Here is a 72,089-nt window from a genome sequence, read left to right on the forward strand (position 1 = left end):
TATTGCCACTTGCTGTGTGCTCTACAATATCTGTGAGAGTAAGGGAGAGACGTTTATGGTGGGGTGGGAGGTTGAGGCAAATCTCCTGGCTGCTGATTACGCACAGCCAGACACCAGGGAGATTAGAAGCTTTGAAAACCAGTTTCATGACTGGCCAGGCTACGGTGTGACAGTTCTGTTTGTTTCTCCTTCTTGAAAACATGCCCCCATGTTTCACTCTACTTCCCTATAAGGCAACTGCCCTCCTCCCTTTGATCACCTCTTAAAGGTGCCACCAGACTCCTCGTTGTTTTTAATTCAATCAATAAATCTTATAGGTTTCCTGGAAGAGTAATAATTTCAATGGCAGTGCTGACTCTACTTGGTGGCCAAAAGGCATGGCTTCCGATTTGGACTGCACACACACACACAAATTTCAGAACCAATGTTTCCATGTATAGAAAAATTGGAATAGCCCAGAGCACATACCACATCTTCTATTTGTACCACCTCATTGACTAGCTCTTTTTGTACCAATCAGGCCCAGCTTCTTTTCGTGTTGTTGCTATGAATTGTAGCATAGCATTCACATGGTCACAATCCATTATGTTTTATACGACAACCCTGATTAGATTCTAAGCCAGTTTCAGTTACTAGGCACCCAGTGGGATAGTGCTGTATATAAGTATAATTTATCAAAGTTCCCACAAATTTGGCATAATACACTTTGACTGGGTGAAGAGCAACCTAGAAAGGTAGCAAGAGCTGAGCTAAGAGAAATTAACTCTATACAATTATTTTATGGTACAGGCAGCAGCAGTAAGTTTTGCAAACTAAGGCTAAGTCTACACTACAGAGGGCAAAACTCTGATCCAGCAAGTTGGAGAGCTGTAAACTTGAAGTGTAGACATCATCTAAAAAAGCACATAAAGGAGAAGTTATCCGGTGTGTAGAGATAATTGAGAAAGAAGTTTATATTTCTAGCTCTGAGTGCGGAGTGTGATTCCATGGGTCAAAGCAGTTGGGAACCCGCACTCCGGGATTTTATCCTGGCTCTGAGAGGAGAGTGGGGGTATCTATAGTTACCTGTTCTTGTAAAATCTGAATCTGTTTCCCAGGGTATGTTGCTTTTGTGTGCATGCCAAATGGACTTCAGGAGTGCCCTTTTTTGCTGCAGTTTGTTTTGGGGCAACTCCACGTGTTAATGCATTAATTAATGCTTAATTTTGTTTTGTTTTTTTCCTTTGAATTTCTTTTTTATTTTCTTCCCTGCAGTCAAGTCTCAGCTCCTGTCTTCTAATGATCTTTGTGGACTGTTCCCTTTTTTCTTCATCTGTTTTATTAATTCAGTGACAGAATTGTTTGCTACTTTTTCCTTCTGTGCACTTACTTCTGACAGGCACAAGTCTAGGTTTGGGTTCAAGTTTTACCAGAACCTAGGCTTTATCCTAAGGCGGTGGTTGCAATGCAATGGACCCCATTTCATCTTTGTAATTTTGCTAGGGACACAGTTTTTCATTTCTGTCCCCATTCTTCAGGCACAGGGTAGCTACCTGAAGCCTGCTGTTGTCTACACATATTTATAACAGGGGATAACACATCTCTTTTTGGTAGGCTTTTTAAAAGTGTTTCTAATATTTTATTCTGTTCCTTTGCTCTACTGTCTCTGGACTGTTTGCTGCCCTGCAAGGGGAGTGGGAGCATTTCAGAGCTCTGTGGCTTCTCCTCCTTCTTTTAACTCTTTATTTGTTTTTGTTACTTGTCCCACCAATTTTGTGGTGCGTTTTTTTTAACCATTTAACACCCCTGGTTATAGTTTGCAGTATAACACATTTCAAGACTACAGTCTCTGCCCTAGTCTTACACATTTTATTACATGCTCCTTCCTCATTATATTTTTTAAATTCATACTGATTTCTTTTGCTAGCAACCCAGCATATCCTTACTTCATTAAGCTTTGTGGAGATTTTCAGGGAGGGGGTGAGGGAGTTCCCTAGCTTTTGATTTTCTGTCATGTTCAACTGAGATTCCTACAGAGGATGGATGGTTTACTTACCCAGTCATGTCAGGGTCACCAGTGTGCTAAGGGAGACCTCGAGCGAACCGCCCAATGTCCACAAGATCCATTAAGGGACGAAGGCCCCCAGACAGGTTTATTGATGATGATGCATGGTACTAATATCCCGCAGACTCCACCGGACCACTAATACACGGACGCCTGTAACAATGGACCAGCTCAGCGAACAGCGGGACTTTCCAGTCCTCCTTAAAGCCAGACAAAGATACTCCCTCTAAGATGCTTCTTTATATCCTGATACAAATAAATTATGAACTGTTATCCTGACTTTATCTTTTAGGAGAGCTCAGTGTGTTCCTGTTATCCTTCGGGAATGTTTTTATACCATCCTTGTTATTGGGATATTCTGGTATCACTTGATATTGGCATGTGTTTGCTTGAGCACTCTGTGACTAGAATTTCTTATGAATGGGTGTTTTAGCAATATCAGCCCTGTTCTTGCCAGATTCTGTGAGCAGCTCCTGCCCCATACTAGGACTCTGATACAAGGGCTTATGTCTCAGGCTCTCTTCCTATTACAGGAACCCAGGTAGCAATGGAGGGAGACCTCATTGTGGAAGGAGACAGAGGAACTGCAAGGGGGTCCCCTGATGAATGAACTTCCCCAGCACCTATCACCAGAGCTCCTGTAGGAGTGTCCAGTGATGACCGCTCTCACAGATTTTTGCTGTGAACACAAGGATGACCCCACCTTCAGCTGGGCTTACGAACAGGTAGCCCGGGTTGACGGAGCCATGAATGATCTCCTGAGAGCTGAACAGAGGCCTCAATTCGAGCTAACAATCAATCGCCTCTACCGTATCAATCGGGACCCCCAAACTCAGGAAGTCAGAACCCAGTTAGTCGCCTCCCTCTGTCATAGATAGGCCATTGTGAGGTTTGCCCATGATAATTCCACATCTGGCCATTTGGGGCAATAGAATAAACTGACCTGAATCCTATCTCCCTTCTTCTGGCTGAAGGTCCATCATGAGGCGAGAGATTATTGTAGTTCCTGTCCCAGTGCCAGATTGATGGGGGTGTCAAAAGCTCCCATGGTCCCCGTGTCTGTAGTGTGGGTCCCCTTTGATAGGGTCGTACTGGACCTGGTGGGACCCATTCCGAAGAGTAACGCTGGGTTTTGTTATAGCCTGGTCCTAATGGACTATGCTACCCACTTACCCAAGGTGACCCACTATAGAATACCACCGCCCACATGATTGCAGTGGAGCTGGCAGAGATATATATCTGAGTTGGCCTGCCCCAGAAGATTCTCACTGATCAGGGGACCAACTTTACTTCCTGGTTGCTCTTCCAGGCATGCGCAGTATTGGGCATTAAGACACTACAGACCTCAGTGTACCACACCCAGACAGATGGCCTTGTTGAGTGTCTGAACAGGATCTGAAAAGTTTCCCTCACAAGAATGAGCCACAGAGGGAGGGACAACTGCTAATCCTCTACAAGGAATCTTAAGAGGGATGCTGTTATGAATAATGTGGAATCTGGACAGAGAATGAAAGATTTGATGGAAAGTGGGCAAGGGGTAAAGGTGTTACAAATGCTGAAGGAATGTTTGACCTTGTTGCTCAGGAGTATTTCTTAAGCATAAGTAAATACGATGTAAAAGAGTGTCTATGGGACAAAACGGTGAAAGTTGTGGTTGAGACTTCTCTAGGTGATGATTTTGAGCAGACACTAGCATCTATTGTGAATAAACCAGTCAGAGAGGTTTAAACTTAGTGGGAAGCAGGGTTCTGTTTTACCCATTCCTCTAATCCCTGACCCAAATCTCCTGTAAAAACAGAGGAGTCCAGAAGTTGCTATCATTGTAAGACCATTGATTATCTGAGGAATCAATGCCCTGTGCTGGGAGGCAGCAGGTAGCCACTGTGTATGTTGCGACCTAGAGCACAGAAGCTCCTCAGGCTCTTGTCACTTATCATACAGGGTTTGTAAAACGAACCTCTGCACAACTAGGCCTGAATCACATATAAGCTGTTTGCATTAATTGCGTGGAACACCTTTGATGGGAAGATAAAAGCGGAGACATTTTTGTGGTTAGGAGGAGCATAGTGCAAGAAGGTGACATACTGCCAGGACAGATGGCAGAGCTTTTAGTAGTACGAGGTTACAAAAGCTTTGTGCCTTTGGCTAAAGTGCACATAGAAACTGAGGATTTCGAAGCTCTGTTGTAAGTGGAGGTGGCAGATGATAACCGTATTGATATGACAATTAGCAATGAATTCTCCCATGAAGCTCAGGCTAATAAAGTGTCCGCCTGCAGCAAGGAGGAGTGCTCTGCTGGAAATTCAGAGGGAAAGGGGAAAGTCCTAGGAACTGCTGAGAAAGTCTCCTTGATTCCTCTGCAGCACAGAGAAGCTGCATGCTTCCAGGGGTGGGGTGGTTGAGACAAGCCCCTGCCCCGGAGCAGAAGGCAATGGCTCCTCAACATGGGGAGGAGAGTCTATTGCCTGTCTGGGAGAAAAATGTCCACGTTGCAACTAAGCCAGGGACAGACGCAATGCTAGGGAGCATAGGAAGCTGTGTCCCAGAGGGTCGCCCAGAGAAGGGGGATGGAATCATAGAAACCACTGAGGAAGTGGAGGAGGGTTACTTTGACACTGCAGCAGGAGGCAACACCACCTCAGGAAGGGATAGGGGTGGACTGCCTGTCAGTGACACAAATGTCCAGGCCGTTAGTTGTGAGCCCTTCACAGCTGAGCAGGACATAGATCCCACCCTAGAGAGCACAGGGGTTTGTGTCCTGGGGAGGAAGAGAAGGAAACTGGGGGAAAGGAATAGTGGGAGAAAAGGAATGTCTCCTCACTGGTCACTTGAGAGAGGATACCCAGGACAGAATATCTGGCTCAGCATCTCTGCACCCAGGTACTGAACCTGTGGCTCAGAGAAGAAACTGTGTAATGGACCTCCCAGAGGGGAGCTGTCACACAACTGACCTGTCAGGGATGGTGAGAGGGGTGATAGAGAATACCCTAATCCAGGTCCTGATTTTTCAGGACTTTGTTCTTGACGGGTTTTTGAAAATGAACTCTGTTTCTTTAAGACAGGATGTGGATCCTATGGAAAAAATGGTTGTTTGTGAAAATGCTAATGACCCACGTGACAGACGGGAGGAGGTCATTACCTGGGCTGATAGGCAGAGTAGTCCAGAGAGCTCGACAGTAACCATATTCCAGTTTGCACCCCAGGAAACTCTGTCACGGATCCCCAATGAGCCAGCCCCGATAGACTGTGAATCCATTTCCCTATTCTCAAGCATTCAGTTACTGACAGAGAGTCTGTGGTTAAGGCAGGAAAAATCATGACTCTGGGGTCAATTTGTCATTCTCTGTGTGACCTTAACCAAGTCACATCACCCTTTGCCTCAGTTTACCTATCTGTATAATGAGGATATGATCATAGTCATTTTCCTTTGCTAGGTGTTTTGAAGACCTTTTAATGAAACGTTTTGCACAGTAAGATGAAAGTTACTGATGATAATTATTGATTTATGATCCCTTAGTGGCAGCCTCATGTGCCTGCAAAAAATACTCATGTCTCCCCTCAGTCATCTTTCTCCAGATCTGTCTGTCTACTATCCAACCAGCCATCCTGGGCATTTACAGGGTATGCAGATCTAGACATTATCCCTAGTTTTCTTCCTAATCAACTAAAATTTTAAAATATAAACAAATACACAGAGCAACCAATTCCTCTCCCACTCAGCACAGAGCCCGAATGTTCTCATCTCTTTTTGGGAAGGTCCATTCATTACTAATTAATTACTCCTAAAATGGATAAAGAGCACAGAAGCACAGAAATGGAAACAGAGCCATTGGCTAGAGTGTCTCCAGTCTCCAGCCTGTTTACATCGAGATGACACTTCTCCTCTAGAGGCTCAGTGAAGTCCACTGGGATTGCAAAGAGCTATATTATAAACAGTTCACATCACAGTGTTGGCTTTCGGCGTGGGATACTGCTGCAGATGCTGACATGAGAGAGACATGGGACCCAGCTATGTGAGTGGGACTCTCAGGGAAGACACTTCCATCTCTGGATTCACAGGTACCCATCTCTTGCTGTGGAGCTCACCTGCTCGACAAACCTAGTGCAACATGGGTGTGATGGGATAGAGAGAGTAACTCTATTGTCCTTTTTGCACGGCACAGCCATTAAATATCCCAGAGCCCTTGCCACAGTGGATGTGTTTCCTCCAGTATGATGGGTCAAAATGTCACTCTTTTTTGTGAACCCCCACTTGCCCTGGCTGCTTGCCCCCAGCCCTGAGGTGGCTGCATTTCAGTGGCACAGGGGATCCTTCAGGATGAAAGGTGTTAGTAGATGTACAATACAAGGCCAAATTCTTAGGCTGTGGCCCATAATTTGCTCAGGCCCTGCTAAGGCAAAACTCCCCGTGGAGTAAGAACTGAGTAAAGACCTCAGGAGCCAGCTGTGTGTTAATGCACAGAGACTGTCACTTCCTCCTCTGGCATTTCAGGGCTCTGGCTCTTAACATAAGAACATAAGAATGGCCATGTGACGTTGTGCAGTCTATATGGTTTTATAAAAACTTGATAATAAGTCAATATAATGTAACTGAGATAGTTTTAGAGAAAATACGGTAATAAGTGAATGTAACGTAACTGGGATATGCTTCATGCAAAAGGTCTCTTGTAAGGTATCATTACAAAGCTTATAATCATACTGAGTATGATCATCTGATTTGTATAAATGTACCACTCTTGTATCTAAAACTAGAAATATAAAATGTAACTCTGAGGGCCTATTGTAATTGTGTAAAGTGTGGACCATTAATGATGGTTTGGAATCTTGATGACTCCCATTGTCTGCAGATGGCTGTATTTACCTGTGAGTCTTCCTGTATATGTGTGTGCTGGCAAGTGAGTAAGGAAGTCTTGCAGTGACATGTGATCATGTCACCTGAACTGGAATCCATCTTTAACCTGGTGCTTTTCCTGTGAGGGGGGGTGGAAACCCAGAGAGACAAAGGGTTCCCGCCTTATGCAAAAGATATATAAAGGGGGGAAGAGAACAGAGAGAGAGAGGAGCCATCATGAAGAATCCCCTAGCTATCACCTGAGCTGCAACAAGAGCTGTACCAGGGGAAAGAATTGTGCCCAGGCCTGGAAGGTGTCCAGTCTGAGAAAAACTTACTGAAGCATCTCTGAGGGTGAGATTATCTGTATTCAGTTTGATTAGGCATAGATTTGCGCATTTTATTTTATTTTGCTTGGTGACTTACTTTGTTCTGTCTGTTACTACTTTGAACCACTTAAATCCTACTGTCTGTATTTAATAAAATCACTTTCTATTTAGTAATTCACTCAGAGTATGTATTAATACCTGGGGGAGCAAACAACTGTGCATATCTCTCTATCAGTGTTATAGAGGGCGAACAATTTATGAGTTTGCCCTGCATAAGCTTTATGCAGGGTAAAACGGATTTATCTGGGTTTAGACCCCATTGGGAGTTGGGCATCTGAGTGCTAAAGACAAGCGCACTTCTGTACGCTGTTTTCAGGTAACTTGCAGCTTTGGGACAGGAGATTCAGACCCTGGATCTGTGTCTGGAGCCAAACGGGAGTGTCTGGCTCAGCAAGACAGGGTGCTGGAGTCCTGAGCGGACAGGGAAAACAGGAGCAGGGGTAGTTTTTCACATCTGGTGGCAGCTCCCAAGGGGGTTTCTGTGATCGAACCCGTCACAGGCCATACTGGGTCAGACCACATGTCCATCTAGCCCAGTATCCTGTCTTGCGACTGAGGCCAGTGCCAGGTGCCCCAGAGAGAACGAACAGAACAGGTTATCAGTCAAGAGATCCATTCTCTGTCACCCATTCCCAGCTTCTGGCAAACAGAGGCCAGGGACGCCATCCCTGCCCATCCTGGCTAATAGCCACACATGGACCTATCATCCATGAATTTATTTAGCTCTTTTTTTAACCCTGTTATAGTCTTGACCTTTATAACATCCTCAGTCAAGGAGTTCCACCGGATGACTGTGCACTGTGTGAAAAAAAATCTTCCGGTTATGATATGAGACGTAGTAAACAACACTTCCTTATGTACTTTCTCCATACTAGTCATGATTTTATAGACCTCAATCATATCTCCCCTTAGTCGTCTCTTTTCCAAACTGAAAAGTCCCCGTCTTATTAATCTCTCCTCATACGGAAGCTGTTCCATACCCTCTTAATTTTTGTTGCCCTTTGCTGCCCTTTTCTGAATGTGCATTATGTTGCATTTCATGTGCCATTTGGTTGCTCAGTCACCCAGTTTTGAGAGACTGGCTCCAGCCCCTCCCATGGACCCCACTTCCCTCCCAGCAGAACCCAGGCATCTTGGTTCCCAGCCAGTCCCTGCTCCAAGCCCCCGGACCCTACTCCCCAAACAGCAGAACCCAGGTGTCCTGGCATTCTCTCACATGGGGGAGGGGAGGCTGCTACCTGACTTTATTCTGCTAGAAAGAATGGAGGTGTTAGGGCTCCTCACTGTAACAGTTATAAGAATTTTTCAACATGGGCAACACATCTTCTCTTGTCACTTCCTTAAAGTAGTCAGCTGAAATGTTAAGCCTCAGATTTTCAGACAGAAGCAGACACCCAGTGTGGGAAATTTCAGTCCAAACTCTTAAAGTTTGTCAAACTTATAAACAACTGAAAATGAGGTCTCCTAATTGAAATTGTCAGACCGCCTCAACTAAAGGTGATGCCACCAGCAGCACTTACTCCGGCCAATCCATTTGTGAATCCTATTCAGCTCTTGGGTCCAATTATGTCTATGGCAAGGAGTTCCACGGTCCAAATACGTATAATATATAAAAATAATTTATCAGTGTTATATATTCAGACTTCCAATGTAGTTGGATTTTCCATTGAGTGTGTGTTGTGAGACGCAGTAAATATAAATACCTGATCTATTTTGTTTATTGATATATTCATGGGCTTTAAGGTGAGAAGGGACAATTAGATCATCCTCCTATAATACAGGCCATTAAATTTCACCCCGTTGTCCCTGTATTGAACTCCATCATTTGTGTTTGACTAAGACCTGGTCCACAGTAGGATTTTACATTGTAGAAACATACAGCCCCAGGGTGAGAAGGAAATGCAATGGTTAGCAAGTCTGAGCCCATGCTAAGATGCAGGATGTGTTGAGTCTAAACCATCCCAGACAGATGGCTATCCACCCTCCTCTGCAACATTTCTATTAAAGGAGGTTCCATAACCTCCAGAATCGTCTGTTTCATTGTCCTTCTTTTCTTACAATTAGGAAGATTTTCCTGAGAAATGAAACCATTGCCTCTTCTCCTGCACCATGCAGCAAGAGACAACAGCTTTCCTCAATCTTTCTTATGGCAGCTTTTGAAGTATTTAAAGATCAGTATTGTATCCTCCACAATCTCCTCTTTTCCAAACTAAGCACTCCCGGTTACTTCAGCTTGTTCATATGGCTTGCATTCCATCCCTTGGAACATCTTTCTCAATAGCCTCTGGACCATTTACAGATTCTCTACATCCTTTCTATACAGCAGTATCCAAAATTGGATAAAGTGTTCCAACTGAGGCATAAGCAGAGCTGAATAGAGCTAAATGAGACTTTCACGCTATACCTCCGCTAATACAACCTAACATTGCATTTGCCTTTTCTGAAACAGCAAGAAAAATCCAACCCCCTGAAAGATGTAGCTATATCGACCTAACCCCCATGTGGACAGCCTGGGGTTGATGGACAAATTCTTCCATTAACCTTGCTATCACATCTCAGGGAGGTGGGTTACCAATGCTGATGGGAGAACCCCTGCCGTTGGTGTAAGTACTATCTACACTGAAGTGTTACGGCAGCGCCACTGCAGCAATTCAAGTGTAGACAAGTCCTCAAGTAGATCTCCCAGAAAAGCATCCAGTCTGGATCTGCAGACATGGGGAGTTGAAGAATCCACCTCTTCTCTTCACAGTTTGTCCCAATGGTTAATCACCCTCAGTGCTAAACATTTGGCCCTTATTTCCAAATGGAATTTGTCTGGCTTCAGCTTTCACCATTGGACCTTGCTCTGCCTTTCTCCGCTAGATTGCAGAGCCGGTTATTACTATTTAAGATAAATAGATGAAGCTCCTTAAGTCTCTCAGTATCCAGCATTTTCTGTGGCTTCCAATTATTTATGTGGCTCTTTCCTGCACCTTCTCCATTTTTTTCAACATCTTTTTATAAATGTGAATCCCCGGTCTGGACAGTCAGTTTTCACCAATGCCATGTGCCGAGGTAAAATCCTTCCACTGCTCCAACTCACCACTCCCCTGTTTATACATCCAAGGATCGCATCAGCCCTTTTGGCCACAGCCTGAAACTGGCAGCTCCACAGTAACTCTTAAATCCTTTTCCGTGTCTTTTTGTTCCATAATATAGTGCCCTAACCTGAGTGTCAGGCCCGCATTCCCTGTTCCAAGAAGCTAACTTTGCATGAGACCGTATTAGAACGTTTTGTTTGCATGGGCACAGCTCACCAAATGTTCCTGACCAATTTCTATGCCTTCCTTAAGCTCCTCATTGTAACCACTCTGCCAATCTTTGGGTCATCCACAATTTTATCTGCAGTGATTTTCTATTTGCTTCCAGATCATTGATTAAAATATTGAAAAGCATCAGGCCTAGAACTGATCCCTGCAGAACCCCCACTAGAAATACCTTCATTCACTGACAGTGGCCAATTGACAACAGCTTTCTGAGCTCTGTCAGTTAGCCAGTTTTTAGTCCATTTAACGTGTGCTCCACTGGTTTTGTAGAGTGTTCATTATTTTCCCCTATACAATCAAATGCCTCAGAAAAAAATCAATGTCTATTGCATCTGTATGGTTCCCTTGATCAGCCAAACGTGTACTCTCATTAAGGGATGAAATCAGATTTATTTCACAAGACGGTTTTCCATACATCATGTTGTTGACGATGCTAATTATATTCCAACTTTTTTTAAACTAATCGAATATCAGCTTTTCCATTATTTCCTGACCGAGTCAAATCTTTTTTCTCAACATTACCTTTATTTTTTATAATTTACGTTTAACAGAGAACTATCCTGCATTTTTCTTTCTTTCTTTCTTTCTTTCTTTCTTTCTTTCTTTCTTTCTTTCTTTCTTTCTTTCTTTCTTTCTTTCTTTCTTTTCACTGCCTCTGCTGCCTGATTGCGGACCTCTGGCCCACAATGAGATGTGTGATTGATTGGTCAGTTTTTAACTCTGGTGTTCGACGGTTGATGCTAATGGACTGGAAAGTATTTCATCTCCTAATATGAGCTTCTTTCCAAATGCAGAACAAAACTATTTCTTGAATACATCAACCTTTTCTCCAACAGAATCATCCTAAACATTTTTTAGGATTTCTTTCATTCATCATATACTTAATAACCTCCTTTTTCTGATACTTATCTCCACCAACCATAATATTTCCATGATATTTTTAACGTCCCTCATTAATTTTCATAACTTCAAATTTGTATTATTTCCCATCTATTTTCCCTTTTCCCCTTTTGTTATATATTACTTCCCCTGCACAATTTCTGCTTTCTATCTAATAAACTCTTCTTAAACAACTCCCAATTTTCATTCACATTTTCCTGTCTAAATTTTTCCTCCCAATCAATTCTGCTGATAATTTGTCTCAGCGTTTTGGATTTAGCCGTTTTGAAGTACAAAGTGTCTGCAGATATTACCATTAGGGAACTTGCTCTCTTTGTCCATTTCAGTGTAAAAATTTCAGTTCTATATTGTCCTCTCCTCTATCATATCTCCCTTCTTTGGCTCTTCTCCAAACTAAATAGTACTCAACCTTTCACACTGTCCACATAGAATAGGCTACCCCATTCCGATAGCGTGTCCCAGAAACCCCTTCTATATCAGCTGTATCCTTTATGGACACTGGGTGACGAAAACTGAGAGCATCTCAAGAGCAGGTTATTCTCCATCCCATCCCTAATGTATACCAAGATTGTCTTTGTTTTGGCCACTGTTGCAAATCAGGAGGTGTTTCCATGGAACTGCTCTAAATGACACTGTGATCTTTTCCCTGAGGTCTATTCTAGTTGGGATGTGCCTCCCGCCACATGTCTTGGCAAAGGTTTGCTTTTTGACTACACTCAGATTTTGAGTCACCGGGTGAATGCGGAATTCCCTACAGCATGCACTTTCTAGCCTGGCTTTCATTGCATTAAGGAACAATAATGGATAACCAGGAGCCATACTCATTTTTTCATGCTGGTGCCTATTAATATTTCCCACGTCAGAACACATTATTGATACAAGGAGCAAAATAAAATATGGAATTGGCATTAGTGGGGTCATTTGTTCATAATTAATATCTCTGAATAATAACAATGTCATTTTTCAGTGTGTGAAGAGTGACCAATCTGCTTCACCCATGAGAACAGCCTCCAGTAGAGCACGTAGTGTCTCATATTAATATTGTCTCTCCATCCAGGCATTTGTACTGTGACCATCACCCTAGACTGTGGGCACATACAGGAATTCAGTGAAACGTACGGTACATGCAGGAGACACAGTTCTGCCTCAGAGTTGGACACCTTCTCCATACTCCATGTCAGATTCCAACAAAACCGACTTCACCAACCCCTCCACCTTCATCCTGCTGGGCATTCCTGGCCTGGAGGCAGCTCATTTCTGGATCTCCATCCCCTTCTGTGCCATGTACGTCATAGCCATCTTGGGGAACTTCACCATCCTGTTCATCGTGAAGAGGGAGCCGAGCCTCCACAGGCCCATGTACTATTTCCTCTGCATGCTGGCCATCAATGACCTGGTCGTGTCTACATCCATTCTGCCCAAAATGCTGGCAATCTTCTGGTTCAATTCTAGGGAGATCAGTTTCAGTGCCTGCCTCACCCAGCTGTATGTCTTTCACTGCTTTTCAGTGACAGAGTCTGGGATCTTCGTGGCTATGGCCCTAGATCGTTACGTGGCCATCTGTGATCCCCTGAGACATGCATCCACACTAACAAATGCCAGGGTGGCAAAGATTGGTCTGACCATAGTACTGCGCGGCGGCATACTCGTATTGCCCTATCCCTTCCTGTTGAGGCAGTGGCCATATTGCAAAACCAACATCATCCCCCAGCCGTACTGCGCCCACATGGCCATGGTGAAGCTGGCCTGTTCCGACACCCGTGTCAGTAGTTACTATGGCCTCTTTGTACTATTGTGTGTTAAGTGTCTGGATGTGATTTTTATTGTTGTGTCCTATACCCAGATCCTCAGGGCCATCTTCAGCCTCTCCACAAAGGATGCCCGTCTCAAGACTTTTGGGACTTGCACCTCACACCTCTGTGCCATCTTAGTCTTTTACATCCCAGGTCTGTTCTTGTCTCTTGCTTACCGGTTTCACCAGAATGTGCCCCTGCATTTCCATGTTCTCATTGCCAACGTGTACTACTTGATGCCCCCCATGCTAAACCCCATCATCTATGGGGTGAGGACCAAACAGATCCGGGGAAGGCTTCTCTGGCTCTTTACTCATAAATGTACCTAAAGTTTTCTCCTGATCCGCTGACTCTCTGACCGAGTCCGTGAAGTGCTGGCTATTGACATGGTGCTTGGCTCTCTTCCCTGAATCACTTACTAGGCAGTCAGGGATACACTAAATCCTTTCCTGACTTTACTGTGCATTGTCAGCTGGGGAATCGGTCTGGGTAGAACTCATTAACTCATAGAGTTTTCCACCTTTCTAATTTCTGGTAACTGGATCCCTGAGGCGCCTGCGCCCTCTCTTACTATTCCCTCAAGGCTACCTCTTCTCTGAGGCAGGGACAGGATGTGCTAGAGCCTGGCAAGGAGCTTGCAGTGAGTGCAGTGAGGACTCAGCTGTGGGGCCCACAGGCCACTCAGGCGCAGAGAGGGAAGCCAGGAAACCACAGAGAAATAGCTGAGGCTTGGGAGCAGAGTTGTGAGGCAGGCAGGTGAGGCTGTGCATCATACAGCTTGTGAGCCCTAAAGCTCAACTACAAATTCCTGAGGGAAGAGACCTTTGTCTGCCTTATTTCTTTAGTTTTCAGCTCCCCAGTGTTCCTCCCTTCTAGGGGCCTGTAGGAGGCAGGGTGCCTACAATGGGGATGGGCTGGGATTTCTTTGACCTGAGCCATGCCTCAAGGCCAGGGTAAGGGATCAGATTTGAAGCTAGGAGGATAACAGCTGAGAGAGGTGTAAGGATATACCTCTGTGTTAGCTGGGTAGTTGGGATATTGGGCAGAGGAATGGTTTTGGTAGCTTTGGTAGCTCACAAGGAGGAAGATAAACAGGACACCAGTGGCTCTCACACTTTTTTACTGGTGACCCCTTTCACATAGCAAACCTCTGAGTGTGACCCCCTTTATAAATTAAACACACTTTTTAATATATTTAACCCCATTATAAATGCTGGAGGCAAAGCGGGGTTTGGGGTGTAGGCAGACAGCTCGAGACCCCCCCATGTAATAACCTCATGACCCCCCGAGGGGTCCCAACCCCCAGTTTGAGAACCCCTGCAGTACACCTTCCATTAGCTGGATATTTACACACATACACGGCACTGTAGCCTTTTATTTAAAGTCAATTTTGTAATGTGGTGTAAGTTCATCATGGCTTCAGCTCTGGCAGCTACAGTTTCAAGCTTAACAGAGTGAAAGTTTCTTCTGTTATTTGTATCAAATGTAGAGTCTCTAGGAACACACAAAGACCAAAGGTAGTGACCAGGTATACATTTCCCAGTCCAAAGTTTAATCATTTTATTAAAAGTTACAATTAAAGTTATGGTTACCAAGCATATAGAAATACTATACAGACCTATGCACAAGTTTCAAATATAGTTATACTCCCATCCTTGACAATAGTGTCAGGGTCTGATGGGTCTCTCATGGCTTGATCATCACTAGAGGGATGGTTCCTGTTGGAATCTCCGAGAGGGAGCTTAGTTTTCCCATTGTGGGCATCCCCCTTGTATATTGTGATTCTGTCTACAGCTCCATTCTGCACGTGTCCATAAAAGTGGCCACCCTATTTTCTCTTATTGATCTATGTCCCCAAGAAAATTAAGGGACCCCAATTTTCTACAGACTGGGTAAGTTATCTTTATTCTCATAAGCATTGATGCACAACCTGTATCCCATGATTAAGACACATGCCTGAGACAGATGCACCTCTATGGTATTTTTATGATCTAATATTAATCTTCTAGGTCACATGAGCATATCACACGTCCTTACATACTTTGATGACACACAGGGGCAGCCACTGACCATATTCTTGCTGAGATGTGATTCTTCTATATACCATTGAGAGAGCTAAGTGTCCTTGAAGGGCCATCAACACATAGCTCTTTGGCCTTAATGTAAAATCTACCAGAGGGCTTTTATGCAAGACTTAAACATGTGTAAAGGATTCCAAGACCATGGGCAATATTCATAACTTCAATCAAATTTGTTCTCACCTAAAAGGCATGAATTGTAGTCCGCATTTTAACTCTTTTTTTGACGGAATCCCCTAGGCGCATTGCCATTATTATGCCCAAGACTGGTGTCAAGCTAACCGGCATTTAATACCCAAATCATCCCTTTTTCAAAATGGCATAACATTAGTGCTCTATCAGTCCTCTGGGATATCCCTAGTGTTCCAATATTTATTAAAAATTAAAATCAGTGAGGCAGAGATCTCCTCAGACAACTCTTTTAGGACTCTTTGGCTGCAAAATATCTGGGGCTGCTGATTTAAAGATATCATTCCCTAGTAGGTGCTGTTTACCATCCTCCATAGTTGCCAGTGGACTGGAAAGAGGTTCACGTGATCTGAGTGCATCATCCTGCTTCTTTCCAGATAAAATACAGAAAGGTTTATTGAACATATTTGCCCTTTCTGCATCCTTATTAACAGTTACCGTTGCGTCTGACGAAGTGGGTATTCACCCACGAGAGCTTATGCTCCAATACGTCTGTTAGTCTTTAAGGTGCCACAGGACTCTTTGTCACTAGTTACCATTGTGGCACTTTGCACCACATAGTCACCATAGTAATATGATTATGGTGTCATTATGATATAATTATGTGGCTTCTTGTGCAAAGTATATCCTGTGAGGGATCCTTTTAAAGTCTTGATTTGTTGACCTTTAATATTACGTTGGATTGTATGTGTTATCTGTTGGGGTATGTAAGGGTTAAGTAAATACCTGAGTAACCATTACCATGGTAACAGGTAAGTATGGCGCAGGCGAAGTGTTAGGATATAGATATTCAGGCCTGTCTGTTAAGGCCTATACTTTAAGAATTCAGGTGTATTCCTATCACGTAGCTAGTTATAGAGGTAGAAAAGAAAGAATCAAAATCACTGTCTGCCGGTGTAAGGGCCTTTTCTCCCTGTGACAGTCTGAGGCCTGGTTCTTAGGCTAAGGCCTATCGCTAAGCAGCAGAGGCAGCCATTCGCTGGGAAGCGAATTGTCACACCCTCACATCCCAACTAGTCACATGGAAATAAGGTGCTATTGGGCTGTTAGGAACACAATCCTGTCCTGATAGTCCTGTCACCTCCAGAGAAAGGGAAGAGCCTAGAAGATGTAAAAGGAAACTTAGTCTGATAGCATCCTGCCTGGCAAGAACTCACTTATCTATAGCTGGGATGTGAAATCCTCATTTCTGTATTGTTCTATCACTGTAGTCTCCACTTCCCTGTTGTTTGTCTGTATAATCTCTGTCTGGTTGTGTGATTGTTTCTGTCTGATGTATAATTAATTTTGTTGGGTGTAAACCAATTAAGGTGGTGGGATATAATTGGTTAAATAACCATGTTACAATGTGTTAGGATTGGTTAGTTAAATTTCAGTAAAATGATTGGTTAAGGTATAGCTAAGCAGAACTCAAGTTTTACTATATAGTCTGCAGTCAATCAGGAAGTAAGGGGGGAATGGGAACAAGGAATGGGGGAATTGGAATCATGTTTCACTAAGGGGGGGAATGGGAACAGGGACTGGGAACAGGGACACAGGCAAGGCTCTGTGGTGTCAGAGCTGGGAAGGGGGACTGTCAGGGCTGTATCCCCACTTTGAACTTTAGGGTACAAATGTAGGGGCCTGCATGAAAACTTCTAAGCTTAACTACCAGCTTAACTCTGGTCCCGCTGCCACCATTCCCAATGGATTCCCTCCCTGGGAAGCCTTGAGAAACCTTTCACCAATTCCCTGGTGAATACAGATCCAAACCCTTTGGATCTTAAAACAAGGAGAAATTAACCATTCCCCTCCTTCCTCCCACCAACTCCTGGTGAATACAGTTCCAAACCCTTGGATCTAAAACAAGGAAAAATTAATTAGGTTCTTAAAAAGAAGGCTTTTAATTAAAGAAAAAGGTAAAAATCTTCTCTGTAAAATCAGTATGGAAATTAACCTTACAGGGTATTTAAACTTAAAGAGCTCAGAGGACTCCCCTCTAGTCTTAGGTTCAAAGTACAGCAAACAAAGATAAACACTCTAGTCAAAGGTACATTTACAAGTTGAGAAAACAAAGTAAAACTAAGACGCCTTGCCTGGCTTTTTACTTACAAGTTTGAAATAGGAGAGACTTGTTTAGAAAGATGGGGAGAACCTGGATTGTTGTCTGGTCCCTCTCAGTCCCGAGAGCGAACGCACTCCCAAACAAAAAACACAAAACAAAAGCCTTCCCCACCCCCAAGATTTGAAAGTATCTTGTCCCCTTATTGGTCCTTTAGGTCAGATGCCAGCCAGGTTACCTGAGCTTCTTAACCCTTTACAGGGAAAAGGATTTTGGAGTCTCTGGCCAGGAGGGATTTTATAGTACTGTACACAGGACAGCTGTTACCCTTCCCTTTATAGTTATGACAGGGACACTGAGGAAGGAAACTGGAATCATGCTTGCTGGAAGATCACCCCAATAAACATCGAATTGTTTGCACCTTTGGACTTCAGGTCTTGTTGCTCTCTGTTCATGCGAGAAGGACCAGGGAAGCCAGAGGGTGAAGGAATAAGCCCCCTAACAGTGAGCACTATCCCTTGCTTGATAGATAAAATTTGCTACCCGTCCACCCCCTTTTTGCTTGTTAAGGATAGATAAGTGTTGCCGCTGCATAAGAAATGTAGTTGTCTAAGGAATACCTGTTGTGTGAAGTAGTGTTATCCCTCCTCTCCCTTCTTTTTCCCAGCTGCATAAATGTGTTCAGGGTCATGGCTCCTTCCCCCCTGTAAATTGCTGATTAAGGGAAGTTGTGGTTACAATTGTTGTAAAGAAACATGTGTTTAAGGTAAAAGCACCTGCACAATATGCTTAATGCTGTAAACAGTAAACAGGGGCGGGTATAATTGTATTCATGATATGGCTATTACTAAATAAGAGTTTTGGGGGTGTTGTAGCCAATGTGTGTATTTACATATTAACTTAAATGAAAGAGTGTAATGTTATTAACCTTGTGCTGTATTCCACTGGAATTTTTTGAAGTAACAGATCCATGGGCAACCATGGAGACAAATGTTTTACTGCCTTTTGAACAGTTTCAAGGTAAAGACAGTACAGGCTAAGGTAGCTGTGTGGGGGAAAATGTACACTACCGTAAATATTTAAATGTAAGAGCAAGTGATTTAAAGACGTAAGGGAAAGGTTACAAGTGACTTTTGCAGAAATTAATACTACAGAGTTTGGGGGGAGTTCGGAGGGAAATAAACATTCAAACGTTGTGAAAATGGTAAAGAGTAACAGTTATGAAGATGACAAAGAGTAACAGCTGTGGTGTTAGAAGAAGGAAGTTTTGATTTAATACTAAAACCAAGTTATGTAAATGTAATTATTTGTGTAACTCGGACAGTTACACTGGTACTTACTCAACAGTGGGGTTGAGGGGAACAAGTACTGCAATAAAGGAGTCCGCTTATTCAATCTGCCTCTGGGTCCTCCTGCTCCTTCTTTCCGTCTCTAACATGATCATTGATTGCGAATTTATAAAGTTTTACGATGTATGTGTTACTGAAAGATGTTGTGAAGTTGAAAACAACCACAGCTAGCCTTTTGGGCACAACAATGAAGAGGCTACACAGTGATAGTGGCCCATCAACAAAGACAATGGACTCAATGTTTCAGCCAGAATCTGAGTTATGGCTGCTATGACTCAGTACGGCATGTAAGGTCATGTGACCAGACCACATGACACTGAACTCCATTTTGGTATCTGTATTTTTCCACAACCTGGGCTGGGAACTTAGCTTAGAAGAAAGGGTTCCCACCATGTGAAAGACTATAAAAGATGGGGAGTGCCATCATCACTTGTCTTCACTCCCCACACAAGAGAACACCTGGAAATACAGGAGGAACAAAGATTAAATTGGGAGAAGTGCTGGACCCGGCTAAAGAGATTTCTAGGCTGTTAATGGAAGCTTGGTGATCTGCTTCTCTCATCAATGAGGGTGAGATATTGCTAATTCAAATCCTATTTATCTAGTATATGAGGCTTAGTTAGTTGTTTTGGTTATTTGCTAAGTAATATGCTTTGATCTGTTTGCTATCACTTATAATCATTTAAAATAAATCTTTCTGTCATTAATAAACTTGTTTTATGTTTTATCCTAACCTGACTTTTGAGTGAAGTGTCTGGGAAAATCTCAGCTTGGTAAACAAAGGCTGTTGCATATCTTCCCCACATCGAGTGTGGGGGGGGGTAGCAAAGTATAATAATGAACTTGCACAGTACCTATCTCTGTACAGTGGAAGATAGTATAATTCTGGGTTTCTACTGCAGCAGGGGTGCAAGGCTGGGGAGCTGGGAAATTGGCTGTTGCTCCACTGTAAATCGATGAGTGGCTTAGGTAAAGCATTCAGGTAACTCACTTGGGTGTGTGGTGCCACCTGCTGTTTTGTTGGGTGATAACAGTCCCTGGAGAGGCTGGCTGTGTATCATCAGCAGAGCAGCATGAGAAAGGACAACCCAGTTGGAGTGTTAGGGGGCACAGCAGTTCCAATATCTCCCAGACTTAACCCTAGGTGACAACCAGTCACAACCATTCCCATCTAATAAAGGTCTATACCATGTACAGGATTTCCTTTCTTTCTAATCTTCTTATTTTCCGTAACCTGACAGTCATGGTTTTGTCTCTGGTGTCTTTTGCTGCTCTCATCCATTTTCGATACTTCATAACTTCTCATTTCTATCAATTGTTATCCTCTTTCCCTGCTTTAGAGGCACCAATGGACCATCTAAGGACAGCAATATGCAGGTAACACTGAGCTCTTCCAATCCTCCAAGGGTTACTTTGACACTGCAGCAGGAGGCAACACCACGGCAGGAACGGGGGGTGGGGGTGGACTGCCTGTCAGTGACACAACTGTCCAGGCTGTTAGCTGTGACCCCTTCACAGCTGAACAAGGCATAGATCCCACCCTAGAGAGCATAGGGGGTTGTGTCCTGGGGAGGAAGAGATGGAAACTGCAGGAAAGTAATAGTGGGAGAAGAGGAATGTCTCCTCGCTTTGAGAGGAAACTGTTTGTAATGGACCTCCCAGAGGGGAGCAGTCACACAACTGACCTCTCAGGGATGGTGAGAGGGGTGACAGAGAATACCCTAATCCAGGTCCTGATTTTTCAGGACTTTGTTCCTGATGGGTTTTTAAAATGAACTCTCTCTCTTTAAGACATGATTTGGATCCAACTGAAGAAATGTTTGTCTGTGAAAATAGTAATGACCCACGTGACAGAGGGGAGGAGGTAATTACCTGGGCTGGTAGGCAGAGTATTGCAGAGAGCTCAGCAGAAACCATATTCCAGTTTTCACCCCAGGAAAGTCTGTCACGGATCCCCAATGAGCAGGCCCCGATAGACTGTGAATTCATTTCCCTATTCTCAAGCATTCAGTTACTGACAGAGAGTCTGTGGTTAAGGCAGGCAAATCATGACTCTGGGGTCAGTTTGTCATTCTCTGTGTGACCTTCACCAAGTCACATCACCCTTTGCCTCAGTTTACCTACCTGTGTAATGAGGATATGATCATAGTCACTTTCCTTTGATAGGTGTTTTAAAGACCCTTCAATGAAAGGTTCTGCACTGTATGATGCTAGTTTCTGATGAGAATGACTGATTTCTGAACTCTTAGTGACTGGACCATGTGCCTGCAGAAAATGATCATTTCTGCCCTCAGTCATCTTTCTCCAGATCTGTCTGTTTACTATCTACCCAGGCATCTTGGGCATTTACAGAGTATAGAGATGTAGGCATTATTCCTAATCAAGTATAATTTTAAAATATAAACAAATACACAGAGGAGCCAATTCCTCTCTCACTCACCACAAACTCTGAATGTTCTCATCTCCCTTTGGGAAGGTCCCTTAAATTACGGTTTACTCCTAAAGGTGGATAAAGAGCACACAAGCACAGAAATGGAAATAGAAACATTGGCTAGAGTGTCTCCATTTTCCAGCCTGTTTACATCCAGATGCCACTTCTCCTCTAGAGGCTCAGTGAAACCCAGTGGGACTGCAAAGAGCTCTATTATAAACAGTTCATACCACACTGTTGGCTCTCGGCGTGGGATACTGCTGCAGATGGTGGTATGAGAGAGGTGTGGGACACGGCTACCTGAGAGCAATTTCCAGGGAAGACACTTTCTTCTCAGGATTCACAGGTACCCATCCGTTACTGAGGAGTTCACCTACTCAACAAATCTAGAGCAACATGGGTGTGATGGGATAGAGAGTAAGTCTATTGTCCTTTTCGTACTGCACAACCATTAAATATCCCAGAGCCCTTGCCACAGTGGATGTGTTTCCTCCAGTACGATGGGTCAAAATGTGATTATTTTTTGTGCACCCCCACTTGCCCTGGCTGATTGCCCCCAGCCCGGAGGTGGCTGCATTTCGGTGGCACAGGGGATCCTTCAGGATGAAAGCTGTTAGTAGATGTACTATACAAGGCCAAATTCTTAGGCTGTGGCACATACTTTGCTCAGGCCCTGCTAAGGCAAAACTCCCTTTGGAGTAAGAACTGAGTAAAGACCTCAGGAGCCAGGTACGTGTTAATGCACAGAGACTGTCACTTCCTCCTCTGGCATTTCAGGGCTCTGGCCATTAACATCAGAACATAAGAATGGCCATGCCGGCAAGTTAAAGAAGTGTGGTCTCTTCCAACCCTGATATTCTATGATACTGGGTTAGACCACAGGTCCATCTAGCTCAGAATCTGTCTTCAGACAGTGGCTAGTGCCAGGTTCCCCAGAGGGGATGAACAGAACAAGTGATCCATCAAGTGATGCTTCCTTTTATTTGTTTTAAACCTGCTGCCTATTCATTTCATTTTGTGACCCCTAGTTCTTGTGTAATGAGACATAGTAAACAACCCTTCCTTATCTACTTTCTGTACACCAGTCATGATTTTATAGATCTCTATCATATCTCCCCTTAGTCTTCTCTTTTTCAAGCTGAGAAGTTCCAGTTTTACTAATCTCTCCTCATACGGAAGCCATTCCATACCCTAATAATTTTGTTGCCCTTTTCAGAGCCCTTTCCAATTCCAATATAACTTGAGATGGGGCATCAACATGCGCACACAGTATTCAAGGTTTGGGCGTACCATGGATTTATATAGAGGCAATGTCATATTTTCTGTCCTATTCTCTATTCCTTTCTTAATTATTTCCAGCATTCTGTTCACTTTTTTGTCTGCTGTTCCGATGTTTCCGGAGAACTATCCACAATGACTCCAAGACCTCTTTCCTAAGTGCTAATAGCTAATTTAGACTCCATCATTTTATATGGATAGTTGGGATTCTGCTTTCCAATTTGCATTATGTTGCATTTATCAACATTTAATCTCATCTGCCATTTGGTTGTCAAGTAACCCAGTTTTGAGTGACTGGCTCCCAGCCCCTCCTACGGACCCCACTTCCAACCCAGCAGAACCCAGGTGTCCAGGCTCTCTGTCCATTCCACAGACCCCATTCCCCTCCTAGAAGAATCCAGGCATCCTTGCTCCCAGCCCCTCCCTGCTCCAAGCCCCCAGAACCTACTCCTTTCCCAGCAGAACCCAGGTGCCATGTCTACAAGACCGTCCCATGGACCCCAGTCTCCTTCAAGCTGAAACCAGGTGTCCTGGCTCCCAGCCCCTCCCATGGACCCTACCCCCCTCCCAGCAGAACCCAGGCATCCTGGCATGTCTCACAGGTGCAGGGGAAGCTGCTACCTGACTTTAATCTACTGGAAAGAATGGAGGTATTAGGGCTCCTCACTGTAACAGTTCTAAGAATTTTTCAACATGGACAAAACATCTTCTCTCCTAGCTTCATTCGACTAGACAGTTGAAATGTTAAGAGTCAAACTTTCAGAAACAATTCACCCAGAAGCAGACACCCAGTGGGTGAATTTTTTTTTTAAACTCATTTGTCAAATTTATAAGCAACTGAAAAGGAGGTCTCCTAATTGAAGGTGTCAGACAGCCTCAACTAAAGGTGATGCCACCAGCAGCACCTACGCTGGCCAATCCATTTTTGAATCGTATTCAGCTCTTGGCTCCAATTATGTCTTATGCAAGGAGTTCCACAGTCCAAATAGGTATAATATAAAAACAATTCTTTTATCAGTATTACATGTAATAATTGGATTTGTAATTGGATTTTCCCTTGGTTGTGGGTTGTGAGATGCAGTCAATATAAATACCTGATCTACCGTCTTTCGTTTATTGATAGATTCATGGGGTTTAAGGTGAGAAGGGACAATTAGATCATCCTCCTATAATACAGGCCATTAAATTTCACCCCGTTGTCCCTGTATTGAACTCCATCATTTGTGTTTGACTAAGACCTGGTCCACAGTAGGATTTTACATTGTAGAAACATACAGCCAGAGGGTGAGAAGGAAATGCAATGGTTAGCAAGTCTGACCCTGTGCTAATATGCAGAGAGTGTTGAGTCTAAACCATCCCAGACAGATGACTATCCACCCTCCTCTGCAACATTTCTATTAAAGGAGGTTCCATAACCTCCAGAGTCGTCTGTTTCATTGTCCTTCTGTTCTTTCAATTAGGAAGATTTTCCTGAGATATGAAACCATTGCCTCTTCTCCTGCACTTTGCAGCAAGAGACAACAGCTTTCCTCAATCTTTCTTATGGCAACTTTTGAAGTATTTAAAGACCAGTATTGTATCCTCCACAATCTCCTCTTTTCCAAACTAAGCACTCCCGGTTACTTCAGCTTGTTCATATGGCTTGCATTCCATCCCTTGGAACATCTTTCTCAATAGCCTCTGAACCATTTACAGATTCTCTACATCCTTTCTATACAGCAGTATCCAAAATGGGATACAGTTCTCAAACTGAGGCATAAGCAGAGCTGAATAGAGCAGTACAATCACTTATTGAGACCTGCATGCTATGCCTCCGCTAATACAACCTAGCATTGCATTTGCCTTTTCGAAAAGAGAAAGGAAAATCCAACCCCCTGAGAGATGTAGCTATAGCAACCTAACCCCCATGTGGACAGCATGAGGTCGATGGACAAATTCTTCCATTAACCTTGCTATCACATCTCAGGGATGTGGATTACCTATGCTGATGGGAGAACCCCTGCCGTCGGTGTAAGTAGTGTCTACAACTGAAGTGTTATGGCAGCACCACTGTAGCAATTCAAGTGTAGACAAGCCCTCAAGCAGATCTCCCAGAAAAGCATCCAGTCTGGATCTGCAGACATGGGGAGGTGGAGAATCCACCACTTCCCTTCGCGGTTTGTTCCAATGGCTAATCACCTTCAGTGCTAACCTTTGGCCCTAATTTCTGGCTGGAATTTGTCTGACTTCAGCTTTTAGCCATTGGGTCTTGCTCTGCCTTTCTCCGCTAGATTACAGAGCCAATTATTACTATTTAAGAAAAATAGATGAAGCTCCTTAAGTCTCTCACTCTCCAGCATTTTCTGCACCTTCAAATCATTTATGTGGCTCTTTCCTACACCTTTTCCAATTTTTCAACATCCTTTTATACATATGAACCCCGGTCTGGACAGTCAGTTTTCACCAATGCCATGTGCCGAGGTAAAATCCTTCCGCTGCTCCAACTCACCAACCCCCTGTTTATGTATCTGTGATAAATGAAGGGGAGGGGGAAGATTCCTTTTATGGACACCCAGCCAGCTATAAAGTCCCTCTTGGTGGCTGTTCTCTGATTGCTTTACCTATTACAGATTCATAACTTCATATTTGTATTATTTCCTTTCTATTTTCCCTTTTCCCATTTTATAATATATTACTACCCCACCCAGTTTCTGCCTTCTATCTAATAAATTCTTCTTAAACAACTCCCAATTTTCATTCACATTTTTCTGTCTAAATTTTTCCTCCCAATCAATTCTGCTGATAATTTGCCTCAGTTTTCTGGAATTAGCCCTTTTGAAGCACAAAGTGTCTACAGATATTACCAGTAGGGAACTTTCTCTCTTTGTCCATTTCAGTGTAAAAATTTCAATTTTTTTATTATCCTCTCCTCTATCATATATCCCTTCTTTCACTCTCCTCTAAACTAACCAGTTCTTGATTTCTCATTCTGTACACAAAGGACAGGCTACCCCATTCTGATAGCATGTCTCAGAAATCCCTTTTATATCAGCTGTATCCTTTATGGACACTGGGTGACGAAAACTGAGAGCATGTTCAGAGCACGTTATTCTCCATCCCATTCCTAATGTATCCCAAGATTGTCTTTGTTTTGGCCACTGTTGCAAATCATCAGGGGTGGCTCAAGGCACCAGCGCAGCAAATGCGTGTCTGGGGCGGCAAGCCACGGGGGGCGGCCTGCCGGTTGCTGTGAGGGAAGCGGGCAGGTGGCTTTCGGCAGCGCACTTGTGGGAGGTCCGCCGGTCCCACGGCTTCGGCGGCAATTAGACGGCGGGTACGCCAATGGCGCGGCACTGCCAGAGCTCCTGCAGGCATGCCGCCAAATCCATGGGACCGGGTACCTCCCGCAGGCGCTCCGCCGAAAGCCGCCTGCCTGCCATGCTTGGGGCGGCAAATCAGGAGGTGTTTCCAGAGAACTGCGCTAAATGACACTGTGATCTTTTTCCTGAGGTCTATTCTAGTTGGGATGTGCCTCCCGCCACATGTCTTGGCAAAGGTTTGCTTTTTGACTACACTCAGATTTTGAGTCACCGGGTGAATGCGGAATGCCCTACAGCATGCACTTTCTAGCCTGGCTTTCATTGCATTAAGGAACAATAATGGATAACCAGGAGACATACTCATTTTTTCCTGCGGGTGCCTATTAATGTTTCCCACATCAGAACACATTATTGATACAAGGCGCAAAATAAAATATGGAATTGGCATTAGTGGGGTCATTTGTTCATAATTAATATCTGTGAATAATAACAATGTAATTTTTCAGTGTGTGAAAAGCGACCAATCTGCTTCACCCAGGAGAACAGCCTCCAGTAGTGCATATAGTGTCTTATATTAATATTGTCTCTCCATCCAGGCATTTGTACTGTGACCATCTCCCTTGACTCTGGGCACATACAGGAATTCAGTGAAACGTACGGTACATGCAGGAGACACAGTTCAGCCTCAGAATTCGACACATTCTACTCTGCTCCATTTCAGACTCCAACACAACCGACGTCACCAACCCCTCCACCTTCATCCTGATGGGCATTCCTGGCCTGGAGGCAGCCCATGCCTGGATCTCCATCCCCTTCTGTACCATGTACATCATAGCCATCTTGGGGAACTTCACCATCCTGTTCATCGTGAAGATGGAGCCAAGCCTTCATGGGCCCATGTACTATTTCCTCTGCATGCTGGCCATCACCGACCTGGTTGTGTCTACATCCATCCTGCCCAAAATGCTGAGCATCTTCTGGTTCAATTCCAGGGAGATCGATTTCAGTGCCTGCCTCACCCAGATGTACTTCATTCACTGCTTCTTAGTGATAGAGTCTGGTATCTTAGTGGCCATGGCTTTGGATCGCTACGTGGCTATCTGTGATCCCCTGAGACATGCAACCACACTGACAAACCCTGTGGTGGCTAAGATCGCCCTGGCCGTACTGCTGCGTGGCAGCATGCTCGTATTGCCCTATCCCTTCCTGTTGAAGCAGTGGCCATATTGCAGAACAAACATCATCCCTCAGCCATACTGCACCCACATAGCTGTAGTGAAGCTGGCCTGTGCCGACATCCGTGTCAGTAGTTACTACGGACTCTTTGTGCAGTTCTGGGTGATGGGTCTGGATGTGATTTTTATTGTCATATCCTATACCCAGATCCTCAGGGCCATCTTCTGCCTCCCCACAAAGGACGCCCGGCTCAAGACTTTTGGGACTTGCATCTCCCACCTCTGTGCCATCTTAGTCTTTTACATCCCAGGTCTGTTCTTGTCTCTCACTTTCCGGTTTCACCAGAATGTGCCCCTGCATTTCCATGTTCTCATTGCCAACGTGTACCTCTTGATGCCTCCCATGCTAAACCCCATCATCTACAGGGTGAGGACCAAACAGATCCGGGACAGGCTGCTCCGCCTCTTTACTCATAAAGGGGCCTAATTTTTTCTCCTGGTGTTATGACTCTCTGAGCAAGTCCTTGAAGAGCTATCTGATGACATGGTGCTGGGCCTCTTCCCTGAAACACTGACTAGACAGTCAGAGAAACGCTAAACCCTTTCCTGACCTTACTGTGCATTGTCAGCTGGGGAATCAGTCTGGGTACATCTCATTAGCTCATAGGGTTTTTCACCTTTCTTATATCTGGTAAGTGGATGACTAAGGCTCCTGCTCCCTCTCTTGGCATTCCCTCAAGTCTCTGCCCCCTGCCTCCCCTTTTCCCCCAAGTCCCTTACCCCTGACCCACTGATTCCCTCAAGGTCCTGCTCACTTCTCTGATTCCCTTCCACCTACACTTTCTGGATCAGCTCTGCATCCATCCCTCACAACTGGGCTCCCACTGCTCTGGGGCTAGGACGGGATCTGCTACAGCCTGGCAAGGAGCTTGCAGTGAGTGCAGTAAGGACCCAGCTCTAGGGCCCACACGCCACTCACGAGCATAGAGGGAAGCCCGGAAGCTACACAGAAATAGCTGAGGCTTGGGAGCAGAGTTGTGAGGCAGGCAGGTAAGGCTGTGCATCATGCAGCTGTTGAGTCCTAAAACTCAACTACAAATTCCTGAGGGCAGAGACCTTTGTCTGGCTTCTTTCCTTAGTTTCAGCTCCCCAGTGTTTCTCACTGTTGGGGCCCTGTACCGGGCAGGATGCCTTCCATCGGTTTGGGCTGGGAGCTCTTTGCTATACAAACTTTAGTGCACAGATGAGTCTGTAAAACCTATTGCTCTAAATAACCAAACCAGTGCATACTGCCTGATTCCATACCAAGTGGTTAAGATGGTTTGGACAATAGCCCATTTCTCTCTGGACAGTCAATGAACTTATAATATAAAGAAACTTAACTGGACTAAGGCTGTACCGGAACCCACATGGATAACATGTCAACAACGCCAAACACAGGCCATAAAAGCCCAAGCCCTCCATGGAATGAATGCATTCCAACTAGCAACGAAACCGCCTGCAGATTGTACCTGGACTGATGTAGCCTGTGCCCTTCAAACAGGCCTAATAAACACTTCCTCGCTTCTCAGTCAGATTACCTATGCTGTAGGGGTATTATTTGTATTAATTGTATTATTAGTTGTATTCATGGGATGTTTAAAGTTATGTGCTGCCCTAGCCTCTCCCCGTAAGCCATACTTGTAAATTCTGCAGCCTACCCATTCCAATGACCTGCCTTTCCTATCTCCCTGTAGTATGACTGGTGGACCGACGTATCGAGCTAACTGGAGCCAGAGCCTCCAGGCCGAGTGCCCCGCCAGCCAGTGTGCGGGAAAGAGGTGTGCCTGGGCCCTTCTTTGAAGAGAGTGGGGGAGTGTTGGGGTATGTAATGGTTAAGTAAAGACCTGGGTAACTGTTACCATGGTAATAGGGGAGTATGGCACAGGTGAGCAATATCCCTGGCTTGATGCATAAAGTTTGTTACCCACCCTTCCCCTTTTTACTTGTTCAGGATAGAGAAGTGTCCCAGCTACATAAATGTGTTCAGGGTCATGGCTCCTTCCCCCCCCCCCCCCGCCGTAAATTGCTGATTAAAAGAAATTGTAGTTACAATTGTTGTAAAGAAACATGTGTTTAAGGTAAAAGCACCTGCACAACATGTTTAATGCTGTAAACAGTAAAGAGGGGAGGGTATAATTATATTTCTGATAGGCTATTACTATTCATTATACGGGCGTTCATATTACGAAACAAGGGTTTGGAGTGTTGTAGCAAATGTGTGTATTTACATATTAACTTAGATAAAAGAGTGTGATGTGATTAATCTGATGCTCACTCGACAATTGGGTGGAGGGGAACAAGTACTGCAATAAAGGAGTCCGTTGACTCAATCCGCCTCTGGGTCATCCTGCTCCTTCTTTCCATCTCTAACATGATCATTGTGTGTGAAGTTATACAATGTTGCAATATATGTGTTACTGAAAGATGTTGTGAAGTGTCTGGGAAAATCTCAGCTTGGTAAACAAAGGCTGTTGCATATCTTCCCCACATCGAGGTCGAGGGGGGGATGAGCAAACTATATTAATGAACTTGTACAGTTCTGATTTTTGTGCCATACAAGGTTGTATAATTCTGGTTTCAGAGTAGCAGCCATGTTAGTCTGTATCCGTAAAAAGAACAGGAGAACTTGTTAGTCTCTAAGGTGCCACAAGTTCTCCTATAATTCTGGGTTTCTACTGCAGCAGGGGTGCAAGACTAGGGGAGCTGTGAAATTGGCTGGTGCTCCAATGTAAATCGAAGCATTCCAGTAACTCGCTATTAACACTCCCTGGAGAGGCTGGCTGTGTATCATCAGCCGAGCAGCATGAGAAAGGCCAACCCAGCTGGAGTGTTAGGGGGCACAGCGGTTCCAATGTCTCCCAGACTTAACCCCGGGTGACAACCAGTCACAACCATTCCCATTTAGTAAAGGCCTATATGAAGCTCAGAATTTCCTTTCTTTCTAATATACTTAAAACTCTTCTTATTTTCCTTAACCTGATAGCCATGGATTTGTCTCTGGTGTCTTTTGCTGCCTGTAGACATGCGCTTCGTTGCTCATAGTACAAATTAGCTGGAGACCACTCCTTGAAACACCAGTGCCCTTTTATTTCCCTGTCTTTTCCCACCACCACCTATATACAGCTCTATACAGTTCAGTATCAGGTAGGTAGCCCCTTGGGGAACAGCTTGCGCTTCCAGCTAGCTAGGAGCAACAGGCCCTCACTCCTCACTTTCCTGTTCCTCCCCTCCTACTTCCTTCCAACTCGCTTTATAGGCCTTCCCCCACCAAGCTCACAGGTGTCTCTCTTTTAGGACTTTAATCAGCCCCAGCCTGTCAGCTCCAATCACTTCCCCTTACTGGGAGCTAAGCTAGCAGGCTGTGAGCTAACAGGGGCTGAGTCAGTGCCTTTTGGCCAGCACCCTGTTACCCTGCCCTTACCCATTTTCGATACTTCTATCCTCTTCCTCCTGTCAATGGATGGAGAGCAGACACCCATACTCAGCCTTCTGGATCTCTTTGCATTATTTGAGCCTGTTGTCAATGAGATACAGCTGTCTCACTTAGGAGGCAGCAGCAGTCCAGAGGGATGTTCTAAATTGGTCTGATTCCTTCTTGGCAGGATGTACCAAGTAGCAGTTTCCAGAGCAGTAGCCGTGTTAGTCTGTATCAGCAAAAACAATGAGGAGTCCATGTGGCACCTTAGAGACTAACACATTTATTTGGATATAAATTTTCGTGGGCTAAAACCCACTTCATCAGATGCCTGGAGTGGAAAATACAGGAGCAGGAAGAAATACATGAAAAGATGTGAATTGCCTTACCAAGTGTGAGATTAATCTAACAAGACAATTCAATTGACAGCAGGGTGCCAAGGGAGGAAAAATTACTTTTGAAGTGGTAATGAGAGTGGCCTATTTCAGACAGCTGAAAAGAAGGTGAGAGTAACAGAAGGGGGAAATTAGTGTTGGGGAAATTAGGTTTAGCTTATATAATGACCCAATCATGATAGGAAACTGCACCTCCAGCACCAGACCCCGCCCTGGTGGAGACCCACAGGGTCAATTCTCTCTCTAGGACTTTTCTACATCTCCATGCAGCCTGTGATAAATGGGGGGGAAGCTTCCTTTTATGGACACCCAGCGAGCTATAAAGTCCCTCTTGGTGGCTGTTCTCTGCTTGCTTTGCCTGAAAAGGGTTAACAATGTTTCCCAGGTAAAGGAAGAGGAGTGGGTACCTGACCAAAAGAGCCAATGGGAGGGCTAGAACTTTTTAAAATGGGGGAAAAAAACTTCCCTTTCTTTGTGTGTGTCTCTCTCTGGAAAAGAGGGGAACAGAGGGCAGCAGGAATGCTGTGTAAGGCTTGAACCAGGTACAAAAATTCATCGTTCATACCTAGAAGAGGGAATGTTTAGTTAGACATGATCAGTTTTATTTCTGTTTATTTTTTAAGGCTTGTGGATCTCCTCTGTGCTAAACCCAGATGCTTTTGTTTGCTTGTCACCTTTAAGCTGAACTCTCAAGAAAGCTATTTTGAGTGCTTAATTTTTGTAATTGTTTCTTTTAAGATCTAGCAAAAAAGCCTATGTTCAAGATGGATTTTTTTTCCTTTTTGTTTTTAATAAAATTTACCATTTTTAAGAACAGGATTGGAGTTTTGGTGTCCTAAAAGTTTTGTGCATGTTGTTTGATTAGCTGTTAGCCACCACTTATTTCCGTTGCTTTCTTTCTCAGCTCTTTCCTGGGGGGGGAGGGATGAAAGGGCTTGAGGGTACCCCACAGGGAGGAATTCCCAAGTGCTCCTTCTTGGGTTCGAAGAGATTTTTAGCATTTGGGTATTGGCGGTGCTTACCAAGTCAAGGTCAGAGAGAAGCTGTAAACTTGGAAGCTTAACACAAGCCTGGAGTGGAAAGTATTAATTTTTAAATCCTTGTGGGCCCCTACTTCCTGCACTCGAAACGTCAGAGTGGGGATTCAGCCTTAACATGGTGGCAGAGTGGTGGGATAGTTTTGAACTAGAAACACAGACCTCAGGATTTTAAAAGGACACATTTTTCCTTTTGGCCACTTAAAAGCTAGGGAGGTTTTTTTTCTCTCTCTTTCTTTTCTGCCTGAGGGGGAACAGGCCTGCAAAGGGATCAGCTGCAATGCCAGGGAGTCCAACAAGCCATTTATTTATTTGTCTTTTCTATATTCATGGCAACAAAATAGGTAGGCTGAAGTAGGGCAGTCCTGTGCATGAGGTTGAGGTCAGGCACCGAAACCAGTCTTCCCAAAGTGGCGTGTCACGGTGAAGACAGCCCCAGATGAAGCCCAGAAAACCAGCTCCATGGTGGAAATACAGGGAGGGGATGGGGGACCATGGACTTCCCAGGAGGGAAGAGTCAGCCCTCCCCCACCCGAGATCCAGTGCCAGGATGGAGGGATGCCTTTAACTCAGGCCGAGTTCTAACTGAGGTTTCTACCCAGACATGAAGCGCTTGGAATCAGAGGACAAGCGCTTGGAAGCGGAGGCGAAGTGTGCAGAGGCAGAGGAGAGAAAAGAGGTGGAGCACATGGAGGCGGAAATGCAGGAGGGAAAAGGACTCAGGATTTAACAGAGCCTGTTCGCTGGATATGACAGACTTCCCCAAGGTGCAACCTGAAACAGGGCTTCTGCTGACCCCTCTGGCATACCAACCTGGTCTCTCTCTCACAGTGTGAGGCTGTGACAAACTGCAATCCTCTCCAGGTCATGCACTGACACAATCACACACAGCTGCAGTTACATGAATGTTTTCACTAGGCATGCATTAACCAACAATAGAAACGATCCTGCCACTTCCCCGCAGCTCTCCCGCTGAGAACCCCAGAGCTGTACCATCTTGCCCTGATCAGAAGCCTGACCTGTGTGGAGAGGAGAATGCACCAGCCCCTGTTCCTGAGCAGATTTCCCTTTTACATTTCTAACACCACACTGTTTTAGGTAAATAAATAGAAAGCAGATGTATTAAGTACAGAAGGATAGCTTTTAAGTGACTGTAAGTATTATTAGCTACACAAAGATGGATTGTAAGTGACTATAAGTAATAGGTAACAAACTTTAAGCTGTATGCTAAGAAATAAACAAAATTGCAATGTAAGTTCTATAAACCAGACTGGAATTGAATCAAGCCATGCCTGACCTTGATGGCAAAAGCAGTTCACCAATCATCCATACAACCCCTTCAGCCTGGGCCCACATCCACAGTTCAGTCCTTGTTCCTAAGTATTCGCAGGAGTTGTGTTGTGGAGGGAGTGAGGCTAAATGATTATATCACTTCCACCTTTTGTACTTCTCCAATGGGGAGGGAACTTCATTTTTCCAACCAAAAGTCCCCAGCACAGTTACTGGAAAAGTAAAGGCACAAGATGGAAACCACTGTCCCATGAGCTGGTCACATGCCCTTGCATGCTTTCATAACTTTAGGTACAGAAATGACACACACACACAAATAGGGAATCATATTCAGCAAATCATAACTTGTCCATTGATACCTTACATGGCATAGAGTGTATACATTACACAATAATCATAGCACCATGGTAAATATGGGGGTGCCAGGGTGTTGCTTTGGGGTACAGGATGTCACACCTCCCCCCTTAGTTCACTGAAGGAGTGTTAGTCACTGACTGATGCAGAAACAGTGTGTTCAAGGCTCTATTTAGTTTTTGACCATACAACTCCCAAGTGTTGCAAATAATGTAGTGCTATCCACAGGTGTTCTGGCAAAGTTCTGTGTACCTTTCAATACTTTGTAGATCGGCCTAGTGATCTGAGAATCAATTTTTTGTTATAAAATTTACCATTAGCAACTAACTTTGCATTATGAGATTTAACAATAACAAAAAATCTTTTGTCGCTGGTGGGCATTTCCAAGTATTTTTATTGTACCACGCCTTGTGTTTGGACAGTTTGGTTTGTTCAATACCCATTGTGTCTTTCACCTTCTTCCTGAACCTTAACATGTGTTTAACTACTGGTTTTCCTTTCCCCAAAGTGTCGCCTTCAGTAGGGATCTTCTTAGTCTAAGATCGTCGTTGGGGTCTTGGTATGCCAGGGTCTGGTGAGATAAAGATGTAAGGGGACTTTCCTGGTTAGCTAGCCCCTGTCGAGCTGCTTCTCAACCACAGGGTATGACAATGCAAAAAATTCACCGCGTCTTCACCTTGGGCTTTCCCTGTGGTCCCCACTCCCAACACTGGGAGGTTCCCCACTCCCCTTTCTTAGGGAGTTGTGATTGGTACTCTCTGGGCTAAGAGGTGTGTCTTCTGCAAGCAGCTCTTTCATAGCTGTTTTCTGTTTCATACCAATCCAAGGTAACTCCTCCCCTCTGCGAGGTGGGTCATTAGCATTTTCACCGACAACCACTTCTTCAGCAGGGTCTATATCCTGTATTAAAGAGACAGAGATAGTTTTCACAAGGATTTTGGGATGGGTTGGGTCACAGAAACCCCCTTGGGACTGCCACCCTGTGTGCTGAGACTACCTCTGAGCCCGTTTTCCCTGGCAGCTTGGGACTTCAGTACCCTGTCTTGTTGAGCCAGACACGCTAGCTTGTTGCAAACACAGACCCCGGTCTGAACCACATCCCCCAAAAGCTGCAGGCTTAACTGAAAACAGCTTAAGAAGTGCTCCTGTCTCCAGCACCCAGATACCCAGTTCCCAAAGGGATCCAACCCCCAAATAAATCTGCTTTAAACTGTATAAAGCTTATACAGGATAAACTCATAAATTGTCCACCCTCTATAACACTGATAGAGAGATATGCACAGCTGTTTGCTCCCACAGGTATTAATACTTGCTCTGGGTTAATGAATAAGCAAAAAGTGATTTTATTAAATATAAAAAAGTAGGATGTAAGTGGTTCCAAGTAATAACAGACAGATTGTTCCATTTTCTGTCAGGCATCTCTTTGAGGTGGAGAGGCTCTCTTTTGAGCCAGCTGAAGACAAAATGGAGGGGTTTCCAGTGTCTTATATAGTCTTTCCATTGTGGGTGGAAACCCCTTTGTTCTGCTGTGTAAAATCCCCACAACAAGATGGAGTTTGCAGTCACCTGGGCAAGTCACATGTCTATGAATGATTCAGCTTTTTGCAGGCCAACTCCATTGTATACATATTAGTTTCAACATTCCCAGGAAAGCTCAGATGTAGATTGGCATCTCCCAAAGTCCATTGTTAATTAAATGTTTCATAATTGGGCACTTACTGAGAATAGTCCTTTCTCAAGAATCTGACCAAATGTTTCACTGAGGCTACTTAGAATCAAACAAGTAAATAGCCAATATTCATAAATTCAAATACAAACATTATACACACATACAGACAACATAATCAGCAAACTACAACCTTCCCATAGACACCCCACTTGACTTCCTGTGTACAAGACCTGGTGCAACCATAGGAGCCTGGTTGCAACAATGATGTATGTGGTCACAATTTATGTCAATAACGTCACACCCTCCTCCTGAACTTACTGCCAGAATCTTGGACACTGTCCAGGATGGAGGCATTATATGTAAAATCCCTGTTTGTTTCCAGTCACTCACCCTCCCAGTACCTTTAAACCCTATGATGTCATTCATAAGTCTCCTAGCAAAGTTCTGGGTTCCTGGTATCTGGGTGCCTGAAAACATGTTCAGGTGCAGTATTGCTAACAGCTGAAGACAAAATTGAGGGGTTTCCAGGGTCTTATATAGTCTTTCCATTATGGGTGGAAATCCCTTTGTTCTCCTGAGTAAAATTCCCTGAACAAGATGGAGTTTGCAGTCACCTGGGCAAGTCACATGTCTATGAATGATTCAGCTTTTTGCAGGCTGTAGCCATTGTTTACATATTAGTTTGAACATTCCTAGAAAGCTCAGATGTAGATTGGCATCTCCCAAAGTCTGTTATCAGTTAAGTGTTTCTCAATTGGGCATAAGAACATAAGAACGGCCGCACTGGGTCAGACCAAAAGTTCATCTAGCCCAGTATCCTGTCTACCAACAGTGGCCAATGCCAGATGCCCCAGAGGGAGTGAACCTAACAGGTAATGATCAAGTGATCTCTCTCCTGCCATCCATCTCCAACCTCTGACAAACAGAGGCTAGGGACACCAATCCTTACTTATCCTGGCTAATAGCCATTAATGGACTTAACCTCCATGAATTTATCCCGTTCTCTTTTAAACGCTCTTATAGTCCTAGCCTTCACAACCTCCTCAGGTAAGGAGTTCCACAAGTTGACTGTGCGCTGCGTGAAGAAGAACTTCCTTTTATTTGTTTTAAACCTGCTGCCTATTAATTTCATTTGGTGACCCCTAGTTCTTGTATTATGGGAATAAGTAAATAACTTTTCCTTATCCACTCTCTCCACATCACTCATGATTTTATATACCTCTACCATATCCCCCCTTAGTCTTCTCTTTTCCAAGCTGAAGAGTCCTAGCCTCTTTAATCTCTCCTCATAAGGGACCCGTTCCAAACCCCTAATCATTTTAGTTGCCCTTCTCTGAACCTTTTCTAATGCCAGTATATCTTTTTTGAGATGAGGAGACCACATCTGTATGCAGTATTCGAGATGTGGGCGTACCATCGATTTATATAAGAGCAAAAATATATTCTCAGTCTTATTCTCTATCCCCTTTTTAATGATTACTAACATCCTGTTCCTGAGAATAGTCCTTTGTCAAGAATCTCACCAAATGCTTCACTGAGGCTACTTAGAATCAAACAAGAACATAGCCAATATTTATAACGTTGAATACAAAAATGATACACACATCCCATCTCTCCATGTGTCAGTATATAATACTTAAATCTGTAAATTTCACTCTATGCATCTGAAGAAGTGAGATTTTTACCCATGAAAGCTTATGCCCAAATAAATATGTTAGTCTTTAAGGTGCCACCAGACTCCTTGTTGTTTTTATACAGACAGCATAATCACAATCAGCAAACTACAACCTTCCCATAGAAACCCCACTTGGCCTCCTGTGTACAAGATCTGGTGCAACCATAGGAGCCTGATTGCAACAATGATCTATATGGTCACGGTTTACATCAATAATGTCATGGATGTCATGAACAAAGTCCTGGAAAATCAGGACCTGGATGGAGATGCCTTCCATCACCCCCTCTCTATCCCTGAAGATCAGTTGAGTGATTCCTTCACTCCGGTTATTTACACAGTTCCCTCTCAAAGCATCAGTTACAGGTTGGGTGTCTGGGTGCACAGATGCTAAACCAGCCATTCTGTCCTGGGCATCATCCCTCTAAGAGAGACTTAAAGAGCTTCAACTATTTATCTTATCAAAAAGACAATCCAGCAGAGACTTTCATGGGGAGAAAACAATGGGAAATAATGGGCTCTGTAATCCAGTGGAGAAAGGCAAAGATTAGCCCAATGACTGGAAGCTGAAGCCAGATAAATTCCACCTAGAAATAAGGGCCAAATGTTTAGTATTGAAGGTGATTAAATGTTGGAACACATTCTGAAGGGTAGTGGTTGATTCTCCAAAACCCCATGTCTACAGATCTAGACTGGACAGCCCCCTAATCATTTCTGTTGCCCTCTGCTGGACTCACCGATCTGTCCACAACTTTTCTGTAGTGGGGGGGGCCCAAAACTGGGAACAATACTCCAGATGTGCTCTCACCAGTGCCAAATGGAGGGGAATGATGCTTCCCTTGTTCTTCTGGCAGTGCTCCTTCTAATGCAGCCCAATACCAATATGGGGTTAGCCTTCTCGCAATAAGGGCACACTGTTGACTCATATGCAGCTTCTTGTCCACTGTAATAGCCAGGTCCTTCTCTGCAAAACTGGTACTTAGCCAGTCGGTCCCCAGCCTGTAGCAGGGCATGGGATTTTTCACTTGTTCTTGTTGAACCTCATCAGATTTCCTAGGTCCCAATGCTCCAATTTCTCTAGGTCACTCTGGACCCTATCCCTACCCTCTAGCGTATCATCCGTGAACTTGCTGAGGGTGCAATCCATCTCATCATCCAGATCATTAATGAAGATGTTGAACAAAACCGGCCCCAGGACAGACACCTGGGACACCCCACTTAATACTGGCAGCTCATTAGTTAGAATGCTCCCCCAGTATATGTCCATAGTCCAGAGGTTAAAGCAGGAAAGAGCTTATGAAAATGTTTCCAGGGCCTTATATAGTGTTTGCCATGTGGAGGGAAACCCATTGTTTGAAACAAAACCCTCAGCCCAGTTTGTGGGAAAACACAGGATGAGCCTCTTCTATGGTCCATTGTGAGTTAGGTGTTGTCTTAACACTTTAACATTGTGAGTTAAGTGCTAAGATGTGCTGTCTAAAGACCTTGTTGCTGTTTATCACAGGAGCAAACACATCTGAAATACAGGTACACACTCAATATTCAGACACAAACATGATACAGGTGTACAAATAGGATAATCATATTCAGCAAACAATAACATTTCATACACACCTTTCATGAGCACAAGTCCATGGGGCCGGATGCACTGTATCCGAGTGTAAGGGGACTGTTGCCCCCTTACTAACACTCAGTGGGGGTGTTTTGGTTGCTAGCTCCCAGCACTAAAAGGGGAAGGGTCGACGGCAAATCAGGAGCCTGAGACTGACAGTCCCCAGGAACAATGGGGAGAGGCCAATGCTCCAGATCAGCCTGATTGACAGGGCAGGCAGAGAATCAGGAGGCCAGGTGTGAGCTGGAATGGCCTGGGTCAGACAGAGTGGGGCGGAGCTAAGGAGAGAGCAGGGGCCCGAGCTAAGCTGCTGGGAGCAGAGCTGCAGCCCCAAAGCCAGAGCGCAGCCCAGAGAGAGCAGAGCTGTCCCGGGGGCAGAGCTGCAGCAACCAGAGCCAGAGGGGCCACAGAAGCAGCCCAGGGAGCTGGAGGCAGAGCAGCAGCAGCAGAGCTGAGGCCGAGTGGAGCCGGGGCTGGGGCTGGGGCTGGAGCTGGGGCTGGAGCCGTCCGGAGCCGGGTGCGGGGAGCAGCTGAGGAGAGGAGGGGGACCCTGGGCAGTGGGCTCAGCACAGGGAGACGCCTCCACCAAGAGGCCTTGCAGGCCAGACTTGGAGGGGGATCATAACCCCGACCGGGCGGGGGCGACGCTGGGAAAAAGGCTCCTGCCACCTAGAGCCTGAGAGCGTGTGGCCACCGCCAGAGCAAGTGTCCGACCCGCAGCGTCTCTGCAGCACAGCCAGGGCCTGAGAAGGAGCCTGGGACCTACAAGGAACAGACTGAACTGCCCTGATGTTCCAGACACTGTTTGTGATGTTCCCGGCCACAGAGCAGGGTGATGTGTTTTCCTTTAACCTTTCCCATTTTTCCTTATTCTTTTTTAAAATTAATTGTTAATTAAACAACTTGTATTTGCTTTAAATTGTATGAAATGATCAGTGGGTCAGGGAGGTGCCCAGTGCAGAGAGAGTACCCCGGAGTGGGGACACCCTAGCCCCTGTCCTGGGTGACCACAGCAGGGTTGGGGGTCAAGCCCCCCAGGAATCCTGGGCCCAGCCTTGTCGGGGTTTACAAGGACTCTGCCAGACAGGAGAGTGGAAGAGGAGACCTCAAGGGCAGGGAGGCCTCTGGGTAAAGGAAGTGGGAGTGAGGACTCAGATCCTTTCGCCAGCCCACTTCACCGGGGTAGTGCAGAAGCCAGGAAAGTTCATTGATCATTCAATGGGTTTTTTTTTCTCATGGTTCACAAAGGTCTTTAAGCACCTTACTCCCACTGACATATATCTCTATGGGCCTGTTTGGTGGGCTGGAAAAAGGAGTCTATTGAACAGAACAGCTAATCATCAAGTGATCCATCCTCCATCACCCATTCACAGCTTCTAGCAAACAGAATTTGGGACATCACCCCTGTCCATCCTGTATAAGGACAGGAGAGCACATAACTCCACTCTATGGCAGGGAGCATCACAAACAGCCGTCTCTGAAATGTAAGGGCCATTCACAGTCTGCTCCTCACATTTCCCAGGCCTCCTGCCCAGGCTCTGGCTGTGCTGCAAGGATGATGTAGGTCGGACACTTACTCTGGTGGTGGCCACATGCCTCAGGATCTAGGTGGCAGGGCCCTTCTCCCAGTGTCGGCTCCCCCATTGGGGTTATGATTCCTCTTTCTCTGTAGCCTGCAAGGTCTCTTAGCCTAGGGCATCTTCCTGGGCTGGACTGTCTTCCCAGGGCCCCCCTCGCTCTCCCAGCTGCTCAGAGCACCCAGCTCGAGACTGCTCCAGCCCCATCTCCAGCCCCAGCCCTGATGCTGCTCTTCCTCCAGCTCCCTGGGCTGCTTCTCTGACCCCTCTGGCTCTGGCTGCGGCTCTGCTCCCGGCTCAGCCTGGGCCCCTGCCCTCCCCTTAGCTCGGCCCCTCTGGCCCAGGCAGCCCCAGCCTCCGACTCCCTCATTGGCCTGCCTGCCCTGTCAATCAGCCTCACTTGGAGCATTGGCCTTTCCCCATTGCCCCTGGAGCCTGTCAGTCTCAGGGGCCTGGTTTCCCATCAAACCTTCATACTAGGAAAGGGCCAATCAAAAACTCTCACAAAGTTTTTGTGAGGCGCCAACTGACCCTTTACATTCCCCCTGGCTAAAATTCTGAAACAGCCACAATGTTCACACCAACACAGCAGGGCCCCATATTAACAGGATTTACCAGCATCATGTTATATAAAACCATCCACAATTAATAAAAGGACATTTAATATATTTAATATCCCATGTCCACTACTTTATACTATACACGACAATATTCATTAAAGCACTACATAGAACCAATCACAAAATAATCTTTAAGTGTAACAGGCAGCGCACCACTAGTAGTTCTCTGAGACGTTCAAATCTGGTGGTTCATTACTCATATTTTCTATTCCCCTGTTCCTGGGTTGCACCAGGTCAATTTGAGGGACCTGTCAATGTTGATCAGGGTTTGCGTTTCCTGCTTTGATTTCAGTCTCCTCAGAACATGCTGCTCTGTGCCTCCTATGAGCCCTGGTCGGAATAAAAGTCCAGCGTTTTAGCAGGTCCCTATGTGTTAGGCTGGATAGTGTAAACCGACAGTTTGGGATTGTTGTGAGTGACCACATTGTGGGGATTTGACTCCCACTTGTCCTGTAGTTTATTGCGTCTCCAACATCTATAGCAACGAACTGGTACATGGTCACCAGGTCTGATGACAGCCCCACTGGACTTGCAATCATAAGCCCTTTTCCTATTTTTGGCTGTGTCTCTAGTTGTACTGAAAGCAACTTCACCAGCTGTCTTGGGCCTGTCATGGGCACCTTTGCCGCAGCCATCGAAATTGATCACCTCACCCTTACAAAAGACCTCTTGATGCTTCTCTGGCAGCTACCTTAAGTTAGTCACCCGTTTAGGAACCAGCCATTGAGCCAGGGAATTAGGCGTGTGTTTCATTTGGCAATAAACCTGGCCGGGTGCCTTCGTACCTTATCAGAGTCTGTGGTCATTGGGGTTCTCTCGGGGTCTGCTACGCCAGCTGTCTGTGCAGAGCCAGGGCAGCACACAGAGGGAACACACACACAGCTGACTGTTATCATCATTGGACAGAGAAGAGCACCACACCAATGTCATCAGCCTACCTAAAGAGCTTCTAGATGGACTGGTCAAAAGCATCATGCAGAGTGTACGTTAGACTCCGCTTCACTATCCAGCTTCAGCCCCTGGGCAATAGGTGTCCTGTAGTTTCAGATAAGGTGCCGTCTATGTGTATAAATAGCCGGCTAATGGTAGATGTTCCGTTTATCTCCCTCCCCATCAGCTGCCGCAGCCACTGCGGCCTCTGCCCAGCATCCCGCCTTCCCAGCTAACACAGGGGCTTGTCCTTCCGCCTCTCTCAGCTGCTGTCCTCCTCGCTTCAACTAGATCCCTTGCCCTGCCCCCGAGGCCTGGCTCAGGGCAAAGGGCTCCCAGTCTGTTCCCATTGCAGGGACCCTGCCTGCTCCAAGCCCCCAGCCGGGAGGAACAAAAGGGAGCTGAATGTGAAGGAAATAAGCTGCATAGTGGTCTCCGCCCTCAGGACTTTGTAGCTGAGCTTTAAGGCCCACGAGCTGCATGATGCACAATCTCGCCCGCCTGCCGCACGACCCGCTCACAATCAGCTGCTTTTATACAGCTTCCTGGATTCTGTCTCCGCTCCTGACTGGCCTGTCAGCTCCAGCGCTGCATCCTCACAGCACACACCACAGGCACCTGGTCAGGCTGCAGCAGCTCCCGTCACAGCCCCGGAGCAGAGCGAGGTGGAGATCGTGACACCCTGCACCCCTATATTCTCCACAGGCATATAATGATGGTATGTTGTGTACAAAGGATGCCTTGTGAGGTATCATTCTAAAAGTCGTGATCTATTGAACATTAATATCCTGTTAAGTTGCATGTGCTGTCACTCTATTTGAAGTTAAGGAGTTTGGCTTTGCATGTGCTTCTGAAACATGGAGTGAGGTTGAGAACCCCTCGAGCCACCTTTCAGGTACAACAAGACAAAGGCCAAAGACAGTCCACGGCGAAGTGAGGCAATACACACAAGCCCGAGGATTACCCCAGGACCTGCGCACAATAGAAACCTCTCTGAGATCGCACTGCACAATGGGAACTCTTTGACCCAGATCACATCAAAAGGGCTTTCCAGCAAGTTCAAAGAAGATATAAAAGGGGCAATACCATGATGACAGAGTTGTCATTCTCCCTATAACAACACACCTGGACGTACCAGAGGGAAAAGACAGAACTGGGGGAAAATGCTGGTCCCGGGCAGGAAAGAAGGAAGCCTGCTTGAAAAAGCTAATCTGCTTGTGCTAACTGGGCGGGACACTGCTTGATTCAATCCTCCCTAGTCCATTAGGATTCGATCGTGATTTTGTTTTATTTCTTATGGTAATCTACTTGGATCTGTTTCCTTTCACCTATAATCACTTAAAAGCTCTCTTTCCATAGCTAAAATACCTATTTTATATTTTACCTAACATAATCTGTTGTTTGAAGTGCAAAGGGGAAAAATCTCAGCTCAGGCACAAGAGTTGGTGCATGTCCACTTTCCTTTGTAGAAGTGGCGGATGGGTAATAAATTCATACTGGTAAGGTTTTGACTAGGGCAGGACAGTAGAGGCCTGGAGTGTTAGACTGGGGAGCTGAGAGTCTTGTTGCTGTAGCATCTGTATTGTGGTTTCATGAGTGGCTGGCCACAGCAGTCATGAACACATCTGGGGGTGGTCCCTGCCCATGGCTGTTGATGAGAGGCAAGCTTGGAGGGGTTCAGCTTGTCACAATATTACAATGCAAGAGGGAACCCAGATTGGTGAGACAGATGGGTCAGCTCTATCTCAGTATCAGGTGGCAACCCAGGAGGGACCCATCACACAGATGATCCAGAGAGTGACGGGGGAATGGAGAGGAGTGAGAAACAGGGGCAGAGCCTTAGGGGGGAAAGGCCAAGAAGTGGGTGGAGCCTTGCCAGAAGATGTGGAGCAGCGGTGAGGATTTTGGGGGGAAAGGTGGGAAAAGGGGCAGTCTCCAGGTGTAAGAGGTGTCCAGTTACAATTAGAATTACAATTAGAAAGGTGGCAACTCTATGTGTTAATGAGCTGTAGATAAACCAATTCCATAGTATGTCATGCTAAGAAAGCACAGTAAGGCCAGGAAAGGGTTTAATGTCTCTTTGACTCTCCAGTAAGTGATTCAGGGAAGACGGCCCAGCACCATGTGACCAGCCAGGTCTGCATGGAGCTTGGTCTCAGACCTAGAGCACCAGGAGAAAACTTTAGTCCCTTTATGAGTTAAGAGCTGGAGCAGCCTGTCCCGGATCTGTTTGGTCCTCACCCCGTAGATGATGGGGTTTAGCATGGGGGGCACGAGGAGGTACACGTTGCCAATAAAAACATGGAAATGAAGGGGTAAATTGTGCCCAAATCGGGATGTGAGGGAAGAGAAGAGAGTTGGGATGTAAAAGGCTAAAATGACACAGAGGTGGGAGCCGCAGGTCCCAAAAGTCTTCAGCCGGGCATCCTTTGTGGGGAGGCTGAAGATAGCCCTGAGGATCTGGGTATAGGACACAACAATAAAAAACACATCCAGTCCAATCCTACATATTAGCACAAATAGGCCATAGTAACTACTGACGCGGATGTCGGCACAGGCCAGCTTTACCACATACATGTGCTCACAGTGCGTATGGGGGATGATGTTGGTTCTGCAATATGGCCAATGCCTCACCAGGAAGGGATAGGGCAGTGCTAGCATGCTTCCACGCACCACCACGGCCAGGCCAATCTTGACCACCATGCGATTTGTCAGGATGGTGGAATGTCTCAGGGGATGGCAGATGGCCACATACCGATCCACAGCCATGGCCACAAAGATTCCAGACTCGATCGCTGAGAAGCAGTGAATGAAGTACAGCTGGGCGAGGCAGGCACTGAAATCGATCTCCCTGGAATTGAACCAGAAGATGCTCAGTATTTTAGGCACGGTGGACGTGGACAGGACCAGGTCGGTGATGGCCAGCATACAGAGGAAATAGTACATGGGCTCATGGAGGCTTGGCTCCCTCTTCACGATGAAGAGGATAATAAAGTTCCCCAAGATGACTATGATGTACATGGCGCAGAAGGGGATAGAGATCCAGATATGGGCTGCCTCCAGGCCAGGAATGCCCAGCAGGATGAAGGTGGAGGGGTTAGTGAAGTCGGTTGTGTTGGAATCTGACATGGAGTAGTGGAGATGTTGTCCAACTCGAGGCAGAATGGTGTCTCCTACTTGTACTGTATGTTCCCCTGACTTTCTGTATATGCCTAGGGCGATGGTTGCAGCACAACTGCCTGGATGAAGAGACAATATGAATATCAGACATTTCATGCGCTGCTGGAGGCTGTTTTCATGGGTGAAGCAGATTGACGGCTCTCCACACACTGAAAAGTGACATTTTCATTATTCAGAGAAATTAATTATCAACAACTGACCCCACTAATGCCAATGGACTCCCTGCATCAATAATTTGTACACAACATGGTGTGGGAAAAATTAATGGGCACTAGCTGGAAATACACCTCAGAGAAAGACCTTGTCGTCACTGATAGCAACACTATGGAAACAGCAGTTCATTCGAAGCACTGGGCAAAAAAGGCAATGTTCGGATGCATAAGGGAAGGACTGGAGAATAACCTGCTGTGGACACACACTCAGTTTTGGTCACCCAGTTTCTGTAAAGGATATAGCAGATAAAAAGAGGAATTCTTAGACAGGGTTTGAGAATGGGGGAGGCGGACATGTGCAGAGTGACTGAAAAGTCTGGGACTGTTTAGAGAAGAGAACAACAAGGGAGCATATGATTGAGGAAAGGGGAAAAAAAGAATGGAGCTGATTATATTACATTCAAATTGAGAAACAGAGAAGAGTCCCCAACCAGTAATATCAATAGACACTTAGTGTTTCAAAAGGACTAATCCCCCAAAGCTGAGGCAAATTATCAGAAAAAATGATTGGGAGGAAAAGTGGGATGGAAAAATGGGAATGAAAATTGGAAGTTCTTGAACAAGAGTTTTAGATAGCTTAAAAAGAAGGTGGACAACTTTGGCTAAAAACCCACTTTAGTGTCAAAGTGAAGGCAGCAATTAGGCAGGGGACAGCAACATATAACACATGGGAGAAAAAAAAATAGATACCAAGGAATACAAATTGGAAGTTTTGAAAATTGACCAGGGAAGTTAAAGATATCAAAGAAAAATCCATGCTTGGCAGAGTTAAGGATCACAAAAAGGACTTTATTAAGTATATTAAGAAAATAAGAAATCCTAGAAAATATTTAAGTGAGTTCTTAGAAGGATAAAGGAAACTTTTGTATATTCCAGAAAAGGCAGATGTATTCAAGAAATAGTTTTGTTCTGCATTTGGAAAGAAGCAGTGTGATGTACTCATACCACCTCAGGTGATAAAACACTTTCCAAGCCATGAGTAGTCAAGCAGGATGTTAAACAGCACCTACAGTAGAATCTTAGAGTTACAAACACCAGAATTACGGAGAGATTGATGAACCACAAATTTCATTCGGAAGCCGTACGCAATAGGCAAAAGTAGAGCCCCCTCCCATCTCAAAAAGGAGGCAAATACAGGGCAGGCCTCTGTTAAATATTAAACTATTTTAAAAAAGGGAAATTTCAAAATACAAATATCTGAGAAGGTTAGAAAACAATGGAAAAGCTGGTATGGGATCATTGAAAAAAAACCATCTAGGATTATAATTAATGCCAGTCAACAACATGGTTTATGGAAAACTTGTCTTGTCAAATAATCCCAATAATCTTCATTTAATGAGAGTACATGTTTGGTTGATGAAGGGAATTGCACAGATGCACTGAACCTTAATTTCTCTAAGACATTAGATTTAGTAGGGGAAACTATTCAGATAAACAAAGAAACACTGTACAATATCAGTAGAGAACACGTAAAATGGGATAAAAACCAGCTAACTGACAGATCTCAGAAACCAGTTGTGAATTGACCATTGTCAGGGAATGGGGGTGTTTCTAGTGGGGGTTCTGCAGAGATCAGTTCTAGGCCTGATGCTATTCAATATTTTCATCAATGATCTGGAAGGAAATAGAAAATCACTGCAGATAAAATTTGTGAACGACCCAAAGATTTGCAGAGTGGTTATAATGAGGAGGCCGGGGCAGGCATACCAGTTGGTATGGAGCATTTGGTGAGCTGGGCCTATGCAAAATCAAATGTTTTAATACACTCAAATGCAAAGTTATCATCTTGGAACAGGGAATGCCGGCCTGATCCTCAGACAAGGGCACTGTATTATGGAAGGCAGGGACCCTGAAATGGATTTAGGGGTCACTGTGGACACCCAACTTATTGTGAGTTCCCAGTGTGATGCTGTGGCCAAAAGGGCTGATGCAATCCTCGGATGCATAAACAGGGGAGTGGTGAGTTGAAGCAGGGGAAGGATTTTACCTCTGCACATGGCATTGGTGTAACCGACTGTGTCCAGTTCTGGGTTCCTCCTTTCAAAAGGGATGTTGAAAAATTGAACAGGTGGGAGAAAATGCCGGATAGAGAGACACTTAAAGTAATTGATGTATTTATCTTATATAGAAGTATTGGGCTCTTTAATATTGCGGAGAAAGGCAGAGCAAGGCCCAGTGGCTGGAAGCTGAAGTCAGATAAATTCCAGTTGGAAATAAGGGCCAAATGTTTAGCACTGAGGGAGATTAACCACTGGAGAACACTGCAAAGAGTCTGCCGACCCAGACTGGATGCTTACCTGGAAGATCTGCTTGAGGGTTTGTCTACACTTAAAATGCTACAAAGGCTCTGTCTTACTGCTTCAGTGTAGACACTACTTACACTGACAGCAGGGGTTGTCTTGTCAGTGTCAATCCACCTCCCCAAGAGGTGATAGCTCGTTCAGTGGAAGAGTTCCTCCCTTGACCTCATGCTGTCTATAACAGGTTAGGTTGATATAGCTTCATCTCTTAGGGGTGTGGATATTTTTTTTTTTTTTTTTTTGCTGTTTCAAAAAAAAAAGAGCAAGGTTAAGTTATATTAGCAGAGGCTTAGCATGCAAATAACAGTAGGTGATAGCACTGCTCTACCTGGTGCTGGTTAGACCTCAATTGCAGTACTGTGTCCAATTTTGATCACCACTGTATAGAAGGGTGTAGGGAACCTGGAAAGGATCCAGAAGGAAGGCACAAAGATATTCCAAGAAATGGAATGCAAGCCGTATGAACAAGCTAAAGGAACCAGGTGTGTTTAGTTTGGAAAAGAGAAGATTGAAGGCGGGACATGACAGCGGTCTTCAGATACTTGAAAGGCTGCCTTAAAAAAGTGGAGGAAAGTTGCTCTCTCTTGCCGCAGAGAGCAGGACCAGAGGCAATGGGTCAAACTACCGCGTAGCAGATTTAGATTAAATTTCAGGAAAAACCTCCTAACTGTAACAACAGGAGGAGAATGGAACAGACGAGTCGGAAGGTTACGGAAGCTCCTTTGCTGGATGTATTCAAAAGGAGGAGGGACAGTCATCTGCCTCTGATGGTGTAGACTGAATACTTCCTGCATCTTGGCAGGGGGTCAGACTAGCTGACCCTTGTGGTACCTTCTCACGCAGTGTCTCTATGATTCTTCAATGTAAAATCCTGGTGTGAACCAGGCTTTGGTGACACACAAGTGAAGGGGCTCAATACAGGGGTAACTGGATGAAATTTAATGGCCTGGCTTCCCAGGTCTTTACTCAGTTCTTTTCCAGGGGAGTTTTGCCATAGTGGGGTCTGAACGAACTATGGGCCATGGCCTCAGAATTTCACCTTGTATTGTACTTCTGCAAATGGACAGGGATGCAAAGAAAAGAAGGACATTTTGGCCAATGCTATTGGCTATTAAGGGTTGTGCAGAGCGGAAAGGACCGCCTACTTACACTGTATCCCATGACGCCCACGTTGCACTGGGTTTGTCGAGCAGGTGAGTGCCCCAGCAAGAGATGGTACATGTGAATTCTGAGTTGGAAGTGTCTTCCCTGGGAATCCCCCTCAGGTAGCCGAGTCCCACTCCTCTCTCACCCCAGCATCTGCAGCAACATCCTACTCTGAAACCTGTCACACGAGTGTGCACCGTTTATAACATAGCTCTGTGCAATCCCAATGGGGCTCACTCAGCCCCTAGCAGAGAAGCGGCACGTTAATGTAAACAGGCTGGAGAAAAGCCGGTCTGCACTTCTGTGTTATGTATCCGGCTTTCGGAGTAAACAGCAATTAAGGATCTTCCCTAAGGGAGATAAGAACTCTTGGACTCAGTGCAGAGTCTTAGGGGAATTGGCTGCTCCCTGTATTGGTGTCTATTTAAAAACTATAATTAATTAGGAAGAAAATTAGGGATAATGCCTATGTCCTGATACCCTGTAAATTGCCAGGAGGGATGGGTAGATAGTAGAGAAACAGATCTGGAGATGACTGAGGGGAGACACAAACACTTTCTGCTAACACACGGGGCTGTTGCTAACAGATCAGAGATCAGAAATTCTCATCAGTAACTATCATCATCCTGTGCAGCACCTTTCTTTGACGGCTCTACAAAACACCTAACAAAGGAAAGGCTCTACGAACGTATCCCCGTTATTCAGATAGGTAAACTGAGACACTGTGAGACATAAATTGGCCAAGGCCACACAGAGATTGATGGCAGGATGACGGACAGAACCCAGGAGTCCTGACTTCCCTGCCATAATCACGGTCTCTCTGTCACATCAAGAGGGAAATGGACTCCCGTTCTGGCAGGGACTGTTCGTTGGGTGGAATGCTGAGGGAAGGCAGGAAGAGGGAGGCTGATCCTGCACCATCTTCTCAAGGTGAATCTGAGGTTTCCAGAAGTAGCTGGAGGTTGTGAGATCCCTCTCATGTGAGCTGTGAACTCCGAGACTCCACATCATCTCCCACTCAGAAACTTGCCAACACATCACAGTCACTGGGGTTGCTTTGGGGGACAGCGGTGAAATTAAATTAAAAATCTTACTGGTATGGGGGCAGGTCTCCAGGCCCCCGGAAAGGGCAGAAGGACTGGAGCTGGGGCGCAAGCCTTCCTCATCCAGCCTTTCAGCACTGCCCAGCCTGCATCACTTGTGGCTGTGGTGCTGATTTAAATGGCCTGGGGCTATGGATGCTGCCACAGTAGCGAGGGTTGAGAGCCATGAGCCCTTTTAAATTGCCAGGCCCCACGACAGCTACCCTGTTTCCCTCCCCCTGCTGATCTTGCACTTACGGAGATTCCCCTCCCTAGGTAAGCCATTCCAGTGCTTCACCACCCTCCTAGTGAAATAGTGTTTCCTAATATCCAACCTAGACCTCCCCCACTGCAACTTGAGACCACTGCTCCTTGTTCTGTTTCGGCCAGCACTGAGAAAAGCCGAGCTCTATCCTCTTTGGAACCCCCTTTCAAGTAGTTGAAGGTTGCTATCAAATCCCCCCTCACTCTTCTCTTCTACAGACTAAATAACCCCAGTTCTCTCAGCCTCTCCTCGTAAGACATGTGCCAAAACTCCCTAATCATTTTCATTGCCCTTCGCTGGACTCTCTTCAATTTGTCCACATCCTTTCTCCAGGAGACAGGAGATGGGGAGAAAACTGGATGCAATACTTCAGATGTGGCCTCACCAGTCCCAAATAGAGGGAAATAATCACTTCAATCGATCTGCTGGCAATGCTCCTCCCTATGAAGCCCAATCAGACATTACCCTTCTTGGCAACAAGGGTACACTGTTGACTCATATCCAACTTTTTGTCCACTGTAATCCCCAGTTTTCTGCAGAACTGCCACTTAGCCAGTCGGTCCCTATCTTGTAGCTGTGCATGGAATTATTCCATCCTAAGTGCAAGACTCTGCACTTGTCCTTGTTGAACCTCATCAGGTTTCTTTTGGCCTAATCCTTCACTTTCTCTAGGTCACTCTGGACCTATCCCTACCCTTCAGCGTATCTACCTCTCCCACCCTCTTAGTGCTATCTGCAAACTTCTGAGGGTGCAATCCATCCCATCATCCAGATCATGAATGAAGATATTGAAAAAAATCAGGTCCAGGACTGATCCCTGGGGCACTCCGCTTGATACCAGCTGACAACTAAACATCCAGCTGTTGATCACTACCCTTTGAGGCCAATGATCTAGCCAGCTTTCTATCCACCTTTAGTCCATTCATGCAATCCATATTTTATAACTTGCTGGAAAGAATACAATGGAAGACCATATCAAAAGCTTTGCTAAAATCAAGGTATATCAAGTCCACTGCTTTCCCTATATCCACAGAGGCAGAGATCTCATCATGGAAGGCAATCAGGTTGGTCAGGCATGACTTGCACTTGGTGAACCCATGTTTACTGTTCCAGATCATCCTCTTCTCCAAGTGCTTCAAAATGGATTCTTTGAGGACTTGCTCCATGATTTTTCCAGGGACTGAAGTGACTCTTCTGTTTTTAGAGAAGATTTTCCCATGATATCTTTCTGTTTTTTTATCAAAAACAATCAAGGATGTCTGTGGCACCTTAAAGACTAATAAATCTATTAGAACATAAGCTTTCATGGACTTCCTCTGATGATTTTTTTTTACAGATTCCACATTACTGATACTCTGAAACCTGTCATTACTGATACCATCACCCATACTAAGATTCCTCAGGGTGGATTAACGGTGGTCCCTCCCCCCCAGATCAGTGGGAGGCCACTCCACTTCAGTGTGTTGCCGGGTGTCACCCACAGTTAGGAGTTAGCTGTGTACCCCACAGCCTGGGGCTCTGGCCAGTGGTCCAGGCAAAATGATAGTGAGTTCAGGTCTTTAGACTGCATCAGAGCAGGGCAGAAAAGAATCATTAGCCCAAAGCCCTTACGCAGTGTGGGTCAGTGTAGTGGTGCGGCTGCCCCATCCTGGAAAGGAAAGGGTTAAAATGGGCCAGAGAGGCCGTGCAGAGCAGCAGCCAATTAGAAAGGGCCTGTGGGAAGCCAATCAGGGCCGGACTTGCCCTAGAAAAAGGCTGCTGACCAGAGGATAGATCAGTCTCTCCCTGACCAGCAAGGGAGGGGGACTGGCTCCTAGGAGAGGAACTGACTTTCTACAGCACCCTGGACAGAGCAGTGCTGGGCAGGGTAGAAGGGCAGTGGGACTGCTGGCTGACCCTGACTGCTGACCCTGACACAAGGGCTGAGTGGGTGCAAGGGCTACGGGGAAGTGGCCCAGGGAAGGCAGGCAGTAGACCTGAGTGGAAGAAGGCAGAAAATGGCTGCCACTCAAAGGTCGATTAGCTGGGGCCCAGAGAAGTGGGCAGGCCCGGGTTCCCTCCCCTCCCCCCCTCCCCCCCCACACTGGATGCTGGAGGGAGTGGTCAGATAAAGGACTGCAGCTTGCCACTGCAGCACAGTGCTGAATTGAGGACTGCTGATATCCTCGGAAGGGGAGAGAATGGAGTTGGGGCACGGCTGGAGGGCTGTGTCCTAAAGAGGATGCCGTGGTCCAGAGAGTGATGTGGGTCCAGAGACGGTGGAGACAGCAGAGCAATGGCAGATGAGATATCACCTGCAGAGGGCGCTCCACAGCTCGACTGAGCTAATTCTCAGAGTGACCAGCAGGAGACGCCGTGGTGGTGAGTCTGCACTCCCATTACATGCTGGAAAAAGTCTCAGCTCAGGGCCCTAATAGTGGCAGAGAATTCAGCCCCTGGGTCAACGTGGAATCCAGTCAAAACACACAATTGTGGTCTCTGTCTGCCATGCCGCCAGATTAGGTTCGGCTGCTCCTGGGCTACTTCCTTCTCTATCCTTGTGAGGTACCTGGATCCATAAGAGGTCCTCCAGTTTGTCTGTGCAGAAGGCCAGAGACAATTCCAGAGGCTCCTTGGTGCCTTGGGCCACTGGTGGATCCAGGACTCTGGCTAGGACTCAACTCAGTGGAGATCCACTGCAGTCTGCCAGCTCAGGAGTGAGCAGGGAAGTGTCTTTCTCTTTTTGCAGCTGCAGCCCAACTGAGCCCTAGGACTCGCCCTTTATACTTCATGTTTCATAGAATCATAGAATCTCAAGGTTGGAAGGGACCTCAGGAGGTCATCTAGTTCAACCCCTGCTCAAAGCAGGACCAATCTCAACTAAATCATCCCAGCCTGGGCTTTGTCAAGCTCAGCCTTAAAAACTTCCACCGCCTCCCTAGGTAACCCATTCCAGTGCTTCATCACACTCCTAGTGAAAAAGATTTTCCTAATATTCAACCTAAACCTCCCCCACTGCAACTTGAGACCATTACTCCTTGTTCCGTCATCTGCTACCATTGTGATCAGTCTAGATCCATCCTCTTTGGAACCCCCTTTTAGGTAGTTAAAAGCAGCTATCAAATCCCCACTCATTCTTCTCTTCTGCAGACTAAATAATCCCAGATACCTCAGCCTCTCCTCATAAATCATATACTTTCCAGCCCCCTAATCATTTTTCTTGCCCTTCGCTGGACTCTTTTGAATGTTTCCACATCCTTCTTGTAGTGTGAGGTCCAAAACTGGACACACTACTCCAGATGAGCCTCACCAATGCCGAATAAAGGGGAATGATCATGTCCCTCGATCTGCTGGCAATGCCCCTACTTATACAGCCCAAAATGCTGTTAGCCTTCTTGGCAACAAGGGCACACTGTTGACTTATATATATAGATATTCAGGCCTGTCTGCAAAGGCCTATCATTTAAGAATTTAGGTGTATTCTTATCACTTAGCTAGTTATAGAGGTATAAAACAAGAATCAAAATCACAGTATGCCTGTTTATAGACCTTCTCTCACTATGACAGTCTAAGGCCTTGTTCTTAAGCTAAAACCTTTAGCTAAACTGCAGGGGCAACCATAATCTGGAAAGTGTACGGTCACGTCCTCACCAGTCACACTGAAACAAGGTATGAAGGGTGTCACCAAGGCCATGGCCAATATGAACAGACAGATATGTGGGCTTCTGCCAGCCGGACTGGGCAGTGGGGCAGGAGTGCTGCCCATGGGGGAGCTACGGCTACTCCAGCCTGGCCTCTCCCATCATGGGGCCCTGTAGGGCCAGTGCACTCGATTTCCCCAAGGCAGTGACTGTATATTCCCCTCCCCCTCCAGCTGAAGCTGCCCCACATCCAGAAGATCATGATGGAGTTTGAGAAGCAGTTGGAGAGCATGGACATGAAGGAGGAGATGATGAATGATGCCATCGATGATGCCATGCAGGACGAGGATGACGAGGAGGAGTGAACAGAGAGCAGAAATACCCAAAGTCCAAAGGTGCAAACAGTTCAGTGTTTATTGCGGTGAACTTCCAGCAAGCTTAAATCCAAGTTCCTTTTTCCTTATTTTCAAATCCCAACTTACTTCCTGTTTGCCCCTAATTTATATAGCAATATTCTCAGCTATACCTTAACCAATCATTTTACAGAAATGTACCTAACCAATCCTAACATATTGTAACATGATTCTCTAACAAATTATATCCCACCACCTTCATTAGTTTACACCCAGCAAAATGAATTATACAGCAGCCAGAAACAATCACAGAACCAGACAGAGCCCATGCAAATAAACAATAGCAAAGTGGGAGCTATAATTACAAAACAATATAGAAGTGAGATTTTCACAACTACATCTAGACAGACATAAGGGTTTTCCAGCTGTGTCTATTGATAAGTGAGTTCTTACCAGACCGAAAACTATCAAACGAAATTTCCTTTTACATGTTCTAGGCTCTCTGGAGGTGATAGATCGATTGCCTTCCTAACAGCCCCAGAGCCTTACTCGTTTGGGAGGTGAGGATGTGACCGTTCGCTTCCCAGCTCATGGCTGCCTCTGCTGCTTGGCCAAAGGCCTTATCCTAAGAGCAGGGCCTCAGACCGTCACAGGGAGAGATGGACCTTACACAGATTCTTTCTTTTCTACCTCTATAACTAGCTAAGTGATAAACATACACCTACATTCTTAAAGCATAGGCCTTTCAGACGGCCTGCATATCTGTATCGTAACAAGCTTCACTGTTCAGCTTCAGCACCTGGGCAATGGGTGCCCTGTAGTTCCAGATAAGGTGTCGTGTAGAGATTTTATACCTCTATAAGAATAGCCAGCTAATGGTAGATGTGCCGTTTATCTCCCTCCCTGTGAGCTATCACAGCCACGCTGGCCTCTGCCCAGTATCCCGCCTTCCCAGCTAACAGAGGGGCTGATCCTTCCTCCTGTCTCAGCTGTTGTCCTCCTAGCTTCAAATCTGATCCCTATCCTGCATCCAGGGCCAGTCTCAGGGCAAAGGGCTACAAGTTCCCAGGTGGGAAGAACAAAAGGGAGCTGAAAGTTAAGGAAATAAGCCACACAATGGTCTCTTGCTTCAGGACTTTGTAGCTGAGCTTTAGGGTCCACAAGATGTATGATGCACAATCTCACTCATCTGCCTCAGAACCCTGCTCCCAACCCTCAGCTGCTTTTATTCGGCTTCCTGGCTTCCCTCACCACTCCAGATTGGCTTGTTGGCCCCAGTGCTGTGTCTTGGCTGAACTCACCGTAGGCTCCTTGTCAGGCTGCAACGGCTCCCATTCCAGTCCTGGAGCAGAGGGAGCCCAGCTGGGAGGGGACGGAGGTGGGGATTGTGACATCCTGGCACCCCCATATTCACCACTGTCTTAAAATGATGGTATGTTGTGTACAAAGGATGCCTTGTGGGGTTTCATTCTAAAAGTCTTAATCTGTTTTTACATTAATATCCTGTTAAGTTGTATGTCCTGTCATTGTCTATGAAGTTATGACATATAGTTATGTATGTGCTACTAAAATATATTGTGAAATTGAGAACACCCACAAGCAGCCTTCAGGTACAACAAAAAATAGGCCAAATGCTGTTAATGGCTTACTGAGGAAATGCACACAAGCACAAGAATTACCCCAGAAATGGCACTACATCAGGGGTACTCAAACTGGGGGTTGGGACTCCTGAGGAGGGTCACAAAGTTATTACATGGGGGGTCCTGGGCTGTCAGCCTCCGCCCCAAATCCCACTTTGTCCCAAGCATTTATACTGGTAAATATATTTAAAAGTTTTTTTAGTTTATAAGGGGGTTGCACTCAGAGGCTTGCTGTGTGAAAGGGGGCACCGGTACAGAAGTTTACTATTTCTAGCATGGTGTCACCAAAAGACGCTAATTAGGGCTGCAGAGTTACATGCTGCACTGCACTATGGGAACTGTTTGTCCCAGGTCGTAGCAAAAGGGTTTTCCGGCAATTTGGAAGAAGATCTAAAAGGGAGAGATCACATGGTGACAGAGTTGTCATTCTCCCTATAACTACACACCTGAAAGTACCAGAGGAAAAAGACAGAACTGGGGGGCAAATGCTGGTCCCAGGCAGGGAAGATGTAAGCCTGCCTAAAAAAGATAACCTGCTTGTATGACCTAACTGGGTGAGACACTGCTTGATTCAAACACTAACTAGCACATTAAGCTCAGATTGTGGTTTTGTTTTATTTTTCATGGTAATCTACTTAGATCTGTTTCCTTTCACCTATAATCACTTAAAAGCTCTCTTTCTGTACAAAAAACCCCTCTCTTTGACTGTCCAGTAAGTGATTCAGGGAAGAGGGCCCAGCACCATGTGACCAGCCAGGTCTGCATGGAGCTTGGTCTCAGACCTAGAGCACCAGGAGAAAACTGTAGTCCCTTTATGAGTAAAGATCCGGAGCAGCCTGTCCCGGATCTGTTTGGTCCTCACCCCATAGATGATGGGGTTTAGCATGGGGGGCACCAGCAGGTACACGTTGGCAATAAAAACGTGGAAATGTATGGGCAAATTGTGTCCAAATCGGGATGTGAGAGAATAGAAGAGAGTAGGGATGTAAAAGGCTAAGATGACACAGAGGTGGGAGCCGCAGGTCCCAAAAGTCTTGAGCCGGGCGTCCTTTGTGGGGAGGCTGAAGATGGCCCTGAGGATCTGGGTATAGGACAGGGCGATAAAAAATACATCCAGACCAATCCTACATAATAGCACAAATAGGCCATAGTAACTACTGATGTGGATGTCCGCACAGGCCAGCTTCACCACAGCCATGTGCTCACAGTGCGTATGGGGGATGACGTTGGTTCTGCAATATGGCCAGCGCCTCACCAGGAAGGGATAGGGCAGTGCTAGCGTGCTGCCACGCAGCACCACAACCAGGCCAATCTTGGCCACCATGCGGTTTGTCAGGATGGTGGAATGTCTCAGGGGATAACAGATGGCCACGTAGCGATCCACAGCCATGGCCACAAAGATTCCAGACTCTATCGCTGAGAAGCAGTGAACAAAGTACAGCTGGGTGAGGCAGGCACTGAAATCGATCTCCCTGGAATTGAACCAGAAGATGCTCAGCATTTTGGGCATGGTGGACGTGGACAGGACCAGGTCAGTGACGGCCAGCATGCAGAGGAAATAGTACATGGGCTCATGGAGACTTGGCTCCCTCTTCACGATGAAGAGGACGGTGAAGTTCCCCAAGATGACTGTGATGTACATGGCACAGAAGGAAATGGAGATCCAGACATGGGCCACCTCAAGGCCAGGAATCCCGAGCAGGATGAAGGTGGAGGGGTTGGCGAATTCGGTTGAGTTGGAATTTGACATGAAGCAGGAGAGAAGTTGTCCAACTCCGAGGCAGAACGATGTCTCCTACTTGTACTGTATGTTCCCCCGACTTTCTGTATATTCCCAGGGTCTAAGGTGATGGTTGCGGTGCAAATGCCTGGATGAAGAGACAGTTCATGCGTTACTGGAGGCCATTCTCATGGGTGAAGCAGATTGATGCCTCTTCACACATTGAAAAATAACATTTTATTATTTAGAGAAATGAATTATAAACAACTGACCATACTAATACCAATGGGGCTCCCTGTGTCAATAATTTGCATACATCGTGGTGTGGGAAACATTAATAGCACTAGCAGGAAATACACCTCAGGGAAAAGACCTTGTCATCCCTGATAGCAACTCTATGGAAACACCAGCTCATTCGCAGCAGTGGCCAAAACAAAGACAATGTTCGGATGCATAAGGAAATGGTTGGAGAATAACCTGCTGTGGACACACACTCAATTTTAGTCACCCAGTTTCAGTAAAGGATATAGCAGATAAAAGGGTGAATTCTGAGACAGGCTGTGAGAATGGGGGAGGCTGCCATATGCAAAGTAACTGAAAAATCTGGGACTATTTAGAAACGAGACGAAAAAGTAGGCATATGATGGAAGAAAGGAAAATAAAGAACAGAACTGATTACATTACATTGAAATAGAGAAACAGAGAAGAATTCCCAACCAGTAATATCTATAGACACTAAATGCTTCAAAAGGTCTAATTCCCAACACTGTGGCAAATAATTAAAAAAAAATATTGGGAGGAAAATGTGGACAGAAAAATGGGATTGACAATTGGGAGTTCCTGAACAAGAGTTTTAGATAGCTTAAGAAGTCATTATTCCACAGTCAAGTAAGTGGACAACTTTGTCTAAAAAACCCACTTCAGTGGCAAAGTGAAGGCAGCAATTAGGCAGGGGAAAGCAACATATGGGAGAAAGGAAAAATAGATACCAAGGAATACAAATTGGAGGTTTTGAAAATTGATCAGAGAAGTTAAATATATCAACGAAAAAATCCATGCTTGGCAGGGTTAAGGATCACAAAAAGGAGGTTATTAAATATATTAAGAAAATAATAAATCCTAAAAAAATATATAAGTGAGTTCCTAGAAGGGTAAAGGAAAGTTTTTCATGTTTCAGAAAAGGCAAATGTGTTCAAGAAATAGTTTTGTTCTGCATTTGGAAAGAAGCAGTGTCATGTACTCATATCACCTCAGGTGATAAAACACTTTCCAAGCCATGAGTAGTCAAGCAGGGTGTTAAACAGCACCTACAGTAGAATCTTAGAGTTACAAACACCAGAATTACGGAGAGATTGATGAACCACAAATTTCATTTGGAACTAATTCACAAAAGGCAAAAGCAGAGCCCCCTCCTATCTCAAAAAGGAGACAAATACAGTGGTCTCTGTTACACAAACTATTAAAAAGAAAGGGAAATTTCAAAATAAAAGTATCTGAGAAGGTTAGAAAACAATGGAAAAGCTGGTAAGGGAGTCTTTTTAAAAAAATATTTAGGAATATAATTAATGCAAGTCAACAACATTGTTTATGATGTCACAAGAAAATCCTCCCCCCATGGGGTCCCCTGGGTAAGCACCAGCATTGTATATAGCTAACGTCTTTATATGCATTTAAAATATTTTGAAAAGGGTTAAAGGTGTAAGTGTCAAATAAAAAATTCCTTTGCAGGTTCTAGGAGGCTGAAGGGGGAGAAACGCGGGGGAAAAAGGTTAACTCAACAATCGAGCTGGGCCCAATGATAAGAAACGAAACTTCAGCCCAAGGCCAGCGCACACAAACAAGCTCTCTGCTACCAAACAGCTAGAAGCCTGAATCTCAACCCCGGCCAGCCATTACAATAAAACAAACAAACACAAAAAAACAAACAAAACAAAACAGAAAACCACTAAGCCAAACAAAACTAAAGGGATGGCAAAACCAGAGCCCAGCCCCAACAATATTTAACCCAACAAGTCCGTAGAATCCAAAAAAATGTGCTTGATAAAGCCTGGCCTGGGAAAATCCATTCCCATTCAAAAATCCCCCCAAAGCAATGGCCTTTTTGCTATTCCTAAAGGCTCAGTGCACAGGCATAGCCTACTCCTTCACGGCCTTTGGTCCCAGAAAAAAAGTGTGGACCCCTGCTATAAAAATCCTACCAGGCCTTTAAAAAGGCTGCTTCTAAAACTGGGCAGTTCATCACAACGTGCAAAAGGTGGCTCCCCCAATAACATGGCTAAGCAATATGTGATAATTGCATCCCCTAACTAAGGGACACCACCTGGCAGCTATGGCCTATAAACCCCCCTCAAATAATAGTGTAAAAATAGGGCAATGCCAGGCTGCTTTTATAAGGTGGGTCAACACATCTGCTAAAAAAAAGGCATCAAAATATGCCCCCACTAAAGCACATTTGTTTACCAATACCTCTGTGTGTGTTTAAAGGGCCACCGAGCCCAGGGTGCCCCTCGAATTGCTGTTACAATCTCAAGTGCAAAAATTTTTGGTGCATTGGCCCGCTGGTATTCAAAGTATTGTTAATATCTCTAACTAGAGTGTGTTTAATTTTTCATAAATTACACCCAATGTTTTTCTCCCTTTGGCGCACACCCGGAAGCAATTTACCGTGTTCCAAACAGATGCCTCCTCCTTTACAGTGTGGCAGCAGACATTCAATTTAAAAAAAGCTCCCTTTGCCACAGCCATTCAAACGGGGTATCTATGTCAACAAGGGAATGGGTTATGCTATGTTACCAATAAAGCCAAAAGCCATTACTGGCTTATGTATGCCATTGTTGCTGCCCTAATAATTTTGTTTTCGCTATGTTGCTGTTTGTGTAGGAGGCCAACGGCGACACTAGCCACAGGGTCAGAGGGAGGGTGAAAACCTAAGTGGTGACCCCTCACAACAAAATATTGGTTCGGGGTCAAGGGGGGGACTGTCACAATAAAATGCCCCTCCCCATGGGGTCCCCTGGGTAAGCACCAGTGTTGTATATTGCTAACGCTTTATATGCATTAAAAAGTATCTTGAAAGGGTTACATGTGTAAAAGAAATAAAAAAAATTCCTTTGCAGGTTATAGGAGGCCGAAGCGGGAGAAAGAAAAAAAATGGGTTAACTCAACAATCCAGCTGGGCCCAAAAATGATAAAGACAAAATTGCAGCCCAGTGCCAGCGCACGCAAAAAAGCTCTCAACTGCCAAACAGCCAAGAGCCTAAATCTCAACCCCGGCCAGCCGTAAAAAAAAAAAAAAAAAAAAAATGAAGCCAAACAAAACTAAAGAGGTGGCAAAACCAGTAAAACTGCAAAGGCTGGTGAGTTAAAAAACAACACTCTCGCAACCCTAAAACTGGTGTGTTTTAAAAAAACTAAAAAAGCCACAAAAAACATTTCAAATTGGTACCAAAAGCACGGGGTGCAAAGGTCCCTCAATAAAAATCCCCCCCGAAAAACCCAGGGCTTAAAACCCTCCCAAAACTAAAGCAAGTCAAAAATGTACAGCAAACCCTAAACAACCTGTGCAGAGGGCAAAACTCTCGTCTACCCTTCCTCCTCTTCTTCTTACGTTGCACTCAGACTGGACCAGCCTTGGGTTATGCATGTGTAAGTATACAAGTGGGTGAGGGCTCAGGCACTAATGCTTTCTTCTTCCCTCTAAGTAATGTGGGGAGCATCCAGCACTCACCGCTGTTATTTGGTTAATAAAGCTTTAAACCTAGTCACTTGGTGTGCTTCTTCATCTCCTCCCCAAAAATCCTGCGGCCTCAGCCTACTCACCTAAAGCCCCAGGCAAATTGGTAACATAAATTTGTCACAATGGAAAACAGGTCTTGTCAAATAATCCCAATTTCTTCATTTCATGAGAGTACAGGTTTGGTTGATGAAGGGAACTGCGCAGATGCACTAAACCTTAATTTCTCTGAGACATATAGATTTTATAAGGGAATATATTCAGATAAATAAAGAAACACTGTACAATATCAATAGAGCACACATAAAATGGAATGACATAAAATGGACTTGGAAGGCTATGGAATCTCCTTTGCTGGATGTATTCAAAAGGAGGAGGGACAGCCATCTGACTGCCTGGGATGTTTTAGACTGAACACCTCCTGTATCTTGGCAGGGGGTCAGACTAGCTGACCCTTGTGGTACCTTCTCACGCTGTGTCTCTATGATTCTACAACGTCAAATCCTGGTGTGAACCAGGCCTTGGTGACACATAAGTTATGGAGCTCAATACAGGGTAACTGGGTGAAATTTAATGGCCTGTGTTATACAGGAGGGCAGACTGGATGACGTAATGGTGCCTTCTACCCATAAACCCCATGAATCTATGAATAAAAGAAAGTAGATCAGGCATTTACATTTACTGTGTCTCATAACACACGAACAAGAGAACATTCAATTCCATTTACTGTCTGAACATATGACACAATCCATATTTAATAATATGACATATTACATAATCAATTTTTGGCTTTTGGAACTGCTTGCCACAGACATGGAGTGAACAGCTTAGCTGAATGGGATTCACAAATGGATTGGCAATTGGTGGCAAGACATTACATTAAGGCTGTCTGATACCTTCAATGAGAAGACCTCAGTTTCAGCTGGCGTTTTCCAGTCTTCAAGCATTGGGAGTGAAATTTCCCATGCTGGATGTTTGCTTACGTTTGAATTGCTTTTTGAAACTTTCAGGCATAACAGTTCAGCTGACTACTTGAGTGAAGCTAGGAGAACATATGTCTTGAACATGTTGTTCCATCTCCATGGTTTCCAGCAGATAAAATTCTGGTAACATTCCCCACCTGCCCACCCAACCCCCACCCAGTTAACACCCAGAGTCCTGACACTCAAGAGAAGGAGGTGACAGTCTCTGTGTATTAACACACATCTGTCTTCTCAGGTCTTTACTCAGTTCTTGGCCAGGGGAGTTTTCCCATAATGGGGCCTGAGCGAACTATGGGCCATGGCCTCAGAATTTGGCCTTGTATTGTACTTCTACCACTTTTCACCTTGAATGATCCCCTGGGCCACTGAAATACACCCACCTCTCTGCTGAATGGCATCAGCCGGGATGGGCAGGGATGCAAAGAAAAGAAGGACATTTTGGCCAGTGCTCTTGGAGCAAACTCATCCCCTGTGGCAAGGGCCCTGGGATGTTTAATGGCTGTGCAGAGCAGAAAGGACCACAAACTTACACTGTATCCCATGACGCCCACGTTGCACTGAGTTTGTAGAGCAGGTGAGTTCCTCAGCAAGAGATGGGTAGCTGTGAATTCTGAGACAGAAGTGTCTTCCCTCTCAGGTAGCCGTGTTCCACACTCTCTTACACCAGCATCTCCAGCAACATCCCATGCTGAGACCCGACACACGAGTGTGCACCATTTATAATATAGCTCTGTGCAATCCCAGTGGGGTTCATTTAGTCTCTAGTGGAGAAGCGGCACCTTAATATAAGCAGGCTGGAGAAAAGCCGGTCTGCACTTCTGTGTTATTTATCCAGCTTTCGAGTAAACAGTAATTAAGGGACCTTCCCTAAGGGAGATGAGAACTCCTGGACTCTGTGCTGAACCACAGAGGAATTGGCTACCTTGGGTATTGGTGTAAATTTAAAAACTATAATTGAGTAGGAAGAAAAAAGGGATAACACCTTCGTCCCCATAGGGAATAATACCTTGTAAATTGCCAGGAGGGATGGGTAGATAGTAGAAAAACAAATCTGGAGATGACTGAGGGGAGACACAAACCTTTTCTGCTAACACATAGGACAGTTGCCAGAAGATCACAGATCAGTAATTCTCATCAGTAACTATCATCATCCTGTGCAGCACCTTTCTTTGAAGGATCTACAAAACACCTAACAAAGGAAAGGCTCTACGAACGTATCCCCATTATTCAGATAGGTAAACTGAGACACTGTGAGACATAAATTGGCCAAGACCACACAGAGATTGATGGCAGGATGACAGACAGAACCCAGGAGTCCTGACTTCCCTGCCATAATCACGGTCTCTCCATCACCCCAAGAGGGAAATGGACTCCCGCTCTGGCAGGGACTGTTCGTTGGGTGGGATGCAGAGGGAAGGCAGGAAGAGGGAACCTGATCCTGCACCATCTTCTCAAGGTGAATCTGAGGTTTCCAGAAGTAGCTGGAGGTTGTGAGATCCCTCTCATGTGAGCTGTGAACTCTGTGACTCCACATCATCTCCCAATCAGAAACTTGCCAACGCACCACAGTCACTGGGGTTGCTTTGCGGGACAGGGGTGAAAGTAAATTAAAAATCTTACCGGTATGGAGGTGGGTGTCTGGGCCCCTGCAAAGGGCGGGGCCTCGGTCAGAAGGGGTGGGACTGTGGGGTCAGACTTCCTCATACAGCCCTTCAGCAATGCCCGGCCCACAATGCCCGGGCCTCTGGCGCTGATTTAAATGGCCTGTGGCTCTGGCTTCTGCCAGAATAGCAACGGGTTGGGAGCCCTCAGCCCTTCTAAATCACCAGGCCCCAGGGCAGCTACCCCATTTGCCTCCTCCCTGTCGGCTTCCCTGCTGGTCTTGCATTTACAGAGATTCCCCTTCCTACATAACCCGTTCCCGTGCTTCACCATGAGGTCATCATCTACTCCAACCCCCTGCTCAAAGCAGGCCCAACCTCAACTAAATCATCCCAGACTGGGCTTTGTCAAGCTCAGCCTTAAAAACCTCTAAGGATGGAAATTTCACCAATTCCCCGAGTAACCCATTGTCAAGGCTGTATTCCCATTTTGAACTTTAGGGTGCAAATGTAGGGGCCTGCATGAAAACTTCTAAGCTTAACTGCCAGCTTAGGTCTGGTCCGTTGCCACCATCCCAATGGATTCCCTCCCTGGGAAGCCTTGAGAAACCTTTCACTACTTCCCTGGTGAATACAGATCCAAACCCCTTGGATCTTAAAACAAGGAGAAATTAACCATCCCCCCTCCTTCCTCCCACCAACTCCTGGTGAATACAGATCCAACCCCCTTGGATCTAAAACAAGGAGAAATTAACCATCCCCCCTTTTTTCTCCCACCAACTTCTGGTGACTACAGATCCAACCCCCTTGGATCTAAAACAAGGAAAAAATCCATCAGGTTCTTAAAAAGAAGGCTTTTAATTAAAGAAAAAGGTAAAAATCATCTCTGTAAAATCAGTATGGAAAATAACTTTACAGGGTAATTAAACTTAAAGAGCTCAGAGGACTCCCCTTTAGTCTTAGGTTCAAAGTACAGCAAACAAAGATAAACACTCTAGTAAAAGGTACATTTACAGGTTGAGAAAACAAAGTAAAACTAAGACGCCTTGCCTGGCTTTTTACTTACAAGATGAAACAGGAGAGACTTGTTTAGAAAGATGGGGAGAACCTGGATTGATGTCTGGTTCCTCTCAGTCCCTAGAGCGAACGAACAACCCAAACAAAGAGCACAAACAAAAGCCTTCCTCCCCGCCCAAGATTTGAAAGTATTTTGTCCCCTTATTGGTCCTTTGGGTCAGATGCCAGCCAGGTTACCTGAGCTTTTTAACCCTTTACAGGGAAAAGGATTTTGGAGTCTCTGGCCAGGAGGGGTTTTATAGTACTGTACACAGGACAGCTGTTACCCTTCCCTTTATAGTTATGACACGCCACCCAAATCACAGATAGTGTTGGGCATTCGATTCCACACTGGCTGTGATTTTTTCCTGGAGTTCTAGGAGAAAACAGAGTTAATAAGACACATGTACCTTTAGACATACTACTGATTATATAAAAACTAACAATATGTTTTATTCCAAGAACAATTGTTAACCAGTTAACTCTGGGAAACTTTCCCGGGAGAGTGCATCAGTCACTTTGTTAGAAGCTCCCGAAATGTGTTGTATTTTAAAATTAAAATCTTGGAGAGCTTAACTTCACCAAGGAAGTTTTTTGTTATTTCCCTTGGTGGTATGAAGCCACTGTAGCGCAGCATGGTCTGTTTGTAGTTGGAAACGCCGTCCCCAAACATATGGGCGTAGCTTTTCCGGCGCGTACACAATGGCGTAGCATTCCTTTTCGCTGATTGACCAGTGGCTTTCCCTTTCAGACAGTTTTTTGCTGAGAAACACGACAGGATGGAATTTTTGATTCAGTCCTTTTTGCATTAAAACTGCTCCCACGCCTTGCTCGGACGCATTTGTGGTTACTAGGAACGGTTTGTTAAAGTCTGGGGCCCTTAGCACAGGGTTAAACATGAGTGTTGCCTTAAGCTGGTTAAAGGCCTTTTGACACTCATCAGTCCACTGAACTGCATTTGGCTGTTTCTTTATGGTTAGGTCTGTTAGCGGGGTGGCGATTTGGCTGTAGTGTGGTACAAATCGCCTATAATATCCTGCCAAGCCTAGAAGGATTGTACCTGTTTCTTAGACCTTGGAACCGGCCACTTTTGGATAGCATCCACTTTGGCCTGTAGGGGATTTATAGTTCCTTGACCCACCTGGTGCCCCAGGTAAGTCACTTTGTTTTGGCCTATTTGACACCATCCTATTTTTCTTTGTAGTAGACACCTTCAGGCCACTCTGCGTCATGACACCATCCTATTTTTCTTTGTAGTAGACACCTTCAGGCCACTCTGCGTCATCTCTTTTCTGGGCTGTAAACTGGCAAATGTTTAATTCTCTGGAATAAAAGGGCTTAAGAGAATTAACATGGTATACCTTAGGCTTTATGTTGGAGGTGGGGGAGGCTATGAGATAGTTAACAGCTTCTAGGTGCTCCTGGATGGTGAATGGTCCTTCCCACGACGCTTCCATTTTATGGGCCTGGAGCACCTTTACGACCATGACTTGGTCTCCTACTTTGAAGGACCGTTCTCTGGAATGTTTATCATACCAGGCCTTTTGCTCTTCTGGAGCATCCTTTAGGTTTTCTTTAGCAAGGACTAAAGAGTGTTGGAGGGTGCTTTGTAGGTTGCTTACAAAGTTTAAAATGTTAGTTCCTGGAGAAGGCGTAAACCCCTCCCATTGCTGCTTCACCAACTGTAATGGCCCCTTAACCTCGCGGCCATACACAAGTTCAAATGGTGAAAACCCTAAACTGGGATGTGGTACAGCCCTGTAGGCAAATAGCAACTGCTGCAACACTAGATCCCAATTATTGGAGTGTTCATTTACGAATTTACGTATCATGGCCCCCAAAGTTCCATTAAACCTCTCCACCAGGCCCTTGGTTTCATGGTGGTAAGGGGTGGCAACCAAGTGATTCACCCCATGAGCTTCCCACAGGTTTTCCATGGTCCCTGCCAGGAAATTAGTTCCCAAATCTGTAAGGATGTCGGAGGGCCAACCTACCCTGGCAAAAATGTCTGCTAATGCCTGGCACACACTTTTAGCCCTGGTGTTGCTTAAGGGTACTCCTTTCTGCCATCGGGTAGCAAAATCCATGAAAGTCAGTACGTACTGCTTTCCTCTGGGTGTCTTCTTTGGGAAAGGACCCAGAATATCCACAGCTACTTGCTGAAATGGGACCTCAATTATGGGTAATGGCTGGCGAGGGGCTTTAACCTGGTCTTGGGGCTTTCCCACTCGTTGGCACACCTCACAAGACCGGACATAATTAGCACCGTCCTTGCCCATTCCCTTCCAGTGGAAGGACTTCCCCAACCGGTCTTTGGTTCTGTTCACCCCAGAATGGCCACTGGGATGATCATGGGCTAAGCTCAAGAGCTTTACCCGATACTTAGTGGGAACTACCAACTGTCTTTGAGGATGCCAGTCTTCCTGGTGCCTACCAGAAAGAGTCTCCTTGTATAAAAGTCCTTGTTCTATAACAAACCGGGATCGGTTAGAATAGGTGAGAGGTGGTGGGGTGCTCCGCGCCGCCGCCCAAGCTTTCTGAAGGCTGTCATCTGCTTCCTGCTCGGCCTGGAACTGTTCCCTTGATGCTGGAGACATGAGTTCCTCCTTGGACTGTGGACTGGGGCTTGGTCCCTCTGGAAGCGATGCAGGTGCTGGGGCTGTTTCTGTTGACTGTGAACCGCTGTCCGCTGGTGCACTATGTGGTATCTCAGGCTCTGGCTGAGCCTCTTAGGTAGGGTTATCTGCTGCTTTTGCCAGGTCAGGCTCGCTGGTGCCTCTGGCATTGGAGTTGTAGATGGGTTTGCAAGCGCTGGACTCAGTGCTGGCAATGGTTCTGGTGCTGGTTGCGTTGCCAGTTCCGGTTCTGGGACTGGCTTTGGCTGAGTCTCTGGGATTGGATCCACTATGGCTGTTGCAGTCGTTGGCAGGGGATCCGGTTCCACCACCTTTGTCTGCGTCTCTGGTAACACAGACGGGGCCCTGGTGGATGGCTCAGGAACAGGGATGGGGGTGAAAGCTTGCTTAGCCTGGCTGGGGATGACTATTCCCACCCTCTTGGCTAGCTTCACATGATTGGCCAAGTCTTCCCCCAGCAGCATGGGAATGGGATAATTGTCGTAGACTGCAAAAGTCCACATTCCTGACCAGCCCTTGTACTGGACATGCAACGTGGCTGTAGGCAAGGTTACAGACTGTGACACGAAGGGTTGAATTGTCACTGGAGCCTCCGGGTAGATGAGTTTGGGGTCCATTAGGGATTGGTGGATAATTGACACTTGTGCCCCATAGTCCCTCCAAGCGATAACCTTCTTTCCGCCCACTCTCAAGGTTTCCCTTCGCTCCGAGGATATGAGAGAGGCATCTGGGTCTGGGGATCTTTGGTGTGATTGTGGTGTAATGAACTGTAATCGGTTGGGGTTCTTGGGGCAGTGAGCCTTTATATGTCCCAGTTCATTACATTTAAAACATCACCCTGCTAAGGTATCACCAGCGCGATGTTGGTTGGTGGAGACTGGTGTGGTGGGGTGAGAAGGCGTCTGGGGTTTCCCTTGCGATGTGGGGGGGGCCTTGGGTTGTCTCCGGTGGTAAGGTTTTGTTTCGGCTTGCCCCTTCTGATATTCGCTCCAACTGCTACTTGTTTTTTTCTTTTCTGCCACCTCCACCCATTTGGCTCCAATCTCTCCCGCCTCAGTTACAGTTTTGGGCTTCCTATCTAGGATGTACCTTTCTATTTCCTCAGGAACACCCTCTAAAAACTGCTCCATTTGCATTAGGAAGGGCAACTCTTCCGTAGATTTAACATTTGCTCCTGATATCCAGGCATCCCAATTTTTCCCAATGTGGTAGGCATGTCGGGTAAATGACACATCGGGTTTCCACTTTAGGGCTCTGAACCACCGACGGGCATGCTCAGGTGTTAGCCCCATTCTGATTCTGGCCTTGTTTTTAAAAAGTTCATAACTGTTCATGTGTTTCTTAGGCATTTCAGCCGCCACCTCTGCTAAGGGTCCACTGAGCTGCGGCCTCAGCTCTACCATGTACTGGTCTGCAGTGATGCTGTATCCAAGGCAGGCCCTTTCAAAATTTTCTAAGAAGGCCTCAGTATCATCGCCTGCCTTGTAGGTGGATAATTTTCTGGGATGGGAAGTGGTACCTGGAGAGGGGTTGTTAGGATTGGCTGGTGCATCCTGCCTAGCCTTTGCTACTTCCAGTTCATGCTTCCTTTCTTTTTCTCTCTGCTCCATCTCTTTTTCTTTCAGCTCCATAGTTCTCTTGTGAGCCTCCTCTTTGGCTTTTTCCAGCTCCATCTCTCTTTCATGGGCCTCCTTTTTGGCTTTCTTTTCTCTTGCTTTCTGCTCTGTCTCGAGTTTTGTTAATTGAAGCAGTCTCTGATATTTTCTTTCATTTTTTTCTGCTTCTAGTTTGGCCAGTTCTATTTTTTTAGCTACTTCTTTGGTAGTCGTTTTCCTGTTTTCTTGTGCTGGGTCACCCCCTCTGCAGTTGACTGAAACTGGGAAGCTCTCAGCTCTGGCTGCTGCTGAGTTAACAGAGACTTTCTACTAGCTACTCCCGAGGATGTAAAAAGAAAAAAAAACAATTCAGCTTGTAAATTCCTTTTACCAGTCGTTTGTTTGCTCATTAATTGAACACTTCTCTTAACAAAGGACCTTGTTAAAAAAACTTAACTCCTCTGCCTTCAGGCAAGGAGAGATACGATATGCATCTACCTTCAGCTCTGCTTTCCAAGCTTCTCGAAGGAAAAAAAAATCTTACTGGTTTTTGGGTTTAAAGTGATCCCACCAAAGCCACCATGTTAAGGCTGTATTCCCACTTTGAACTTTAGGGTACAAATGTAGGGGCCTGTATGAAAACTTTTAAGCTTAACTACCAGCTTAGGTCTGGTCCGCTGTCACCATCCCAATGGATTCCCTCCCTGGGAAGCCTTGAGAAACCTTTCACCAATTCCCTGGTGAATACAGATCCAACCCCCTTGGATCTAAAACAAGGAGAAATTAACCATCCCCCCTTTTTTCTCCCACCAACTTCTGGTGACTACAGATCCAACCCGCTTGGATCTAAAACAAAGAAAAAATCAATCAGGTTCTTAAAAAGAAGGCTTTTAATTAAAGAAAAAGGTAAAAATCATCTCTGTAAAATCAGTATGGAAAATAACTTTACAGGGTAATTAAATGTAAAGAGCTCAGAGGACTCCCCTTTAGTCTTAGGTTCAAAGTACAGCAAACAAAGATAAACGCTCTAGTAAAAGGTACATTTACAATTTGAGAAAACAAAGTAAAACTAAGATGCCTTGCCTGGCTTTTTACTTACAAGTTTGAAATAGGAGAGACTTGTTTAGAAAGATGGGGAGAACCTGGATTGATGTCTGGTCCCTCTCAGTCCCTAGAGCGAACGAACAACCCAAACAAAAGCCTTCCCCCCCGCAAGATTTGAAAGTATTTTGTCCCCTTATTGGTCCTTTGGGTCAGATGCCAGCCAGGTTACCTGAGCTTTTTAACCCTTTACAGGGAAAAGGATTTTGGAGTCTCTGGCCAGGAGGGATTTTATAGTACTGTACACAGGACAGCTGTTACCCTTTCCTTTATAGTTATGACAAACCCATTCCAGTACTTTCCCTCCTAGTGAAAGAGTGTTTCCTAATACCCAACCTAGACCTCCCACATTGCAATTTGAGACCATTGCTCCTTGTTCTGTCATCTTCCACCACGGAGAACAGCCGAGCTCCATGCTCTTTGGAACCCCCCTTTAGGTAGTTGAAGGCTGCTATCAAATCCCCCCCCCCACACACACACACACACTCTTCTCTTCTGCAGACTAAATAAGCCCAGTTCCCTCAGCTTCTCCTCATAAGTCATTTGCCAAAACTCCCTACTCGTTTTCATTGCCCTCTACAATTTGTCCACATCCTTTCTCTGCGGGAGGAGGGTCAGAACTGGATGTAGTACTCCAGATGTGGCCTGACCAGTGCTGAATAGAGCAGAATAATAACTTTGCTAGATCTGCTGGCAATGCTCCTACCTATGCAGCCAATCAGACATTAGCCTTCTTGGCGACAAGGGCACACTGTTGACTCAAATCCCATTTTTAGTCCACTGTAATCCTCAGATCCTTTTCTGCAGAGCTGCCTCTTAGCCCACTTCCTCAGATGATTTTTTTTACAGATTCCACATTACTCATACCACAAAAACAACAAGGAGTCCAGTGGGACCTTAAAGACTAACAGATTTATTTAGGCATAAGCTTTCATGTGACCTCCTCATCTTTTATTGGGAGTGGACTACATCCACCCTGATCGAATTGGCCCTGTCAACACTGGTTCTCCACTTGTGAGGTAACTCCCTTCTCTTGTCAGTATATAATGCCTGCATCTGTAACTTTCACTCCATGCATCTGAGGAAGTGAGTTTTTTTTACCCACAAAAGCTTATGCTCAAATAAATCTGTTAGTCTTTAAGGTCCCAGCAGACTCCTTGTTGTTTTTGTGGATACAGACTAACACGGCTACCCCGTGATACATTACTCATACCATGGTCCAGAGAGTGATGTGAGTCCAGAGGAGGTGGAGAAAGCAGAATGCTGGCAGACGAGACACGACCTGCAGAGGGTGATCAACAGTTTGACTGAGCTAATTCCCAGAGAGACCAGCAGGAGATGCCACAGTGGTCAGTCTGCACTCTCATTATATTAAGATTCCTTAGGGTGGATTAGCACTGGTCCCTCCCCATGGATCAGTGGGAGGCCACTCCACTTCAATGTCTTGCTGGGTGTCACCCACAGTTAGGAGTTAGCTGTGTACCCCACAGCCAGTGGCTCTGGCCACAGTCCAGGCAAAATGATAGTGAGTTAAGGTCTTTAACCTGCATCAAGGCAGGGCAACAAAGAGTCTCTGGCTTGGACCTGTAGTCGGGGCTCAGTAGCAAACAGTCAATCATTAGCCCTTACTCAGTGTCAGTCAGTGTAGTCAGGCGGCTGTCCCACTCTCGAGAGGAGAAGATTAAAACAGGCCAGAGAGGCTGTGCAGGATGGCAGCCAATTAGAAGGGCCTGTGGGCAGCCAATCAGGACCGGGCTGTGCTCTATAAAAAGGCTGCTGACCAGAGGAGAGATCACCACAGAACTGTATCATTTTCATGGGTCTAGAGGGACAAAAGGAGAGGCCCCGAATGGGAGAGGACTGGGAATGGCTGAGCCATTACAAACATTGAATTTATCTCCCTTTGTAAGTATTCTCACACTTCTTATCAAACTGTCTGTACTGGGCTAGCTTGATTATCACTTCAGAAGGTTTTTTTCTCTTACTTAATTGGACTTTCAGAGTTGGTAAGACAACTCCCACCTGTTCATGCTCTCTGTATGTGTGTATATATATCTCCTCAATATTTATTCCACTCTATATGCATCTGAAGAAGTGGGCTGTAGCCCACGAAAGCTTATGCTCAAATAAATGTGTTAGTCTCTAAGGTGC

At 45.5% G+C, this 72,089-nt stretch overlaps 3 protein-coding genes and 1 pseudogene across 3 annotated transcripts; 2 read left to right on the forward strand and 2 right to left on the reverse strand.

Moving 5' to 3' along the window:
- The first annotated feature begins 12,593 nt into the window (after nt 1-12,593).
- LOC101945246 (olfactory receptor 52M1-like) lies at nt 12,594-13,591 on the forward strand (annotated as a pseudogene).
- Nucleotides 13,592-26,590: 12,999 nt separating this feature from the next.
- LOC103306679 (olfactory receptor 52R1-like) lies at nt 26,591-27,589 on the forward strand. Its single transcript, XM_008175003.3, has one exon. The coding sequence runs from the start codon at nt 26,591-26,593 to the stop codon at nt 27,587-27,589; it is 999 nt and encodes a 332-aa protein (XP_008173225.3).
- A 16,226-nt stretch (nt 27,590-43,815) lies between these two features.
- On the reverse strand, nt 43,816-44,844 carry LOC101934597 (olfactory receptor 52R1-like). The gene has a single exon (XM_005314680.2). It carries the CDS (start codon nt 44,842-44,844, stop codon nt 43,816-43,818), a length of 1,029 nt encoding a protein of 342 aa, XP_005314737.2.
- An 11,390-nt stretch (nt 44,845-56,234) lies between these two features.
- LOC101943942 (olfactory receptor 52R1-like) lies at nt 56,235-57,263 on the reverse strand. Its single transcript, XM_005315253.2, has one exon. The coding sequence runs from the start codon at nt 57,261-57,263 to the stop codon at nt 56,235-56,237; it is 1,029 nt and encodes a 342-aa protein (XP_005315310.2).
- Nucleotides 57,264-72,089: the final 14,826 nt, after the last annotated feature.

The sequence above is a fragment of the Chrysemys picta genome, chromosome 1 (assembly GCF_011386835.1).
Source record: "Chrysemys picta bellii isolate R12L10 chromosome 1, ASM1138683v2, whole genome shotgun sequence".
NCBI lineage: Eukaryota > Metazoa > Chordata > Testudines > Emydidae > Chrysemys > Chrysemys picta.

Excerpts from the sequence above, each read along its gene's own strand:
- LOC103306679 (XM_008175003.3), top strand. The coding sequence starts at position 26,591 with ATGCAGGAGACACAGTTCAGCCTCAGAATTCGACACATTCTACTCTGC.
- LOC101934597 (XM_005314680.2), bottom strand. The coding sequence starts at position 44,844 with ATGTCAGATTCCAACACAACCGACTTCACTAACCCCTCCACCTTCATC.
- LOC101943942 (XM_005315253.2), bottom strand. The coding sequence starts at position 57,263 with ATGTCAAATTCCAACTCAACCGAATTCGCCAACCCCTCCACCTTCATC.